General features: G+C 39.5%; 3 protein-coding genes across 3 annotated transcripts; all 3 read right to left on the minus strand.

Annotated features, from left to right (window-relative positions):
- Positions 1-26,466: 26,466 nt before the first annotated feature.
- Positions 26,467-28,679, minus strand: LOC138875570 (uncharacterized). The gene is made up of 4 exons (XM_070154408.1): positions 28,368-28,679; positions 27,561-27,735; positions 27,301-27,449; positions 26,467-27,165 (listed from the first exon to the last, which is right to left on the minus strand). The coding sequence occupies exons 1-4, from the start codon at positions 28,677-28,679 to the stop codon at positions 26,467-26,469; spliced, it is 1,335 nt and encodes a 444-aa protein (XP_070010509.1).
- An 11,522-nt stretch (positions 28,680-40,201) lies between these two features.
- On the minus strand, positions 40,202-40,633 carry LOC138875571 (uncharacterized). The gene has a single exon (XM_070154409.1). The coding sequence runs from the start codon at positions 40,631-40,633 to the stop codon at positions 40,202-40,204; it is 432 nt and encodes a 143-aa protein (XP_070010510.1).
- A 1,508-nt stretch (positions 40,634-42,141) lies between these two features.
- LOC138875572 (uncharacterized) lies at positions 42,142-42,922 on the minus strand. The gene is made up of 2 exons (XM_070154410.1): positions 42,213-42,922; positions 42,142-42,145 (listed from the first exon to the last, which is right to left on the minus strand). Exons 1-2 carry the CDS (start codon positions 42,920-42,922, stop codon positions 42,142-42,144), a joined length of 714 nt encoding a protein of 237 aa, XP_070010511.1.
- Positions 42,923-72,089: the final 29,167 nt, after the last annotated feature.

The raw sequence follows: 72,089 nt of genomic DNA on the forward strand, positions 1-72,089 counted from the left end.
TAGAAGAGCCAGCCCTTATGTGTCCAGGTTCAGAGGGAGCTCAAGGGTCCCAAAGCAAGGCTCACACAAGAGGGGCAAAACCTAGTGATCTAAGAGTGCATGCGAAAGTGCTTGAAATAGACTCAAAGGAGTGGAGTTGGAAAATAGTTTTGGAAACAACATGTTTGAAGTGAATTTGTAAAACATCAGAAGAATTGCCTAATAAAACAGTTTTCGAAAGGGAAAGGGGGGGGGGGTAGGAGCAACAACACACATACAGAACAAGTTCAGAGAGGAGTGCATGCTTCAGTAGTTACAAACAGGGGAGTAGGGGTTGGGGACATAGATGACCCAAAACAGAAACACATAATTAGTCATGAATCAAGTACATTAGAAGACATGCTAGTTGAGGAACATAAACAGGAACAAATAAACATGCTAATTATATTTGAACAAAAGAGGGCAAAAATTTAAGCATGTTGAGTAAGGCAGTAAACAATAAAGTGCAATAGCATGAGCCATTAAGTCAGTGCAGAAAGAGGCAGTGATTAACAACAAGGGAGCACATAGGTTTGAGTTTTAGAATTTAAACTAGGGACATACCAGTTGAAGAAGCAAAGTGCAGGAAAAGAAAAGTAAAGCAATCAGAATTCCACAGTCTAGCCTTGGCTTTCAGCCGACTAGACAAGGCAGTAGCACAAGTAGTAGAGAAAGAAAGAGAGCTTGAATGTGTAAGTGTGTGTTTTGAACTCAGTTGTTCGTGTCTTTAGAAAAGAGAGGGTAGGGTATTTATAGCTTTGAAAACGAGTAGAAAATAAGGTAACAAGTAAAGGTTTAACACAAATATGGAAATAATCACAAACAAATTCACATTAATATAAGAACTTCCCTTTAATCAAGGAATTACTGCTTAACGGTGTCACGACCCAAACTGATGGGCCGCGACGGGGGCTTGAGTCCTATCTGTCAAACACCCCTAAGCATGCGTTTAAGATATGATCCTGTATAACATCTGATGCATTACGAAAATAACATACGTGAAGAAAACCTGCCATCAAGGAAAATGTATGCATACATGCAGAATACAGTGGGCGAGCCTGCAAGGCTGCTATAGACAATTATACATCCAAAACTGAAAGCCGACAAGACCACATACAACCGAACTAGACATACTGTCTACAGACCTCTAGTAGAAACATAACTGTACAAAGACGGGACTTAGCCATGTCATACCCATATATATATATATATATATATATATATAACATATCGTACCAAAAGGAAAAGCAACTCCACATCAAGTGGAGCACGCCAACTCTCGCTGATCAAGAATCCTAAGAAGGGGAGTTGATACCCAATTTTTCCCTATATATTTTTCCCATATGTAAGCATATCCAATTGTTTCATTATTTTTCCATAATTTTTTAAAGGTTTTCAAATCAATTTATTTCCATATTTTATCCATAAAAACCCAATAATTATTTCCAAGAGTATTATTTTGGTGATTCATTTGTTTTTATTTCACACTTATGCTAAAATAAAGCTAAGGGAATTTTTGCATATTTTTCAAAATTATTTAGAATTTTTAAAGGCTAAATTGTATAATTGTAATATTAGTCTCCTTTAGGATTTAATTGCGTTTATATTCATGAAAATTAAGTTCAGTATTTTTAAATGGTTAATTATATGTCATAAATCATTTTGGTACTTTTAATTTATTTCCACAAATCAATTTACTATTTTTTTATAATTTTAAATAGGGAAAAATGGCTATTTAAATGATAGCCCAATTCCATTTCATATATAGCCTAATTTGAATCCCAAATCAGACCCAATTTCCCCCTGGCCCAATTTCTGTTAAATTCGACCCCTTACCCGTTTAAATGACCCAAATCGAACTCCCCACCTAACCCCTTTAATATCAGTTGTTAATCGTTTGGATCAACGGCTCCCATTACCCCTTTCCTTTTTTAACCTAAAAGACCCCCCAAACCTAACTAATTTCTCACCTATCGCCGCCCTTGAATCCCTCTTCCTCTCAAACTCTCTTTGCAACACCACCTAAACCCTAGCCGCCTACACCCTAATCCACCCTAATACCCACCTAATCCATGGCCTTCTGTTGTCATCTGAGACATGTACCAGTCTTCCATGGTTTCTATGTGTTTGGTTCTATTGTTTCACGACCAGACTCCGAAGGAGTTTTGTCCAGTGTTTTCTCGACTGGTGTTCATGGCTTTCTCCGACCATCCACGACCTTTTTCGGCCAATCATGGCCTTTCGAGACGAGTCCTTGACATTTTCTGGTTAGATCATTAAATTTCGAGATCTTTCTCATTTTCTTCTGGGTTTTCTGAAACCCTAATCTCTAAGATCTTTCGATTTCTTTCAGATCTACCTTAGATCTGTGATTACCATGAACTTTTAAGCATTTTTTCTCGAAGGTTCTTCAACGTTGTTTTCAAAACGACTCTTCATTGTTCTGATTAGGGTTTTCCTTTAAGTTATTTCAAAAATCTTTTCTCTGATTCTCGATGTTGTTTTATGACTTTACTATGTTCGAACTGTTTGTTATGCTTTCCTTCTGCTTGAGTTAGCATATTGAAAATCCTAATTTCTTTTGGGTCTCATTCGAATTCTAAATTTGTTTGTTAGATGAGTATTTGTTGAGTTCTTGTTTGGCCTATTTGTTTATCATATTTTAAACTCGATTGTTGCTTAAAACCCTAGGTATTCTTGGTCTGAAACTGTTTGTTTGAGTATGCACGTGATTCGATTAAAGTTCTTTGTCTCTAGCTCTCTCTTCTTTATGAGACTTATTTGATTCTGAGTTTCTACTATCTTTCAACTAGACTATGGTTGAAACCCTAACTTTTTAAAAAGGTTTCCTCACCTGTTACTGTGAGACCTTTACTTGTTTGACTCCCTTCTTCACTTTGGCTATATGTGTGAGCCCTGACTATCTACTGAACTTTATGCTTATTTCTGCTACTATTGTATGTTATTTCTTTTGCCAACGTGCTTGGCCTCGCATGTTTGATGACCCTGTTCACTTTATTTATATGCTGAAATTTCTTCCTTGATTGATTTTCATTGTATGATTGATTTCTAAAGTTTCCCTTTTATGAATCCTAATTTCACTCGCCCGTCCAAAATTAATTGATTCTTTTCCCTTTACTGTAATATTTACCTTGCTGAATCTATTTGCAAAATAAGCATATTTTTGTACTTAGACTCGATTGCTTACTTAATGTTGGTACTACTCCTTTTATGAAAATAATCAGTCTGCTTTCAAACTGATTTTCTTTCCTTAATTGGACCTGCTTCTACCCGTTAAACAGTGATTCCTCAATTACAGGGATTCACTTGTGTAATTGATTCAAACTGGAGATTGTTTCTATATTTGTGTTAAGACTTTACTTATTACCTTATTTCTCATCTGTTTTCAAAGTTATAAATACCCTGCACCTTCTCTTCTTTCAAAGACACGAACCATCTAAGTTCAGAACACACACTTCACTAACAATCTCTCTCTTTTCTCTGTTACTACTTGTTTGCTGCCTTGTCTAGACGGTTGAAAGCCAAGGCTAGGCTGTGGAAATTTGCTTGCTTTTCTTTCTACATTTGCTTCTTTACTGGTATGTTGTAATTAATCTTCCAGCATTAACAACAACATGTTTCTTTACTATTTCCTTCAATCTTGCCTGTTTCCTGCTTGTGTGTAATCAAGTTTCATTCCTAAAAGCATGCTATAAATCAATGTGTTTTCTTTATGTATGAATTCTGTCAGTCAATTATTATGACTTGTGAATCTTAAACTCCATATCCTCTATATGTGTTGTGGGCATGCCAACATCATCTATTGTTGTGCATGCCCAAACCTGACCTTTCCTAGGGTCATATGCTCCCTGCAATGTATTCCCAAACCCCTAACCCCTTTGTGCAAAAATGCTGATTCTGTGTAATGTTAGCTTTACTACTACTGTTTTCCAATCACCCTTACCCCTCTCTATTCTCAACTTAGATTTAAATCTCTGTTTCTGCACTTTCACTATACTCTTAGACTTAGGTTCTGCCCCTCTTGTGTGAGCCTTGCCTTGGGACCCATGAGCTCCCTCTGAACTTGGACACATAAGGGATGACCCTTCCACACTGCACCCATCTCTATCTAGTTATGCAAACTTGGGTGTAAGCACTGCCCGGGGTCCCTTGAGACTTTTAGAGAACTTTGACACATCCAGGTCTGAGAAAGGCTTTGAAACGAAGGGCATTTAAAGTGGTTTGTTCCATAAATCAGAAAGGAAGTCAGGAATCAGGCTTCCTTTGATTGTAATTTCTTCATTACAATTTTCTGATGTAATTCATTACTTGGTCTGTAATAATTTGTAATAAACATTGGGGTTGGCTAGTGAAAAAGGGGATGGGTAATTATGCATGTTTAGCTATTAGAAGGGTAGAGATCGTGCCTATAGGATCTGATTCTTTAAAATTCTGTATGTTTTAAAATTAGTACTTTTCATAGAAATCATACCTATAGGAATTTCCAGTAAATCCTGCCATGCTTCGTTTTACGTTCAACTAGATACCATATCTACAGGAACTAAAAATTGGCAATAATATATACCATGCCTATAGGATCTGAAAACAGCCTAATTAAAATTAGTTTATCTCGTACTGCTTTGAACTAGTCTCAAACAACTTACTTTTCGTTTATTAATGCAGTTTAGAAAGCATGCCTATAGGATCTCAAATCTCTCGATTTTTATAACTAGTCACTGCTTTTCTATACATTCTGAATCAGTAATAGATATCATATTCATAAGATCTCACCCAAACACTTAGGCAAGCCTTAGGTGATAATAACCATAAAAAACTGAATCCGCCTTTGTTAATTAGTAACTGTTACAACCAGCAGGTAGGCCTGATTCGGACTTCCTATCTGAGTCATGTACAAAACTGGTCTGCCTCAACAATTGAAACTCCCCTTACCTTAGTATTTTTAATTCAGAACCTGATTGTGTTTAAGTCATGCTATTTATGTGCTTTGTTTAAGGATGTATACATGAGCCACTTATTTGTTTACATGTCTCCCCTAATGTGCAGTCCTATATGTTTTGTATGTCGCCTTAGCTTTTTCACCTTTTAAAACCTAAAGTTAGCCTAATATCCCTCCCCTTTAGAAATAGTAGTCCTAAGATCCTCCGGGACTGATTGGAATGGGACCGGTATTGCATGCAATAGTGGTCTAGACCAATTTGCTCTTTAATACCTTAATGGGGTGGGAAGGGTAGATATGGACATGATGACCCGTGCGCTAATACCACGTGTATCCCCTCTTTTAAGGAGTGTCATACCGAATATTGCATTGATGTGATTCATATTATAAATAAACCTACGACCCCCCCCCCCTCTTTTTTTTCTTTTTATGCTCCCAAGTATTTGTAAAATATAACTTCTTTTCAAAATTCGCCTTTTAATTGTTCTTTCAAACTCTTATGTGTTTAAATCTAAATCCCATACTATTTGAGCCTATACTTGTCTCCGTGCTAATTGTACAAATTAACCGAAAGCCCTTCTTTTATTTAAGTTCCTCCCAGATACATGGCTTACATACCCGGCTCAACATTCTTGGAAAACAATCGAATCGAGGGTTCGGAGGAGAATTGGCCATTCAATCTTGTGAACTAATCGAGACCGAAATTGGAAAAAGAGATACGAACGGAGAGGAATAACCAATCGATGAAAGAACATGAAACCATTCTGTTTCAATAGAGGTACGAGAAAGGGTTGGGGGCAATGAAGTAGGTGAAGTGGTTAGATTTTGCTGGCCAGGAACCTCACTAGTGGATCCTGAGGGGTGCCCAACACCTTCCCTTTAGGATAATTTCAAGCCCTTACCCTATCTCTGGTTATCAAGCAACTTAGAAGTGAACCTCATAGGTGTCCTAATACACCTTAAATCATTAGGTGGCGACTCTTCAAATGTAAAACCCAGTTCCCAAAAGGAATGAGTTGTCCTATACAAAATGTCATAAACCCGATTTTTCAATGCAACAAGGAAAAAAAGGGGGCGCGACAAGGGGGACCATTAGCTTGCCTACCTGCACCTGTGGGCATGAAATGCAGGCCCCGTGAAATAGGGTGTCAGTACAAAAAATGCACTGAGTATGTAATACATGACAATAAGTACGTAAAAGATATAGATGAAACATGGAATACAGAAATATCTTTAAATCTGAATAACTCTATAAATTTTGAAACGTTTATAATATCATGCACATGCGTATAAATATTATGCCATGCATAGGTATGGTGTACATAATATCATCAAGCCACTAAGGGCATCCCATCATATCGTCTTGGCCACTGTGGGCAACCTATACAAGCTGATCAGGTGGTACATATATAATGCCATAACCTCTTCCCATATCCCATATACACAAACATATATATATATATACACGTATATAACACCATTTGAATCATATTTCAGCCACTGTAGGCAACACATCATCATATACCAACTGATCAGGTGGTGGTGCGTATATAACGCCGTAACCTTTTCCCATATCCCATATACATATATTTACATATATACGCGTATATAACGCCATCTGGTCATGGGTCATTGCACATGTATAAATGAGTGAAATGCATGAAAAATACATAATAATCTCGATATTCCTTCCAGATAAACTTTTCCAACTTCGTATTATTCTAAGACCCATAAATAGAAGATAATAATAATAATTCTCATGGGGAATCAAGAATATAGACACCCCTACTATTTCTATGAATAGAGTAATTTATAGAAACTGTATATTTACTCGTTTTTTCAGTATAATTTGGACCATGTCAAAAGAAAGAATGGAGGGCCTTAATATACCTGTTCAACGTTCTTGGTTTCAAAACCAAGAACAGATTTGTGGCTAAGAGGTTGGACAAATTGATCTGATTCAATTCTCTTGGTTTCAATGCCAAAGTGATGAAAATGAAGCCAAAGAAGCTAAAGGCAGATTCTGCTCTAGCGTTTTTTTTTGTTTTGAAACCAAAGACCAAATGGGTGTGATTTAAACTTCAACTTGAGCCAAGGTTTTTTTGGTTTGAATTGAAGTTGGAAAATGTTTCTGATTCTTTATAAGACTTGAAAGAATTTCCTTTTGATTCATTTGAATCTTGGCAGAATAAGATTCTTGGTTAGACAAAGTAATAAAGTCACTAAAATGAAGCTTAATGATAGATTGAATAAGATTTTTTAGTCTTCCAAAGACTTAACTTTAAGTCATTGCTAATTCACTCATATGTAGCCACCTAGAATAATGACTACTTAGTCATTGTCTAGGCTTTGTAGCTTCTTGCCACGTGGAGGAAAATTAATTTATTAATTATTTATCCACTTATAAGTTAATCGGGTAGGGTAATGTTATATTACCCGGTAATTAATCAATTACCCATATAATTTAAAAATTATCACAAATTACTTAAAATTCTATTTATTTTTAAAATACTTCATATATACTTTATATATTATACTATCGTGGTCATATGGTACCTTGCATGGTACTAGTTCATAATTATCGGGTATTATCGCTCGACCCGTATTTTATTCCAAATTGACCACTTTCAACGAAACTCGCTTTCTTTAATCCGTGTACCCCTTTATCTTTCATAACACTTATTTATCGCTTGTTACAAATAGCGTAAGTACATTAACGTCAAGATGGTCTCATCCCCGAGTCTACGCCGGTTAACTTGAAGACGAAATTTTACATACGAAAATGTGAGATGTAACATCGTTCCCTCCCTTAGAAACATTCGTCCTCGAATGTTCAACTCCCCGTAATCTGCATAACTTTGGCAGGGTCGCCTTTGTAACAACACCACTACCAATTCACCTCGTAGAAACTTATTAACCCAGCGCCACACAGGACCACAATTATGAATAACGACCATGGCCTCACACGACCAACGACAATAACCAACATAAGAATTTATACACGTACCTTATGATTATGACGTCTCAGTCGAACCCTTCTCTGGAGGAGAAAATAGGTAGGGATATCTTGACTTCATGTTTTCCTTGGCCTCCCAAGTAATTTATTCCACATTGTTATTTCTCCAAAGTACTTTCACGGAGGCTACCTCTTTATTACGTAGTTTGCAGATTTCTTGTTCTAGAATGGCAACTTGAATTTCCTCGTGACAAGTCCTCTGTAATCTGTACATCATTCATGGGCACCACTCGGTTAGGATCGCCAATGCACTTTCGTAACATAGATACGTGAAAAATTGGATGGAGAGACTCCAATTCCGAGGGCAATTCTAACTTATAAGGCCCAATATACCGTGGGCTAAGTTTGCCTTTCTTGCCAAATCTCATCACACCCTTCATAAGTGACACGTTTAAGAATACCCAGTCATCAACCCCGAACTTTAAATCTCGATGTCGCACATCAGAATATAACTTCTGACAACTCTGAGCTGTCAATAGTCGATCCCAGATAAGCTTTACTTTTTTTTATGGCTTGTTGAACTAGGTCTAGCCCATGTAATCTAGATTCTCCAACGTCGAATCACCCTATAGGCGACCTACATATTCGTCCGTAAAGAGCTTCGTATGGAACCATCTAAGTGCTGGAATGGTAGCTATTGTTATATGCAAACTCAATAAGCGGCAGATGATCATCCCAGCTACCCTTGAAATCTATTACACAAGCTCATAACATATCCTATAGTGTTTGAACAGTACGCGCAGCATGTCTATCCGTCTGGGGATGAAATGTTGTACTAAGACTTACTTGAGTCCCTAATCCCTTTTAGAAGGACCTCCAGAAGTTAGCTGTAAATTAAGATCCTCTATCCGGATAATAGATATAGGGACACCATGCAGTCGTACTATCTCCTTGATATAAAGCCTCGCATAATCTTCTAAGGAATATGTTGTTCTAACAGGCAGAAAATGGGTTGACTTTGTGAGCCTATCAACAATCACCCATATCGAACCGAACTTACGCTGGGTATGAGGTAAGCCTACGATGATGTCCATATTGATTATTTCCCATTTCCAAGTCGGAATCTCCATAGCCTGCAATAATCCATCGGGTTTTTGATGCTCAATCTTAACATGCTAACAGTTAGGGCACTGATCAACAAATTCTGCTATATCCTTTTTCATTCCATCCCACCAATATATTTCCCTGATGTCATGATACATCTTTGTAGCTCCTGGATGGATAGAATAACGGGAATAATGAGTTTCTCCCATAACCTACTGACGCAGACCTGCAACATTAGGCATACATAATCGCCCTTGATATCTGAGAACCCCATCTTCGGTAATTTCAAACGGTGTCTTCTCCTTCTGAAGAGTGGTATCTCTATAATGAACTAGCACAGCGCGTTCCTTTACTCCAGTTACTAAAGAGGATGTTACCGTATCCTGAAGAGTAATTTCAATGTCACCTGAGTCAAGTAACCGAACTCCAAGACTAGCTAGTTGATGAATCTCATGGGCTATTCCCCTTTTTTCTGGCCGTAAATACGACAGACTACCCATAGATCTACGGCTGAGGGCGTCGGTTACTACGTTCACCTTCCCCTGATGGTATAAAATATCAATGTCATTGTCTTTAAGTAGCTCCAACCATCTCTTTTGACAAAGATTCAATTCCTTTTGCTTGAAGATGTATTGGAGGCTCTTATGATCCGTATAGATATCAACATGAATGTCATACAAGTAGTGCCTCCACATCTTTAGTGCATGAATCACCGTAGCTAACTATAAATTATGGGTCGGGTAGTTCTTCTCGTGTTTTCTTAGTTGTGTAAAAGAATAAGCCAGAACCTTACCATGCTGCATCAGCACACAACCAAATCCAATGCCTGCAGCGTCGCAATAGATAACATAACCATCGGTCCCTTCTGGGAGCGTTAGAACCGGTGCTGAAGATAACTTGTCCTTTAATGCATGAAAACTCCGTTCACAAGCATCGGTCCATTGAAACTTTGCTCCATTCTGAGTTAACTTTGTTAAAGGTACTGAAAGGGAAGAAAATCATTCCACAAATCTCGTGTAATAACCTGCCAACCCAAGAAAGCTACGAACCTCCATCAGTGTTGTGGGCCTAGGCCAAGTCTTTACTGCCTCAATCTTTTATGTATCCATCTAGATGCCTTCACCCAAAATGATATGCCCAAGGAAAGTTACAGAGTTCAACCAGAATTCACACTTAGAAAAGTTTGCATACAATTTTCTCTCTTGTAGAACTCTGAGCACAGTACGCAGATGACCAGCATGCCCATCCTATGAACGCGAATATACCAATATATCGTCAATAAATACAATTACAAACAGATCCAAGAAAGGCCTGAACACACGGTTCATAAAATCCATCAATACTGCTGAGGCATTGGTCAGACCGAATGACATAACCCGAAACTCAAAGTGCCCATATCTAGTATTGAATGCTGTCTTCGGAATATCTTCATCCTTAACCCTTACCTGATGGCACCCAGACCTCAAGTCTATCTTTGAAAAGCACTTGGCACCTTGCAACTGATCAAATAAGTCGTTAATCCTCGGGAGCGAGTACTTATTCTTGATCGTCACCTTATTCAGTTGCCTATAATCAACACACATTCGTAAGGAACCATCTTTCTGCCTTACAAACAACACAGGTGCTCCCCACGGTGACGTACCAGGTCTAATAAAACCTTTTTCAAGTAAGTCCTTTAGTTGTTTTTTCAACTCTTTCAGCTCTGCGGGGGCCATTCTATAGGGATGAATATATATTGGGTGAGTATCTGGTAGTAGGTCAATAGAAAACTCAATTTTTTGCTATGGCGGGAGACCCGGAAGCTCATCGGGAAACTCATTCACCACAGGGATGGACTGAATGGTTGGTGACTCCACTTCCACATCCTGAACCCGAACTAAGTGATAATTACAGCCCTTTTTGATCATCTTCCTTGCATTGAGATAGGAAATAAATCTACCTTTTGGCGATGCCGTGTTACCTTTCCACTCCAAACAGGCTCCCGTAGAAATTGAAATTGGACTATCTTTGATCTACAATCAACATTGGCATGACAAGAAGCCAACCAATCCATACCCATTATAACATCAAATTCTACTATATCTAACTCGATTAAGTCTTCTATGTTAGGTCGTACATGAACCACTATTATACAACCCCCATATACCTGCTTAGCTATCACCGAGTCCCCAACAGGTGTAGACACCTCAAAAGGTTTAACCAATTTAGGTTTTATTAAAAACTTACTAGCAACCAATGGAGTAACGTATGATAAGGTGGAAGCTGGATCAATCAGTGCATATACATTGTAGGAGGAGACTGATAATATACCTGTAACAACATCAGGCGATGACTCTTGGTCCTGTCGTCCTGCCAACGCATAAATGTGGTTCTAAGGGCTGCTCGAGCTAGATGCTCCGCCTCTGCCTATACCACAACTAATTGGTACTTGGGGACCTTTCCCTGGGAGGCGTACTGATGATGAAGATCCAGCTATAGATCCCGCTGGCTGAGCTATGCTTGTATCACCTCTCATCGAACAATCCCTCATAATGTGGTCTAGATAACACAAGTATAACAAACACCTAATCCCATATGGCATTGCTCGGTATGCTGCTTACCACATTGAGTACATCATGGCAAGGGTGGTCTCATCTGATTTGACTCACCCCTATACTGAGAATCTAAGGCCCTAAAATTCTGACCAGACCCTGAATATGTAGGACGATCAAATCTCTTACCGCCAAACTGAGGGGACACACCAGCCGAGGGCTGGGATGGATATATCGAATACTGCTACCTCTAACCACCTCAAAACTCACCAAAAGGACATAAAGACCTTGCTCTCTTATTCTGGGCCCTATCATGCTCACGATCTGCCCTCTGTTTCTGTTTACGCTCCTCTACACCCTCACGTATGCCTGAAAACGAGAAATATTCATGTCTGACTAAAGTGAAACCGACATACAATCGTTAAGCAAGTGAGGCTCTAATCCCACCACGAACCGGTGAACCCGATCCTCCATCTTAGATACAATAGTGGGAGCATACCAAGCCAACGAATCAAATTGAAGACTGTACTCCCGAACACTCATGTTTCCCTGCAAAAGGGTCAAGAACCTATCAACTCTGGCCCGCCTAAGCTCTGTTGGCAGATAATGATAAAAAAAAGCTTCTGTAAACTACTTCCATAACGCTAGATGGGCATTCTCACCTCTGGACAATTCAGAAGACTCGTACCAATTAACTGCAACATCTCGGAGTCTATAGGAAGCTAGCACAACTGACTTAGTCATAGTGGCCTTCATTACCCGTAACATCCTCTGCACTCTATCAATAAATACCTGAGGGTCCTCATTCGAGTTTGCTCCGATGAATACTGAAGAGTCTAAATTAATAAAGTCACGAACCCTCGAACTCAGGGACCTATCTGCGTGACCAATAAAAGCTTCCTGATGCCGAGCCTATACGGCTACTAATCGGGTCAATAACTGAACATCATCTCTCATCTCCTGACCTGGCACATTCGACTGAGGTGCTAAATGTACAGGGGTGGGCACTGGAGATGGTGCCCTTCAGAGCTCTTCTGGAAAAGCCGGGGTATGTGAAGTCTGAGATGGACCCTCAGCATGAGATTCTCCCCGCGCCCCGGTAACTCGTGGTGCTAGACTAGTAGTCTCACCAGCCACAGAATTTCCTTTCTGGGAGGTCGTACTCTTTGGAGGCATTGCTGAAAATATAATGTATCGTTAGGAACATGAATTCTTGTATTGCACGATCTGAGATAAAAAGAGAGGATAACATCTTATATGTCCTTTAGCCTCCTGTTTATAAGTGTGGTGCACGACACACCCATAAACAAGACTCTACTAAACACGGTCTGTAGACAAACCTAGGACAGAACTGCTCTGATACCACTTGTGTGACATCCCAAACCGATGGGCCACGATGGGTTCCTAAGTCCTATATGTCAAACACCCCTAAGCATGCGTCTAATATATGAACCTTTATAACATCTGATGCATTACGAAAATAACATACGTGAAGGAAACCTACCTTCAAGTCAAATGTACGCGTACATGCAAAATACAGTGGGCGAGCCGGCAAGGCTGCTATAGACAATTATACATCCAAAACTGAAAGCCAGCAAGGCCACATACAACCCAACTAGACATACTGTCTACAGACCTCTAATAGAAACATAACTGTACAAAGACGGAACTGAGCCAAGACATACCCATATATATATATTTATAAACATATCGTACCAAAATGAAAAGCAGCTCCGGATCAAGTGGAGCACGCCAACTCTCGCTGATCAAGAATCCTAAGAAGGGGGACCGTCAGCCTGCCTACCTGCACCTGCGGGCATGAAACGTAGGCCCCGTGAAATAGGGCGTCAGTACGAAAAATGTACTGAGTATGTAAGGCAGGAAAATAAGTACGTAAAAGACATAGATGAAACATGGAATACAGAAATATCTTTAAATCTGAATAACTCTGTAAATTTTGAAACGTTTATAATATCATGCACATGCGTATAAATGTCGTGCCATGCATAGGTATGGGTGTACATAATATCATCACACCACTGAGGGCATCCCATCATATCGTCTCGGCCACTGTGGGCAACATCATCAACATATACCAGTTGATCAGGTGGTGGTGCGTATATAACACCATAACCTCTTCCCATATCCCATATACATATACATACATATATACGCGTATATAACGCTGTTTGAATCAAATTTCAGCCACTGTGGGCAACACATCATCATATACCAGCTAATCAGGTGGTGGTGTGTATATAATGTCGTAACCTTTTCACATATCCCATATACATATATTTACATATATACGCGTATATAACACCATCTATTCATGGGTAAATGCACATGTATAAATGAGTGAAATGCATGAAAAATACATAATAATCTCGATATTCCTTCCAGATAAACTTTTCCAACTTCGTATTATTCTAAGACCCATAAATAGAAGATAATAATAATAATTCTCATGGGGAATCAAGAATATAGACACCCCTACTATTTCTATGAATAGAGTAATTTATAGAAACTGTATATTTACTCGTTTTTTCAGTATAATTTGGACCATGTCAAAAGAAAGAATGGAGGGCCTTAATATACCTGTTCAACGTTCTTGGTTTCAAAACCAAGAACAGATTTGTGGCTAAGAGGTTGGACAAATTGATCTGATTCAATTCTCTTGGTTTCAATGCCAAAGTGATGAAAATGAAGCCAAAGAAGCTAAAGGCGGATTCTGCTCTAGCGTTTTTTTTGTTTTTAAACCAAAGACCAAATGTGTGTGATCTAAACTTCAACTTGAGCCAACGTTGTTTTTTGGTTTGAATTGAAGTTTGAAAATGTTTCTGATTCTTTATAAGACTTGAAAGAATTTCCTTTTGATTCATTTGAATCTTGGCAGAATAAGATTCTTGGTTAGACAAAGTAACAAAATAAAACTAAAGTCACTAAAATGAAGCTTAATGATAGATTGGATAAATTCTTTTAGTCTTTCTAAGACTTAACTTTAAGTCATTGCTAATTCACTCATATGTAGCCACCTAGTGTTAGGGCCTGACTTTTTGTCATCGGGCGTGGCACGGCTGTGGCAAAGATTTGGGCGTGATGGCCTTGTCATTGGCCTATGTGCGGGCAAAATGATCATGCGGATGAATGACAAGACATTGTCATTATGGGCTGTCAGGAACAAGTATTGGCCGAGATATTTGGAACGACAAGATATGCTTGGCAAAGGCTTGAGAAGGCAGCAAGGACTAATTGGGGCGGTATGGCATGGCATGCGCGCCAAAGTCAGTAAACTAATTGGGGTGGCATGGCACGGCATGCGCACCAAGAATGGGCACGAGCATGACTGTTGAGAACAAGTATTGGCAAATGTCTTTGGAACGACAAGACACGACAAAGGCTTGAGAAAACAGTGTGGCGAGTGGAAGACGGACAAGACATTGTCATTGAGGGCTGTTGTAGGCAAGTATGGGCCAAGACCTTGGGACAGGCAAGGTGCGCTTGGTAAAGGCTTGACAAAGCTGCGTGGGCAATGTTAGGGCGGCATGGCACGGCATGCGCGCCAAAGTCAGGGGCATGGCACTTTGGGTTGTGGCAGCTAAGTGCGGGCTAAGCTAAGACAAGACGGAAATGCGGGATGATGGAAAAGGCTTTCAATAGCTAAGGCAAAGCTATGTGAAGGAAAATACAAGCAATGGCACGAGGGAAATGAAGGTTGACATGAGCAAGGCAGATTTGGGCCAAGACAGTGTGCGGGCGGCAGCGGCGTCGGGCATGTGCGGCAAAATCACAGGCAGCGGATGCGGGCAAGGCATTGGCGCGGAAGCAATGTCAAGATGTGCCAAGGCTGGGCGCAATGCCAGCCTTGGGCACGAATCAGCTGGCCAAGTGAAGAATGGCACATGCAATGCACATGGAAAGTAGTTGGCGGTTACCTTGTCATAACCTCTTTGTCCCATGATCTGATCATGCTTGTATAATGTCCCCATTTCGTGTATAATGTGTCCTAAGTAGTTGGGGATGTCAACTACATGTTAGGAGCAGAATTAGTCTTAGTCCGACAAGTGGCAAAAGCTGTAGACAACAAGTGTCATGTGCTGCCAAGTCTAAGGGCTGCCTATATTCTATAAATAGGGCCTTTGTGATTTAGGCAAAGTAGGGAGTGAATGTGGGGAATTTCGTGAGAAATTCTAAGTGGGAAACAAGAGTGAAACGTGAGGGTTTCAGTTGTTTCAAAAAGGGGCTAAGGTTTGGCATGGGCAGATCTTAGTGTTGACAAGAACGACTTGTGTTCTTTGTCAAAAGTGGGCTGTGAGCGGACTGTGTTCATAGCAAAGTGAGGGTCCTTTGTATATTTTCCACATTAATGCAAAGGTTGGGATTTTCCCGTATATGTGTGTGTTCTTATTGAATTGCTGTCTAAATCTCGTTTAGGCCAAAGGTGCGCGAAAATTGGCTAAGTATTTGGGAAAGGCTGAGTCAAGTGTACGACTTGACTGCCGCGCGGGTGTGAGTTTTGACTGACTAAAATCACCCCCGTGACAACTGGTATCAGAGCCAGGTTTAGTTCGTGGCAGTGGCAAGACGATCGGTGGCAGAATTCGTGGGGCTATTTGAGAACATGGCTGGTGGCACAAATGCGGAACTGCGTCAAAGGATAGAGCAGTTGGAAGCACTCGTTGGGCAGGCTCTTGAGGCAAATGGCGATTCTTCTGTTCTTGCAAGAATGGCACAGTTAGAGGCAGATTATGCAGCGAGACACGAGACAACGCTGGCAGAAATGGCCTTGGTACGCCAAGAGAAGGAAGAACTGCGCGAGGAAGTGGTTCAACTTCGGAGGGAATTGCAAACTGTTGTCCCTAGAAGTGATGAACGCACTAAGTTGAGGATTCCGGAGCCAAAGGCATATGGGGGTGCAAGAAGTGCCAAAGAACTGGAAAATTTCTTGTGGGATATGGAGCAGTATTTCCAGGCTGCACGTGTTGCGGATGAAGACAAGGTGATAATCACACCAATGTATTTGACTGGTGATGCAAAGGTGTGGTGGCGCACACGGATGGCAGACCGTGGCAAGGATTTGGGCGTAATGGCCTTGTCATTGGCCTATGTGCGGGCAAAACGATCATGCGGATGAATGACAAGACATTGTCATTATGGGCTGTCAGGAACAAGTATTGGCCGAGATCTTTGGAACGACAAGATATGCTTGGCAAAGGCTTGAGAAGGCAGCAAGGATTAATTGGGGCGGCATGGCATGGCATGCGCGCCAAAGTTAGTAAAGTAATTGGGGCGGCATGGCACGACATGCGCACCAAGAATGGGCATGAGCATGACTGTTGAGAACAAGTATTGGCAAATGTCTTTGGAACGACAAGACATGACAAAGGCTTGAGAAAACAGTGTGGTGAGTGGAAGACGGACAAGACATTGTCATTGAGGGCTGTTGTAGGCAAGTATGGGCCAAGACCTTGGGACAGGCAAGGTGCGCTTGGCAAAGGCTTGACAAAGCTGCGTGGGCAATGTTAGGGCGGCATGGCACGGCATGCGCACCAAAGTCAGTGGCATGGCACTTTGGGTTGTGGCAGCTAAGTGCGGGCTAAGCTAAGACAAGAGGGAAATGCGGGATGATGGAAAAGGCTTTCAATAGCTAAGGCAAAGCTATGTGAAGGAAAATACAAGCAATGGCACGAGGGAAATGAAGGTTGACATTAGCAAGGCAGATTTGGGCCAAGACAGTGTGCGGGCGGCAGCGGCGTCAGGCATGTGCGGCAAAATCACAGGCAGCGGGTTGCGGGCAAGGCATTGGCGTGGAGCAATGTCAAGATGTGCCAAGGCTGGGCGCAATGCCAGCCTTGGGCGCGAATCAGTTGGCCAAGTGAAGATGGCACATGCAATGCACATGGAAAGTAGTTGGCGGTTACCTTGTCATAACCTCTTTGTTCCATGATCTGATCATGCTTGTATCATGACCCCATTTCGTGTATAGTGTGTCCTAAGTAGTTGGGGATGTCAACTACATGTTAGGAACAGATTTTATCTTAGCCGACAAGTGGCAAAAGCTGTAGACAACAAGTGTTATGTGCTGCCAAGTCTAAGGGCTGCCTATATTTTATAAATAGGGCCTTTGTGACTTAGGCAGGGGAGGAGAGTGAATGTGGGGAATTTCGTGTGAAATTCTAAGTGGGAAACAAGAGTGAAACGTGAGGGTTTCAGTTGTTTCAAAAAGGGGCTAAGGTTTGGCTTGGGCAGATCTTAGTGTTGACAAGAACGACTTGTGTTATTTGTCAAAAGTGGGCTGTGAGCGGACTGTGTTCATAGCAAAGTGAGGGTCCTTTGTATATTTTCCACATTAATTCAAAGGTTGGGATTTTCCCATATATGTGTGTGTTCTTATTGAATTGCTTTCTAAATCTCGTTTAGGCCAAACTTGCCGAAAATTGGCTAAGTATTTAGGAAAGGCTGAGTCAAGTGTACGACTTGACTGTCGCGCGGGTGTGAGTTTTGACTGACTAAAATCACCCCCGTGACACCTAGAATAATGACTACTTAGTCATTGTGTAGGTTTTGTGGCTTCTTGCAACGTGGAAGGGGATTAATTTATTAATTATTTATCCACTTATTAGTTAACCGAGTAATGATATGTTACCCGGTAATTAATCAATTACCCTCATAATTTAAAAATTACCACAAATTACTTAAAATTCTATATATTTTTAAAATACTTCATATATACTTTATATATTATACTATCGTGGTCATATGGTACCTTGCATGGTACTAGTTCATAATTATCGGGTATTATCGCTCGACCCATATTTTATTCCAAATTGACCACTTTCAACGAAACTCGCTGTCTTTAATCTGTGTACCCTTTTATCCTTCATAACACTTATTTATCGCTTGTTATAAATAGTGTAAGTATGTTAACGTCAAGATGATCTCATCCCCGAGTCTACGTCAGTTAAGTTGAAGACGAAATTTTACGTACGAAAATGCGAGATGTAACAAACAGATACTAACAGGGACAATTAAGGAAAGAAAATCAATTTGAGGAAGATTAACTTTTTACCATATAAGGGATAGTAAAAATATAGAGTACACAATTGAGTCTAGGTACAGAATATACTTAATTTGGGGAAAGGATTCAGCAAGGGTAAAACATCACATCAAAGGAAGGGAATCAATCAACTTAACCAAACGAGTAAAATTAGGACTAAAGTGAAAAACCAAACTAACAGGTGAGAAGGTCAGGAACAAGTAAAGAACCCTTTTAAACTCATAGTAACAAGTGAAGAAAAATTTAAGAAATTAGGATTTTAACAAAAATTGTAAGACCTCAGAATCAGTCAACAAAGAAGAGGATCTAAACGCAAAGAACTCAATCGAAACAAGTATACAAAATAAAAAAAGGAAGTTCCGAACCTTGGATAAAACAAAATACTTGGGGTTTTTTACGATGAACCAGGTAGAAGAAAAACATAAACAAATCGTTTAAACATGATAAAATCATAAAACAATACTGAAAATCGGAGAAGAGATCTTTTAAAAGAGGTTAAGAAAACCCTAATTGTTGAAGACGAATAGTCGCTTTGAAAGGAAAACCTTTAAGGAAAATACTTAAGAGGTTCATAACATACACATATCTAAGAGAGATCTGAAAGAAAATTGGAAAGCCTTTAAAGTTAGGGTTTTAGAGAACCCAGAAAAATGAGAAAGATTTCGAAAAGTTACCAATCTAGCCGGAAAAGCCATGGATCTGACGTGAACGGCCATGGATGGCCGGAAAAAGACCAGAGAAAGAAGTTGAGCAAAGACTGGACTAGATCTTTTTGATATCATTCCATGAAATCACGAAAACAGGCAACCAGGGGACATAGGACACCGGTATACGTCTCAAACAGCCATGGGAGTCCATGGATTGGGTGAGAATTGAAGGGGATTAGGGTTTGTTTGGGTGGCGGCGGCTAGGGTTTGGGTGAGGTTGCAATGAGAATTGAAGAGGAATGGGATTCAAGGGCGGCGGGTTGGTGGAAATGAATTAGGTTAAGGGGGTCGTGTGGGCTTATATTGGGCAGGTGGAATGGTGGTCGTTGATCTGAATGATCAACATCCGAGATTAAATGGGGTAGGTGGGAATCCAGGTTTGGGTAGGGTTTAAAAAGGTTAGGGTCAGGTTTATTAGAAATTGGGCCAGGGAATTGGGTTCTGATTTGGTTTAGATTTGAAAGCCAATTTGGCTAAAATTTAAATAGCCATTTTTCTCCCTTTTTAATTTATAAAAAATAGTAAATGATTTCTGAAAATTAATTTAAAAGTCCAAAATGATTTATAATACATAAATAACAATTTAAAAATACAGGATCCAATTTTTATAAATATAAAACCTAATTAAACCATAAAAAGGCTAATATTGAATTATGTACAATTTAGCTTTTAAAATACTAAATGATTGTAAAAATATGTAAAAAAAATTACTTTAGCCATATTTTTGCATAAACATAAAAATCCAATAGATGATTTATCAAAATAATAATTTTGGAAATAATTATTGGGGATTTTATGGATAATAAAGGGAAAATAACTCAATTAAAAACCTTTAAAATTATGGAAAAATAATAAAATCCTTGGGCATGCTTATATATGCATATACATGATATTTTGAAGGTATTTTGCATATTGAAAAATACATAGAGAAAAATTGGGTATCAACAGCTGCCCCTCTTTACCCGGGAAGAGTGAAAGAGTTTCGGGGTAAAGAAATGATGGCCAATTTTGACCGAGCGAAACAGTTTGACGAAGATTTAGGCCGCACCCTAGCTTTTGAGTTGCCTACATATCCCTAGTTTTACAGGGTTCAGGCCGTATATAGTTCAGGATTCGCATGCAAAGTATGCCGATGAAGATATTTCAAGGACAGACGCAATATCTAGGGTCGGGTGAGTGATAGGTTTATGGGGATGGTTAGGTTTGGTATGGTTGCGGGTACTGGAGCGGAACCGCTCCTGCCGGGTTGGCTGTTTCTTGTCGTCTTACCTGAAAATAAGCAATACAAGCATATATTGTGCATAAATTTAAACATGATGCAAATTCACGTTGGACCATGAATGTTGTCTTTGGATAATAAGGATGACGTCCTTAGACCATGATGTCCTGGGCCATGAAGCATATGATAAGGGATTCGCAGGACATGAAATGATGTTCTTGGGCTATGAGGATGGTGCCTCCGAACCATGACGCATTTGAATAATGATATGCGAAATATTGAAAAAGATCATCAGGACATGACATGGTGTTCTCGGGCTATGAGGATGGTGCCTCCGAACGATGACGCCTTTGGATGAGTTGGTGATATTTCAGCCCATGAAGGATGCAGTAGTTTGATGCGGACAAGACAAGGCTTAGTCTTGTGAATTGAAAGGTAGAGCTTAGCCCGTAAGAGAAGCGAAACAGATAGTTCTTGGGATAACGCTTAGTTTCGAAGAAAATAGGAGGCAGAGCTTAGCCTCGGAAGGCAGAATAATAGCCTAATGCAAAGATGCGAATGCAGACGGAGGTAGAGCTTAACCTCAGAAGGCAGAATGGTAGCCTTATGCAATGCAAATATGGATGGAGACAATGTTTAGTCCCGGAAGGTAGAATGGTAGCCTTATGCAAGAATGTAGACAGAGACAGCGTTTAGTATCGGAAGGCAGAATGGTAGCCTTATGCAAGAATGCAGATGGAGACAACGTTTAGTCTCAAAAGGCAGAATGGTAGCCTTATGCAAGAATGCAGATACAGATGGAGACATTGTTTAGTCTAGGAAGGCAGAATGGTAGCCTTATGCAAGAATGCAGATGGAGACAGCGTTTAGTCTCGGAAGGCAGAATGGTAGCCTTATGCAAGAATGTAGATGGAGGTAGGTCTTAACCTCGGAAGGCAGAATAGTAGCCTTATGCAAGAATGCAGATGCAGATGGAGACAACATTAAGTCTTGAAAGGCAGAATGGTAGCCTTAGTCAAAAAATAAAATAACCAATGGCAGTAGAGTTTTCTTAGCTAATAGCAGATTTTGGTGTTGTGATTACTGGGAGCGTTGTGATATCTGGGACATCGCTGGTGTATGCTGATAGCACATGTTTGCGAGTGCAACGGTTCTGAGAGTCATATCTTCAAACAATGTTTGTTTTGTGGCGTACAACATGTTTAATGATTTCGCAATCCTAGTGCCTGCATCCAAAGAAAAATCATGAGTTTTGTAAGGGGAGGGTTAGTTCGTATCCCTGCTTGCTTTACTTGACTTGTTCAGCTTTGATCTGATGATACTGTCTGTATCACTGGGTAGCGTTGCTAAACAAAGCAGTTTCAATAATAAACATGCATGATTTTGTAAAAGTTTGACATAAATGTATGATTAAAAAAATAGCTTTTAGATGAACTGACCACTGTGATGTGGTTCAAGACGTTGCAACCTCTCTTGCTACGGAATTTTTAGGGTCCTCCTCAAAATTCTGCCCCAGTTTAATGGGATGAAATTTCTGACTGTTGCTCGTGCGATGATTGGCTGAAATTACTTTGGAATTTTGAGGGTCCTCCTCAAAATTCTGCCCATGTTTCCAGTTGTGGGGGGAAATGAAAATTTTATTGAATTGTGACCGAACCCATAGGGTTGACTACGTATCCCTTCTTAAACGGGAATCAGGTCAGACGTAGTTCAATTTACATCATATAAGAAAGCATAAAGATTACACATAGTAGCGTTTGACTGCATCTGAATTGATCGGCTTTGGCCAGACTTCTCCGTCCATTTCTGCAAGTATGAGGGCTCCTCCTGTCAAAACCCGGTGAACTATGTATGGACCCTGCTAGTTGGGCGAGAACTTCCCTTTGGCTTCATTTTGATGCTGAAGAATTTTCTTTAACACCAGCTATCCCGGTGTAAACTGTCTCGGCTTGACTCTTTTGTTGAAGGCTTTGGACATTCTGTTTTGATAGAGTTGACCATGGCAGAACGCATTCATTCTATTTCCATATATAAGGGCTAGTTGATCATAACGACTTTTTATCCACTCTGCATCGTCGAGCTCAACTTCTTATATGATCCTTAGGGAAGGAATTTCTACTTCAGCGGGAATGATAGCCTCTGTACCATAAACCAGCATATAGGGGGTTGCTTCGGTTGATGTGCGGACTGTGGTGCGATACCCCAATAGAGAAAATGATAACTTCTCGTGCCAGTGTTTATTCTTTTCTATCATTTTTCTCAATATCTTCTTGATATTCTTGTTGGCGGTTTCTACAACTCCATTCATCTGAGGCCTGTAGGCCGTGGAATTCTTGTGTTTGATCTTGAAATTTCACACATAGCTTTCATCAAGTCTCTGTTGAGGTTGGAGCCATTATCAGTAATGATTGACTCTGGGATCCCGAATCGACAAACAATGCGGTCGCGGACAAAGTCCGCCACGACTTTCTTAGTTACTGCTCTGTAAGATGCTGTTTCAACCCATTTGGTGAAATAGTCTATGGCTACCAGGATAAACCTATGTCCGTTGGAAGCGGAAGGCTCGATTGGTCCAATAACGTCCATTCCTCAGGCGGCGAACGTCCACGGTGAGCTTGTTATGTTGAGCAAGCTCGGAGGTACCTTTATCATGTCTGCATGTATCTGACAGCGATGGCATTTTCGAACATACTGGATGCAGTCCGTTTCCATAGTCATCCAAAAGTAACCAACCTGGAGTATCTTTTTTGCTAAGACAAAACCGTTTATGTGTTGACCGCATGTCCCGGCATGAATTTCCTGTAGCACCTTGGATGCTTCCTTTGCGTCAACACATCTTAATAGTCCTAAATTGGGAGTCCTCCTATACAGGATTCCTCCGCTGTGAAAGAAGTTGTTGGACAATCTCCGAAGTGTGTATTTCTGAGTAGGATTTGCAAGTTCCGGGTACTCTCCTTTTGCCAAATATTCCTTGATATCATGAAACCAAGGCTTCCGTCTGCTTCCTCTTCGACATGGGCACAGTAAGCTGGTTGATCATGGATTTTCACTGGAATGGGATCAATGAAATTCTTGTCGGGATGTTGTATCATATATAATAGGGTGGCCAATGCATCGACGAACTCATTCTCGATTCTGGGAACATGCTGGAATTCCGTCTTCGTGAACCTCTTTTTCAATTCATGTACGTGATGTAGATACGGGAGTATCTTGGAGTTCTTAGTTGTTCATTCTCCTCGTACCTGATGTACAAGCAAGTCTGAATCTCCAATCACTAGCAGCTCTTGAACGTTCATGTCAATGGCCATTTTGAGCCCTAAGATGCAGGCTTCATATTCGGCCATATTGTTGGTGCAGGGGAACTTGTGTTTGGTAGACACCGGATAATGTTGACCGATTTTTGATATTAGGACTGCTCCTATGCCAACTCCTTTGAAGTATCATACTCCATCGAAGAACATTCTCCAACCATCATAGGATTCTGCAATGTCTTCTCCTATGAATGATACCTCTTCATTAGGAAACTATGTTTTCAGGGATTTGTATCCTCCATCCACGGGGTTTTCAGCAAGGTGGTCTGCTAGTGCCTATCCCTTGACCGCTTTTTGAGTTACGTAAACAATGTCCAACTCACTCAACAGGATTTGCCACTTGGCCAGCTTGCCGGTGGGCATGGGCTTCTGAAAGATGTACTTCAATGGATCCATTCTTGATATGAGATACGTAGTATAGGCAAAGAAATAATGTCTCTTCTTCTGAGCCACCCAAGTCAAAGCATAACACGTGCGCTCTAGTAGAGAATATCGGGCCTCGTACGGGGTGAACCTCTTACTAATATAATAAATGGCTTGCTCTTTCCTCCCCGTTTCATCATGCTGCCCCAGGACGCAGCCGAAAGCTCCATCTAACACTGCAAGGTAGAGTAATAAAGGTCTACTTGGCTCAGGTAGGACTAACACTGGCGGTGTTGACAGGTACTCCTTGATTCTGTTGAAGGCCTTTTGGCAATCGTCAGTCCATTCGATAGCGGCGTCCTTCTTCAACATCTTAAAGATTGGCTCACAGATAACTATAGACTGTGCTATGAATCGGTTGATGTAGTTAAGCCTTCCCAGGAAACTCATCACATCCTTCTTGTTCTTTTGCGGTGGTAGTTCTTGAATGGCTTTGACTTTCGATGGATCCAGTTCTATTCCTCGATGGCTCATAATAAACCTAAGCAATTTCCCAGCAGGAACCCCAAATGCGCACTTTGCGGGGTTCAGTTTCATGTTATATCTCCGCAGTTTATTGAAGAACTTCATCAGATCTTCCATGTGTTCAGTGGCCTTCTAGGATTTGATAATAACATCGTCCACATATACCTCTATCTCCTTGTGTATCATATCATGGAAAATGGTAGTCATGGCCCTCATGTAGGTGGCCCCTGCATTCTTCAGGCCGAATGGCATCATCTTGTAACAGTACATTCTCCATGGCATAATGAAAGTCATTCTCTCAACATCTTCTTCATCCATCCAGATCTGATGATAACCAGCGAAGCAATCTACAAATGACTGTAGCTTAGGCTTGGCGCAATTGTCAATCAAGACATGTATATTTGGGAAAGGGAAGTTGTCTTTCGGACTATCCCGGTTGAGATCCCGGTAGTCAACACAGACTCTGACCTTCCCATCCTTCTTTGGCACTGGCACAATGTTGGCTAACCATGTCGGGTATTCTACTACCCCGAGAACCTTAGCTTTGACCTGCTTGGTGACTTCTTCCTTGATTTTCAGACTCATATCAGGTTTGAAATTTCTGAGATTTTACTTTACCGATGGACATGTTGGATCGGTTGGCAGTTTGTGAGCCACAATAGACATACTCAGACTAGTCATGTCATCATATGACCAGGCGAATATGTCCTCATACTCCTTTATAAATTCTGTGTATACTTTCTTTTCTGATGGCGATAGGTAAACGTTGATTCGTGTTTCCTTGACGTTTTCTGCATCTCCTAGGTTGATAATTTTGGTCTCATCCAGGTTGGACTTAGATCTATTCTCAAAGTTCTCAACTTCTTTGACAATCTCACCAGGTATGTCATCTTCTTATGAATCAATGTCTGTTTGTTGTGTTGTCTTATTGCATGTCACAGTCGTTGGTTCATCAAGATAAGTAATAGTAATGCCGTATTGGTAAAGTAGGGAAAGAAAATGATAGCAATAAATATTAATTCATAAGAAAATCATAAATGCTTTTGATAAATTGAACAACTGTTTTAAACATCGAAGATCTTATTTGCGGGAATTGAAAATGCAAAAATAAAATCATTTAGTAAAAACAATGAATAATGCTTGTTGTAGCCTTGCTACCCCGAGGCACGTCGGGCTTTGGTTGTCCTGATGGTCCAATTCTTGAGATATGCCCCTCTGCTCACAGCCTGTAGGGAAGGGCCTTCCTCCCCCTCCTCCTCGAGAATAACACAACAGTCCATATCATTGTTCTCCAGAAACAAGTTTTTCACTGCTGCAAGTGCTTCTTCTTCGTATAAACCATAAATAACACCAGCCTATTGGAAAGTCTGCTCCAGTGGATAGTAAGGACTGCGCCATGGTGGCGACCAATTATTTAATTCTTCCCAGGTGTAATCATATCCTAGACCAAAAGTAGTGCCATGTTTCTTGAGTCTTATGGGCTTTGAGATTCCTTGGAGGTTCTTGCCGAGCCATTTACCAGGTTCGTACCCATTCCAATTCAGCATACTCTCGATTTTGCTATCCCACCATTTGTCTTTGTCGACAGCATAGACCCGTTTGATGTGGTGGTAAGATTCTCCACCCACCTTCCTTCTTCCCTTGATCGCCGAAATAGTCTGGCGACTGTATTTAGGGTTGCTACCATCGCCATGGATGATCACTTCTTGGTGATTCCATTAGAACTTTACTGCCTGATGCAGCGTTGATGCTATGGCCCCAACAGCATGAATCCATGGTTGTCCCAGCAGCAAGTTGTAAGACACTGGTACATCTATCACCTGGAAGTCGACCTCGAACCAGGTCGGTCCCATCTGCAATTGTAGAATAATCTCACCAATGGTGGACCTCTGAGAACCATCGAAGGCTTTCACATTGATTGCTCCCTCCTTTATCTCATTCAGCCCTTTGCCCAACTTCTTGAGTGTTACCAGCGGGCAAATGTTAAGACTGGAACCTCCATCGATTAGGATTCTGGTGATGAAATAATCTTCGCATTGCACGGTGATATGTAGTGCCTTGTTGTGACCCAACCCTTCAAGTGGCAGCTTGTCCTCATGAAAGGTGATCTTATGGCTTTCAAGTACTTGTCCTACCATGTTAGCCATTTCTCCGCCAGTGATGTTACTTGGTACGTATACTTCACTTAGCACTTTTAACAAAGCATTCTTGTGCGTCTCAGAACTTTGCAGCAAAGAGAGAATGGATATTTGTGTTGGTGTCTTGTTTAACTGGTTGATGACCGAATATTCCTTAGCTTGTATCTTTCTCCAAAGGTCGTATGGACCAGTCTTAATGAGGGGCAGCCGATTGGAGGTCTGCTTGCTTGATTCAGCTAGATGTTCAGGGGTATAGACTCTACCAGTTCTTGTCATACCCTGTGCTATGACAGTTTCTTCAATCCTGACCTTGCCTTTCCTTCTCGCCTCGGCTGTATAGTCCAAAGGTACAACATTTGTATAGAATGGTGTCATGTTTGACATTGCCACTGGGATCGGCGTGGCTATCCTTACTCCGAATGGAACATGTGCCTTGGGTGGCAAAACTGCAACCTCAAATGGTACGGGTGCATTTACAAATTCAACCTTAATTGGTGCCGGTGTCTTTGCAGATGGTGTTGTTTTAAATTCAAGTGGTACATCGTCAGACGGTTGGATCTGGACTATAATTGGATTAAGAGTAATTGTTAGTTTCTTTGGGTCATCACCTTCTGTGATCAACCCGATTGATCCCTCGGGATCCCAGTCATCTTTTATTTCAATCATGTGAATACCTCCACCCTTATGGTCTGGCAGAGGGTTGTTGCGGACAGTTGGAGCAGGTTCTTTTGCCACAATAATCTTATTGTCAATCAAAGACTGGATCATGTCTTTCAATGAACGACATTCATCGATGGTGTTCCCTTTCATGCCAGAGTGGTATGCACAGGATTTGTTTGGGTTAACCCACTGGGAAGGATTTTCAAGGGTTGCAGTATGGATGGGGTGACATAACCAGCAGCTTTGAGTTTCTCATACAGCTGGTCAATAGGTTCAGCGATAGTTGTATATTGTTTTGGAGGTCTGCGATCAAAATTAGGTCGAGGTCTAGGGAAATTTTGGCGTGCAGGGGGTGATTGATAATGGGATGGTTGGGCATTATATGTTTGGTAGACATGAGCGGGTAGGGAGAATCTGGGTGAAGTAGGTTGATATGCAGGAGGTAGAGATGACTGATAAGTTGGTGGCGGAGCTTGGTATGACGGTGAAGGTGCTTGGTAATTTGGAGTTGGCTGGTATGTGAGTGGAGGTGTTGGGTAAGTTATGTATTTGAGGGGAGACTTGGTCTTTTGTGCAACCATCACGGCCCCTACGTCCCTTTTCTTGGACACACCGTTGGACTATAAGGCCTTATTTGTAGCTTGCAAGGCCTCGAAGTTTGTAACCATACTGCTTTTGATACCTTCTTCAATTCCTTCACCCAGTTTGATAATGTCGGAGAACTTGTGGTTCTCAATCATCATCAGCCGTTCATATTATTGTGGGTCCTGAGCCCGGACAAAGAACTTGTTCATTTGCTCCTCTTCTAAAGTAGGTCTGACCTTAGCAACTTCGGACCTCCAGCGAGTAACATACTCGCAAAACATCTCTGTGGCCTTCTTCTTCAAATTCTGAATATAAAATACGTCTGGCGCATTCTCTGTATTAAACCTGAATCTATCCATAAAGTCAGACGCCATACCTACCCATCTTGACCAGTTCTTGGGATCTTGGCTGATGTACCAGGATAATGCATCTCCTTTCAAACTCCTCATGAACAGCTTCATGCAGATTCTCTCGTCTTTCCCTACTTCAACCAGCTTGTCGCAGTATGTCCTCAGATGGACCATTGGATCACCGGTACCATCAAACATTTCGAACTTAGGAGGTTTGTACCCCTCGGGTAGTTCAACATCAGGTTGTATGCAAAGAAACTCATAGTTCAGCCCCTTGATTTCTTTGCTTCCTTAAACACCTTGAATCCGGCTGGTCAATTTCTTAAGTTCCTCGGCCAACTTCCTATTAAGCAGATCCTTATCATTAGATTCAGGTGTGCTTGAGATAGGTTGGGTGAAGTGTGGCATGGTCTCCACGTAGATAAGAGTGTTATGGTGGCCTGGTGCATGGGTGTGAAAGTGGTCGTTTGTGGAGTTTTGGGGTTCTGGGATGAGTAGTGGAGTGTTGTTTGGGGTATGACAGGTATTACATTGGTTCTTTGGTGGAGCAATATGATGGTGAGGAGTGGGATTATTCTATTGTTTTGGGATATTTTGAGGGGGTGTAGGGTTTTGAGTGTTGGAAAGTTGATATATGGGGTACTGAGGGAAAATGACAGGCTTGCTAGATTCTGAACCTGATCGAGCTCTTCTTGAAATTTTAATAGCTTCTGCTCAAGTTGTGACACGTTCTCGTTTGGCACCCGAATACCCTGGCTATCAGTGGCCTCAATCCGTTTAGTTGGGTTCTCCTTCCTGATGTTGTTCAAATCTTCCATCTTGCCTTTGCTCTTGTTTTTTATAGGACTAAGAGGAGGAGTTGGTGGAGGGCCCTGGAACTCGTGGAATAAGATGACGATGCCAGAGTGCACGAACTACACTTTTGGGGGGGGGATAATAAAACAAAAATATAAACAAAAGGTAACCTAGTTAGTAAGGATTACAAAAAGTATTGCAATATTTAAATACATAGTACGGAAATGTAAATCGTGTCCTAATTTGGGAACCTCTTTGTGCCCAAGGTAGGCTTAGCGACAAATTGATTTGGAGAACTTAGAATGCTAAATGCCTTATTTTATTGATAAAAAATAGACGAATCCAAAAACAAGAAATAAAAGTTACTAATGGCCATTGGCCTTATTACATTTATAAAGCGAAAAAGATAAATTCCTATCTACTTGGTCCCAGAAGGACCTTCCCCAGACTCGGCATCCCTGGATCCGTCAAACAGCTTCCCAAACTCGCAAAGTCCCAGCAATAAGTATGCTCTGGCTAGATGTCCGCCTTCGTTCCCTTTAGCCTTTTGACAATCTTCAACCCTTTTGAGAAAATTTCTCTCCAATTCTACTATTCCTCGCTCTAAGTATCCTAGCCTTTTATTGGCACTGACAGCCATATCCTTCCATTCCTCAATCAGCTTTTGGTTGGACTCTTGTATCTCGCAGTGTTTGCTCTCGTACTCAAGGATCCTTTTGCGCAGCTGGTTGTACTTGACTTGCGCCTCAACCTTTTCATCTATAATTCTGTGACCTCGAACGAACCCTGGCTGGCCCAAACCATCATGATTGTCTTCCAACCAACCTGAACAGAAAGGAGCACAACCAGCATAATATTTGTCTGGCTCGATGGTGTCTTTCCCCATTACGATCTTGCAGTGCCACATATGCTGGGCTTGGCACTTGTAGGGACTATCGTCATTTTGGAAGTCAGCTCAGAAATGGCTCATCTTGTCGACCCTGGGTATAACTTGCTTCCTACCAGCTTGCCTCATAAATCGAAGAGGGACGTAAGGGTATGTTCCTCTTAGACCAATTAGTATCATGAAAGGTGCATCTTTGGATCGGGCAATGAACTCATCTGTCGGAAACCTCTCGAACATCCATGAGCCTGCTTTTCGGTCAGATTATCAAATAGCTCAACCCATCATTTGGCATTCTCAGGCTAAGCGAACATGTCGGGGATGTAATTCATTCGCTTTGGATGGTGGAAAATGTTGTGATCATCCCAGTCCCTTCGTTGAATTTCTTGTCGGTGTTCACCCTTTTGGAGATGTTCCATGAGCCAGAGTTGAAGTAGTAAATTGCTTCCTTCGAAGTGTTTTGCTCCTCGTTGACACTTCTCTAAGGCTCAGCATATGTCTTCAATGATCTTGGGCACGATGCTGAATGTCTATCCACCAATCGCCTCCATTAGGGTCTTAGTTACCATAGCCAGCCTGGTATGGATTCTCCCTTTCTTCATTGGAAACACGATCAAACTCAGGAAACAAAACATGAAGATGGAAACCCTATGATGGATGTGTCCCAAGGATGTGATGGCAAACTCATCAGGGTAGGTACGGTAGGATTTGCTATGACCATACCTTTCATACAGGTAGTCAAAAGGGATGTATGATTCCTTCAGGCATGTCAATTCTGTATTCTTCTTCAAACCCATCATTTTAAGGAAACCCCTACCTTTACGGTTCTCAGGCATTAGCAAACCCAAAGTTTCTCACACTAGACCGGCCAGTCCTCATATCTCCTCCAACAAAGGTGTCATTTCAATGTCCCCAAAGTGGAACACGACCCTTTAACAATCCCAAAATAATGTGGTAGCTTCTATGATCATGTTGTTAGGTTGGATCTCCATGAGGGATGGTAGATTTCCCAAATATTTTCTGACAAGAGTTTGTTCACTAGAGTGTAAATCTCTCCACTGGCTTAGCAATCTTGGATGGATGTTGGTGACCATGCCGAATCTGGGGACTTCGTGCCTCATATTTCTGCAAGACAAATAAGGTTAGGCCCTTACCCCCACCAGACTCGACTATTTAATAGCAACAATTAGCACGAAGCATTTAAGTCTCCAAATAAATACACAGAATGTGATGAATATCCGTTTGGGTTTAGGGAAACCCAGTGGACTTTGAACAAGGCTATCTTAAAGGATCATTATGTGGACAACATAAATGACCCGGCTAGGTTTGACCATGATGCATTCACAATTTAAACAGAGTAAGGTTTCTATGGCATTTTAGACTGGTACCCTTGAGCGGACAACTCAAGGGGGAAGGCACGGAACTATCGACTGCACCACTGATCGACTAGTTTTACCGCAAATATGCCTTTCCAAATTTAGGGGGTAATGATATAGGAAGAGCGCAACCACTAATCAAGCGTTGCTATAGTATTTGTTTGGCACGAGTGGAGTATGATGTTGAGCATGATTATGCAATAATTAAAAAAACATGTTGACATGTATTTGCACGTTAAGAAAGCAATAAATACAGCAGTTTTATAATTTAAAGCAACAATAAAGGAAGGAAACAAAGAAGATATGTCAGTTTCGCTTTTGAAGAAGAAATTAAATGCTTAAAGAAATTAGACAAGTAATTGCACATAGGGAGGGGTAAAAATTCACAAGAACAATCTGAAATGGTAAAAGCCTAAAAATCCCCAGCAGAGTCGCCATGCTGTCGTGCCCCCTTTTTTCCCTCCGCGGAGAGGAGTCCAGGTTTCGACATTCATGGGGGTGTAATGACTCATTTCCTTTTGGGAATTTTGTATTTGAAGAGTCGCCACCTAACGATTTTATGGTGCGTTAGAGTACCTATAAGGTTCAGATACAACTATGTTTGATAACCAGATATAGGGTAAGGGCTGAAAATTATCCTAAGGGGAAGGTGTTGGGCACCCCTCAGGATCCACTAGTGTGGTTCCCGGCCAAACAGTTTTTGTGAATTTGTGCAATTAGCAAATAGACAAGTAGGGCTCAAATAATAGGGTATTTAAGTTAAACACACAAGTGTTTGAAAATGATCAATGAAAGCAAGGTTTTGAAAAGAGTTACAATCTAAATATGCATATGAACGTAAAAGGGGTGTCCTAGGTTTATTTGTAATATGGATCATATCAATGCAATACCGGGTATGACACTCCTCAGAAGAGGGGATACACGTGGTATCAGTGCACCGGTCATCATATCCATATATACCCTTCCCACCCCCTGAAGGTAATTAAAGCGAGGGTTGGTCTCGACCACTATTGCATGTTCTTACCCTTCCCTTCCTATCAGTCCCGGAGGAATTTTGGGACTCTTATTCCTATAAGAAAGAGGTTCTAGGTAGACCCTTAGATTTAAAGGCAAAAATACTAAAGCGACATACAAAACATATAAGACTGCAATTAGGGGGGAAACATATAAGAAAGTAGAAGGCTCAGTTATACCTCCACAAACAGTGCACATAGACAGAATGACTTATACACAGTTAAGGTCTGAATCTAAAGTCCTAAGTATGGTGTTTAAGTCAGAACCAGATTTTTCACATGACTCAGAAAAGAAGTCAAATCAGGCCTGCCTGCTGGTTGTAACAGTTGATAATTAAACAAAGGCAGTTCCAGTTTTATTTAAGTTATTACCTAAGCCTTGCCTAGGAGCAAAGCGAGATGCAGTAGTTATTTAGAATTGCTAAGACAATTTGGAGCTTATTATTACCTAAAACACGATGTTCTAGTTGCAGAGATTATTACCAGTTATTTAGAAATTTCACAATGTGAAAATTACTACTTTACTACCTTTTTTCATGAATTAGTAATTGACTAGGCGTTTTAAAAAAATTCAAACAGGATCTTAGAACATGGTGTCTAATATGCAAATTGCAAGGTTGTTGAAAACTGAATTCCTAAGGCATGATTTCTAAATGTACACAAGGGTTGCAGAAATTTTGAAATAACAGCTTCATGGGTAACAGTTTATATGCCAATGCTATTATTGCCCTAGTAGCAGGATTTCTAAGCGATAGACATAAGACATGGATTAATGAATGAGATGCTGAAGCAGGAAATATGAATCCTAGAAACATGATTTCTAATGCATTGTATGAATTCTAAATATGATTTCTATTGCACAACTTGGAATATAAACCTAATAACATGTTTTATACCCTTTTAACAACTATAGCATGCATATTTTCCATCCCTTTTCACTAGCCACCCCAATACTTGTTTACAAATTATTACAGACCATATGATTGAATTACATAAGAAATGCAAAAATAAGAGGTTACAACCATAGGAAGCCTGATTCTGACTTCCTCTCTGAGTTATGTAATAAACCACTTCAAGTGCCAATAGTGTTCTAGAGCCTTTCTTATATCTAGGTATGTCAGAGTTCCCTAAGGACCTCAAGGGATCCTGGGCAGTGCTCACACCTAAATTGCATAACCAAGAGTAAGTGTAGTATGGAAAAGCCAACTCTTATGTGTCCAGGTTCAGAGGGAGCTCAAGGGTCCCAAAGCAAGGGTCACACAAGAGGGGCAGAACCGAGTGATCTAAGAGTGCATGTGAAAGTGCTTGAAATAGACTCAAAGGAGTGGAGTTGGAAAATAGTTTTGGAAACAACATGTTTGAAGTGAGTTTGTAAAACAACAGAAAAATTGCCTAATAAAACAGTTTTCGAAAGGGAAGGGGGGGGGGGGTAGGAGCAACAACACACATACAGAACAAGTTCAGAGAAGAGTGCATGCTTCAGTAGTTACAAACAAGGGAGTAGGGGTCGGGGACATAGAGGACCCAAAACAGAAACACATAATTAGTCATGAATCAAGTACATTAGAAGATATGCTAGTTGAGGGACATAAACAGGAACAAATAAACATGCTAATTATATTTGAACAAAAGAGGGTAGAAATTTAAGCATGCTGAGTAAGGAAGTAAACAAAAAGTGCAACATCATGAGCCATTAAGTCAGTACAGAAGAGACAGTGATTGACAACAAGATAACACATAGTTTTGAGTTTCAGAATTTAAACTAGGGACATACCAGTTGAAGAAGAAAAGTGCAGGAAAAGAAAAGTAAAGCAATCAGAATTCCACAGTCTAGCCTTAACTTTCAGCCGACTAGACAAGGCAGTAGCACAAGTAGTAGAGAAAGAAAGAGAGTTTGAATGTGTAAGTGTGTGTTTTGAACCCAGTTGTTTGTGTCTTTAGAGAAGAGAGGGTAGGGTATTTATAGCTTTGAAAACGAGTAGAAAATAAGGTAATAAGTAAAGGTTTAACACAAATATGGAAATAATCACAATCAGAATCCCATTAATATAAGTATTTCCCTTTATTCAAGGAATTACTGCTTAACGGATACTAACAAGGATAATTAAGGAAAGAAAATCAATTTGAGGAAGATTGATTTTTTACTATATAAGGGATAGTAAAAATATAGAGTATACAATTGAGTCTAGGTATAGAATATACTTAATTTAGGGAAAGGATTCAGCATGGGTAAAATATCATAGCAAAGAAAGGGAATCAATCAACCTAATCAAATGAGTAAAATTAGGAGTTTATAAGAAAACCTTGCAATCAAACCGTAACTTAAGGACATCAAGATCAATCAAGAAGGGGTCATGATTATGCACTTCAACATATAAATAGAAAAGAATGAACAGGCGTATCAGACATGCAGGGTCAAACATATTGACAAAAAAGGAGCAAACTAGAAGAACATAAACATACAGAAGTGACATGAATAGGCTAAGGACTATTCAAAGCATGGTAATCAACAATGTCAAGCAGTCATGGCTAACACATAGAACCAGAGTGAAAAAACCAAACTAACAGGTAAGAAGGTCAGGAACAAGTAAAGAGCCCTTTTAAACTCACAGTAACAAGTGAAGAAAACTTTAAAAAATTATGGTTTTAAAAAAACGGTAAGACCTCAGAATCAGTCAACAAAGAAGAGGATCTAAACGCAAAGAACTCAATCGAAACAAGTATACAAAATAAACAAAGGCAGTTCCGAACCTTGGATAAAACAAAAATACTTAGGGTTTTGCCGATGAACCAGGTAGAAGAAAAACATAAACAAATCGTTTAAGCATGATAAAATCATGAAACAACACAGAAAATCGGAGAGGAGATCTTTTAAAAGATGTTAAGAAAACCCTAATTGTTGAAGACGAAGAGTCGTTTTGAAAAATCGGAAAACCTTTAAGGAAAATACTTAAGAGGTTCATAACAAAGACAGATCTAAGACAGATCTGAAAGAAAATCAGAAAGCCTTTAAATTTAGGGTTTCGGAGAACCCAAAAATGAGAAAGACTTCGAAGAGTTACCGATCTAGCCAGAAAGGCCATGGATTTGACTTGAGCGACCATGGATGGCCGGGAAAAGACCAGAGATAGAAGTTGAGCAAAGACTGGACTAGATCTCTTTGAGATCTTTCCATGAAATCACGAAAATAGGCAACCAGGGGACATAGGAGACCAATACATGCCTCAAACAGCCTTGGGAGTCCATGGATTGGGTGAGAATCGAAGGGGATTAGGGTTATTTTGGGTGGCGGTGGCTAGGGTTTGGGTAAGGTTGCAGAGAGAATTGGAGAGGAAGGGGAGTTAAGGGCGACAGGTTGGTGGAAATGAATTAGGTTAAGGGGGGTCGTTTGGGTTTATTTTAGGCAAGTAGAATGATGGTCGTTGATCTGAATGATGAACGACCCAGATTAAATGAGGTAGTGGGGATCCGGGTTTGGGTAGGGTTTAAAAGGGTTAGGGTCAGGTTTAGTTAGAAATTGGGTCGGGGAATTGGGTTTTGAGTTGGGTTAGATTTGAAAGCTAATTTGGCTAAAATTTAAATAGCCATTTTTCTCCCTTTTTAATTTATAAAAAATAGTAAATGGTTTCTGAAACCTAATTAAACCTTTAAAGGACTAATATTGCAATTATGTGCAATTTAGCTTTTAAATACTAAATGAAATTGTAAAAATATGTAAAAAAAATTACTGTAGCCATATTTTGGCATAAATATAAAAATTCAATAGATGAATTATCAAAATAATAATTTTGGAAATAATTATTGGGGATTTTATGGATAAAAAAGGGAAATAACTCAATTAAAAAACCTTTAAAATTAAGAAAAAATAATAAAATCCTTGGGCATGATTTTTTTTTTGGCAATCCGCTAGGCAAGCGCCTAGGGCTAGGTTTTATATATGCAAAACTTAAAAAAAAGAAACAAATTATTATGTCCGGAGGTCTAACGAAATGAAAGGCATCAAATTTGAAATCTAAATACAACCTACTATCAATATTGAGTAATGAGCTCAACAATGATATCACAATATGAATACTAACTATACCAAGCAAAAGATGCCTACGAAATCCCTTGTCTTCATGCATTGGCAGTACTGTCTCCATGATATGAAGGAAAATGTCCTTCCAATGATGTGGTAGTTTCCGAATATGAATCAATCTATCCACAAAAACTCTAGCTTGTTCCATGTCATGCCAACATATGAACCAGTGCTCCATTTTTGTCAACAACTGCTCTCTTGCTTCATTTTTGTTCTCCCTTTTGCTTGCTTTCTTCCTGATCACCATTGACTTCCTTTTGTGAGTTCCTTCCTTGGATGCCCTGCTTAGTTGTTGTTCCTGTATGTAGCCCCATCTTCTTTCAAGATTTTCCTCTAAGAGTAGCCAGTTATGCCTTGTGACTTGCAAATCCCAAACCTGCTCTATAATGGTATATCTAATCCCCGTTTCACGACTGAACTCTGTGTATTTGCTTGAACCTTTTGCGTGATTTGATCCCTGAGTTATAGTAGTGTGTAATTTTATTTGGCATTTGTTCCAAACGACAGCTACATTACCCAGAAATCGTATCCAAAACCAGCCTATTACGTGATACGTTTGTCGAAACTGGGCAGGAGTTTTGCCCATTGCTATCGATGTAAACCCTATGCCGTCCCCAGCTTTCCCTCTAGTGGAATGAGTATAGAATACAAATACCACCACTTGAAGGTTCGGCTGTAAGAAGAGCATAGGTATTTTATTGTATCCACTCTTCCTGTTATCTAAAGTGTACCTGCACCATTTTTATTCAGCTGCTTGCGATTGTTGTTGTGCCTCAATGCCTGCATTTGATTGACGAACTCTATGTGTATATGAGGTGTTAATCTCCACATGATCATGTTGTCCACCATTTGTACCTTTTCCTGCTTGCCCCATACATATCATGCTGCAACATGTTGTGCCTACGAGTATGCATTCCCATGTCACCATAATCCCAAACACTTGATGGCCACACTTTTGAATCTCCATTGTGCATGACTGCACAAAGCATATGCGACGTAGCTCAAAAATTACTGCCCTCAAAGTCGTGATCTTCCAGGGCACTGGCAATGTCTTTAAAAGAGTATGACATGCTTCATGCTTGTACGTCACAACGACTAAAGAAGGTAGTCGCCCAGCATAATCTCTCTGAAGTCGGTCTGCACCCCAATTAAGCAACTCCCGTACTCAGTCCAAAGAACCTCCTTGAGCTGTGTAATGCAATTGCAATGATTTTCCCCATTCTTTTGAAATCTCAAAGACTCCTCTTTTTAAATTCCCAAAGGTTATGTCCCCCATGCTTGTATGCATTTTGCCCAGCAAGTTCACCCAGTTGCCCCCACGCCTGCCTTTGCATTTCCAATGTTGTCCATTTCGTCTATGCATGCGTGACATAAAGTCCATTGATTCAAAGTCCCAAGATAAAGTGGTGTTGTCTATCCTTGTGCTCCTTCTCGATGTTCTCTCAATGTGCTCATTGTTTAAGAATTTGAGTGTTGTCCTATGTTGGTCCTTGTGTAGCCTTTTTTGATTCCTATTAGTGCATTTGAAATTTTGTTTTGCTCCAGATCTCTCATTACTCCGAGGCTCTCTGAAGTACTATGTAGCATGCATTCATAAGGTTCCACTTTACAGGCGTGGATTAAAGAAAGACAAAACTGTGATGGACCATTTTTTATTTCCAGCTTTGCCTCGATTTCGTTGTTCCTACAGCACACTGATTGGAATTCCAAAACCTTTAAACAATCTTGTTTTGCTTGTTCATTGGAAAGCTTTTGGAATCCTTTAACCCCTCCGTTGTAGTTCCTTGACCAATCGATCACCATCTTTGTGCCCTTTGGTAGCATGTTGTATTTCGAAATTACAGGTAGTTGTCCACCTTTTCTTGCGAGCATGCCTGGTCCTCGATTCAAATTAGTGCCATGCCATTTCGTAGGGACTGTAGGACAATGTAGTACATAGATAACTCTTTCTTTGATGGTATGCAACACCATTGCATTGGTCTTGTGCATTAGCTCCTTTATCTCTTCCACTTCCACTTCAGAAAAATAAACAAAGTTAGCGTAAAATTGCTATCCAAACTCTCCTCAATAATGCTTCGAGTCTGATAACATACCGAGTCCTCTTTTCCTCCTAGTTCCTTGCAACCTTCACTCTTATGTAAGGACATTGCATCTTATCTTCGTTAATAATCCTCCTTCCTTTTGAGTCCAGATCCCAGAAACCATGGCATTCAGTATTTCCTTCATCTAGAGCATAATTGGCAAGATGGTCTGCTAATGTATTCCCTTCTCTGAATATGTGTGTGACCTTGATGGTACTTTGTTCCTTCATCCTTAAAATCTCCTCTACATGTTCAGTAATATACCAAGGAGGCTTCCATGATTCTTCTGTAATGTTCTTTAGTAGCATAGAGTCTGTCTGCAGCCATATCTGGTAATAATTAACATTTTTGCACATCTTCAATGCCTCCACAATAGCTACCGCTTCTGATTCATTGTTGGTTTTTTCAGAAATCTCCCTTCCTTCTGCATATATCAAATCACCTGCCTCTTCCCTTAAGAAGAAACAAATTGAACTCCTCCCTGGGTTATTTTAAAGGTATTTTGCATATTAAAAAATATATAGGGAAAAATTGGGTATCAACAGTTAGTTCAAAAACAAATACTACACTAAGAAGAAAATCAACAAAAAAGAAGAAAAACACATGGGTTGCCTCCCAAGATGTGCCTGATTTAACGTCGCGGCTTACTATCAATCACTTGAGATGGATCATTGCCACCACGTGCCTATCATCAAATTTGCCAAGATAGTGATTGAATCTGTGCCCATTAACTCGGAAGATTTCACCATTTTTGTTTTTTAAGTCAAGAGCACCAAACGAAGTCACAAGCACTACTTCAAAAGGTCAACTCCATCTTGACTTAAGCTTTCTTGGGAACAGTCGTAATCGGGAGTTGAACAAGAGAACCAAATCACCTTCCTTGAATTCCTTGCTACAGGAATATTTTTCATGCAAGTACTTCATCTTGTCCTTATACAAGGACGAGCTAGAATAGGCATGAAACCGGAACTCATCAATCTCATTAAGTTGCTCCACCCAAAGATTTGTTGCAACATCTCATTCAAGATTTAACTTCCTCAAAGCCCAGATGGCATTGTGTTCTAACTCAATCGGTAGATGGAAATCTTTACCAAATACCAACCGGTACGGAGACATACCAATCGGAGTCTTGTAAGTAGTCTTGTAAGCCCACAAAGCATCATCCAGTTTCTTTGACCAATCTGTTCTATTTGCATTGGCAGTTTTTGACAATATGCTCTTAATCTCCCTGTTGGAGACCTCAACTTTCCCACTAGCCTGAGGATGGTAAGGGGTTGAAACCTTATGATTGACACCATACCTTGCAAGCAAAGTATCAAATGCCTTATTACATAAATGAGAACCCCCATCACTGATGATTGCTCTAGGAAGTAAAGATATTCTTCTTGAGAAAAGCCACCACACTCCGGGCCTCATTGTTGGGTAAATCCACGACCTTAACCTATTTGGAAACATAATCAACAGCCACCAGAATGTACGTGTAGCCATATTAACTCACAAAAGGTCCCATGAAGTCGATGCCCCACACATCAATATGTCAACCTCAAGAATAGTGGTGAGAGGCATTTCCTCTTTCTTTGAAATTCCGCCAGCTCTCTGGCACTCATCACATCTCTTCACAAGATCACTCGCATCCTTGTACAATGTAGGCCAATAAAATCCACAGCTAAGCACTTTTGAAGCTGTCTTCACCCCACCATGGTGACCAACGTAGGGAGAGGAATGACAAACATCAAGAATGCACATTTCCTCCTCTTCCAGAACGCACATTCGGACCACACCATCATTACAAATTTTAAACAAATAAGGGTCATCCCAGTAGTAGTCCAAGATATCTTGTTTGAGCTTCTTCCATTGGTTAGAAGAGAGCTCACATAGAACACTACCGGTCACAAGAAAGTTGGCAACATCCACAAACCAAGGCATGCGATTCACAGATACGGAGAGGAGTTTCTCATCAGGGAATGAATCATTAATTTCAAGGACATCACAAGGCCTCCCCTCCTCCTCCAAGTGGGACAACTTGTCCGCCACTTGGTTTTCACTCCCTTTCCGATCAACAATCTCAAGGTCAAACTCTTGAAGCAATAGAACTCATCTCATCAACCTTGCCTTGGAATCCTTCTTTGTCATCAAGTAGTGGAGTGCTGCATGGTCAGTATGAACTATCACCTTGGCTCCCATGAGATAAGGCCTAAATTTCTCCATTGCAAATACAATTTCTAGCAACTATTTTTCCATCACCGTGTAATTCACTTGAGCATCATTCATTGTCTTGCATGCATAATACACTAGGTGAAACATCTTGTTGACTCTTTGATCCAAGACCGCTCCTATCGCAACGTCACTTGCATCACACATGAGCTCAAAAGGTAAGCTCTAATTGGTTGCACTAATAATAGGAGTGGTTGTCAATTTGTCCTTGAGAAGTTCAAAAGCCTTCATGCATTCATCATTAAACACGAACTTGGTATCCTTTTCCAATAACTTGCACAAAGGATTCACTACCTTAGAAAAGTCTTTGATGAATCTTCGGTAGAACCCCGCATGCCCAAGAAAACTTCTAACCCCTTTGACTGAAGTAGGAGGAGGAAGTTTTGAAATCACTTCAATTTTCGCCTTATCCACGTCAATACCATTATTTGAAATCTTATGGACGAGGACAATGCCCTCCTCGACCATAAAGTGGCATTTTTCCCAATTAAGTACTAGATTTGTCTACTCATATTGGGCCAACACTTTGTCAAGATTCTTCAAACACTCATCAAAAGAGTCACCCACAACACTGAAATCATCCATAAATACTTCCAAAAAGTCCTCCACCACGTCGGTAAAAATAGCCATCATACGCAGCTGGAAGGTAGCCGGTGCATTACACAAACCAAATGGCATCCTAGAAAATGCAAAGGTGCCATACGGACACATGAAGGTTGTTTTCTCCTGATATTCCAAAGCAATCAAAATCAGGTTGTAACCTGATTACCCATCCAAGAAATAGTAGAAGGAACGCCCAACAAGCCTATCTAGCATCGGGTCAAGAAAGGGTAATGAAAATTGATCCTTGCGGGTCACTTTATTTAGCTTGCGGTAGCCCATGTAGACCCTCCATCTGATGACAGTCCTGGTGGGAATCCACTCATTTCGCTCATTGGTAACCACGGTTATACCACCCTTCTTCGGCACACTTTGCACCGGTGAAGTCCAAGAACTATCTAAGATGGGGTACAGAACCTCTGCATCCAACCACTTGATCACCTCCTTTTTGACAACCTCTTGCATAGCCTCATTCAACCTCCTTTGATTCTCCACGGAGGGCTTGGCATCATCTTCAAGTATAATCTTGTGCATGCAAAAGGTGGGGCTTATTTCTCAAATATTATCTAGAGTCCATCCAATTGCCTTCTTTCTTCTTTGGAGCACCTCCAATGTGGCATCTACCTACACGTTAGTAAGACAAGAGGAAAGAATAACAGGTAAAGTTGAAATAGGGCCTAAGATTTCATACCTGAGGTGTGAAGGCAAGGGATTCAACTCCAAAACGGTAGGTTCCTCAATTGAGGTCTTTGTTGGGGGAGTTTTTTTGTTCTCAAGATCTAAAGAGAGTTTTCGAGGCTTATAATAGTAAGAGCTCATTCTATGTAAAGTATTGACACACTCCACCCGACCTTCATCCTCATTGACATCAAGGTTCAATAATACCACTTCTAAAGGATCCTCCACATTGATCATGGCACTAGTATGATCATCTATCACCTCCGTGACAAGATCCACAAAAGAGCAAACTTCAGTACTATTCGGTTGTTTCATTGATTTGCACACATGAAAGATAACTTTTTTCCTCACCCACCCGTAAGGTAAGGTCCCTGCTTCCACATCAACCAATGCCTTCCCAGTTTCTAGAAAAGGCCTTCGCAATATTATAGGCACCTCATAGTCAACTTCGCAGTCAAGAATCACAAAATCAGCTAGCAAAATAAACTTGTCCACCCGAACAAGAACATCATCAATAATACCAAGTGGCCTCTTCATTGTTCTATCCTCCATTTGCAACCTCATTGAAGTAGGTCGTAGTTGACCAATACCCAAAGTTTTGAACATGAAGTAAGGCATCAAATTGATGCTCGCTCCCAAGTCACACAATGCCTTTACAAAATTCGTACTCCCAATGGTACATGGAATGGTGAAAGAGCGGGGATCTTCAAGCTTTGGAGCCATCGAGTGCACAATTACACTTACTTGGTGAGACATTTTGTGGTATCACAATCCATGGATCTCTCTATAGTCACCAAGTCTTTCATGAACTTGGCGTAACCCGGCATTTGCTCAATAGCTTCTACCAACGAAATATTGATTGACAAGTTTTTCATCATCTCAATAAACTTCTTAAATTGGTTTATATTTTTTTGCTTCGCAAGCCTTTAAGGGTAAGGTGGAGTAGTCCTTGGAAAGGGAGCCTTAGCCTTGGGCACTACCGTTTCTAGCATGTCTATCACGTGTTCCCTAGACGGGTTCACGTTATTGTGAGTCTCCACCTCATTATCATGATTATCAATCCTCAATTTTGCATTCACATTCTCTTCACTCACTTGCTCATCAACTATAGGAACATCATCATCTTGTACTTCGACCTCATCATTCACAACTTCCTTTTCCTTGTTGGTTTTGATTCCTCCAATTGCCTCAGGATCTCCATTGTTGTTGTTGGTTAGGAGCATTGCCCCTTTGTCTTTGGTAATTGTTAACGTATTGCACTTCTTCGCTTTGCTCATAATAGCCATCATCTTGATTGAAACCACCACTACCTTGCTCATATTAATACGGACTACCTTGACCTTGTTGACCTCTTTGTCGCCTCTTGTTGACCAACATGTTGACACCTTCCATAGCATTTACTTGTCTCAGTGCTTGAACTTGTTGCAATTGAGCTTTAGCCAACTGGTTCATTGTTGTGGTCAACTATGCTATTGTCTGGCCATGGTCATGGAGCTCTTTGTGCAAGTGAATGGCCGTGGAATTACCCTGTGGCACATTAGCTCGACTTTGCCAAGCTGAAGAAGTATCAGCCATCTAATCAGGAATATCACAGGCCTCAGCATAAGGCAGCTTCAAGAAATTATCCCCTGCTAACTGGTTCACCACACATTGATTGGTCATGTTTATACCCCGATAAAATATCTGGTGAATCATTGCTTCAGTCATATCATTGTTAGGGCATTCCTTGACCATAGTTCTATACTGATCCTAGATTTCATGAAGGGTCTCATTTGGTTCCTGTTTGAATGCTAAGATTTCATCTCTCAATGTCGTCATATGTCCCAGTGAGAAAAACTTGGCTATGAACTTATCGGCCAACTCATCCCATGTAGTGATAGAATAGTTGGGGAGTCTCTCGAGCCATGTCACGCCCCAACCTTGGGAGGCATGGCTGGCACTCGGTGTCGCACTAGCCCAAGCGAACCACTCTGTAACTCATTTATTTCTTTTGTAAACATCATGGGCCAACATGGCCATAACTCGTAATGTACAATTGTAAGTGGGCAAATATTATATCAATGAACCGTCGTTCATAAAATATGAATACATATGGGCCGTCAAGGCCTCTAACATACCGTACATAATAAACGTGTGTCTACAAAGCCTCTAAGATTATTTGACATAAAATAGGACAGGGTACCAGCCTACCCATAAGTCTGTAGCAAAACTCTAACACGATGCTTATAGACATGGCTGCACTCCGAATCAGGTGGAGTCTTACCGATCCTTCACTGAATGCTAACCTCGTCTACTATGAGGGCTCATCAAACTTATTGTCGATACCTACAGGCATGAATGCAACGTCCCCAACAAAAGGACATCAGTACGAATAATGTATCGATTATGCAAGGCGGAACTGAAACATAACAGTAAGTCAACATTTAATTAAGGACATGAAAGAAACATTGAGTAAAGGACTCAACCTGAAAAAAATATCCCGCATGACATGTTTACAAACGATAAGATTTGAAGGACATTTTGGTACATTAAACACATCTTTAGTTTAATAGCACAAGATTCAAAAGTCTACATTACTTTTACAAATTCTATATCCAGTCAAACTAATACACATAAAATAAAACCGAGAGAATAATATAAACGATATAAATAGAAAACATTGTTATAGACTATGTCCAATACAAGAAATGGAATCTTAATTTTTTTGATCCACAACCAACTCCATGGGGGTCTTGATTATACCTTCATGACAAACTTGGGACAATACTATGCAAGATTTACAGATAATTTGGCAAATTGGCTAAAAATTGCTTTTTGGAATAGTGCTACACAGATGCGGTTCAAAGAAAATATGTTCCACCAACTTAAATCTAGGCCAGTTATCATTCTATGTTGTATATTTTGATCCATGTGTTCAAACTAATACCGGGTTTCATTTAGTTTAACACTTAGCTGCTAAAAAATGACTACTGATGACACTAATCTCCAAATGGAAGCAGATGATCTCTAAACAACCTATAAAACTAGGATGAAATCATGAAATATTTATAATTTCATGCATATGCATATGAATGTCATGTGATGCATAGGTCTGTACATACATAACATCATCAAGCCTCTGAGTGCATCCCATCATATCATCTCGGTCACTGTGGGAAAATCATCAACATATACCAGCTGATCAGGTGGTGGTGCGTATATAACGCCGTAACCTTTTTTCATATCACATATACATACATAATATACATATATACGCATATATAACGCCATCTGGTGTCACTGTGGGCAAAATCATCAACGTATACTAGTTGATCATTTAGTGGTGCGTATATAATGTCATAACCTTTTCTCATATCTCATATACATACATAATATACATATATACGCGTATATAACGCCATATGGCCATGGGTCAATGTAAATGAATGAAATGCATTATAAGTACGTCGATAAAATCTCTTTGGAATGTCATAAGACCATTATGCCTTTGATTAATATCAGAAATAGACTTTATCACTTTACGTATTTTCTGAGACCCATGAACATATGATAGAATAACATGACTTATGAGAAAACAAGAATATACACATCTCTAGTATTTTCACGAATAAAGTAATTTATAGAAGTTGTGCATTTGCTCGTTTTGTTTGTATCGTATAGATCATGCCAAAAAGAATGAAGGGATAACCTTAACATACCTGGATTAGGGAAAAATCCATATGATATTCAGGCAATCTAGGATCATACGCTAATGTTCCAAGAAAACCATTATTTGCGGAGGGCATTTACTCAAATACCCACATTTCGTCAACGCCATCCATCACTTCTCTATAGTTGTTGAAAGGATGAAAAAGCTAATACAGGAATAGTCATTGAGATATTTAGCAACTTCTACGACTATGGTAGAAGACCTTAGTATAAAAATAGCTTTCCAGTCACCAATTTGATGTATAAAATTCTTGTGATCACTTCAATTCCTGCATCTTGAAATCTAGTGTGTTTTTGGCATATAGGTTCCAAACTATTTTTTTGAAAACTTTAAGTACCTACTGAAACCTATATGCCAAAATTTACTATTTGGCTAAAATAGGCTTTTTTTAGAAAGTTATACATATACTTGCTAAGACGGATGAGAAGTGATTTAGCATATTAGATAATTTGATGGATTTTTATATCAAGTTGAGGTATCAATAACTTTGGCAAAACTAATGCATTTATCTAAAATTACGATAGTACCCTAATGAAGAACCATAAAAATAAAGGTTCTCATTTTGATTGTTGAAAGATTTATGGCTTATCTTGACATTGTTGCCACCTAATCAAATATGACCAAGAGTCATTTGGGGTGGGTGGGGTTTTAATCTTATCCCAAACTCATTAGTTAATTAAGTAATATTTTGCTACCCGGTAATTAATAATTACCCACATAATTAAGAATTGTCTCAAATTACTTAAAATACTATTTATTTTTAATACACTTTATACTCTACTATCATGATCATGTGGTACCATATAAAATAAATACATGCACTATTATTTTTATTAAAACATCCATGTAAAAATACATATAGTTTCTCAACTTATAATTTTTCTAATCTCATATAAAGAGTACAAATTTTTCTTACGTTCAAATTTTAAAATAGTAAAAAGATAACCTTCTTTTCTTGTGATTAAATAATTTCTATCTTTATAATAAAGAAAATCTCGTAAACGTTTCTTATATTATGTGTATAATTTAAAACATATTCAAAAGTAGTAATATTAATAACTATATAAATCACATTTTTTAAACTATTTTTTTTTTCTTTACAAAAATGTTCTACTCAAAATAACGTATCAAAAGTATATATATATAACGGTATCAAAATTGTTAAGCTTACGAGGTGTAACAACAGCCAGTCCAAATCTTTGCCTCTATGTGAGAAAGGGAATAATCTCAATCTCAATGCATCCTCCAGCACATTTGTTTGCTTGCTTCCCCAACAGGTATCCATAAAGTCCTTGAGATGTTTATATGCATTCTGATGGGGAGCACCTACGAAGTACCCTCGCTGCTCCAATAAAGTCAGCATCACATTTGTAATTTGAAAATTGTCCGACCGGATCCGGGGTGGGACAATTGCACTTGTATATCCTTCATTTGGAAGCACCCGAGGAGAGACTCTTGGAGGAGGCGGGGGAGGGTTTGGAACATTATCATTGGCTTGGAGGCCTCTCCTTTGAGCTTGAGGTACTATAGGTACCTCATCTTCAATATTATCATTTACCTCCTCCCCCGGAATAGCATTTCCAAGATTATCATTGTTCGTCATTTTTGTACCTGAATTGATAACACACACAAGTTAGTAACACAGAAGGAAAGAAAAACAAAACACAAAACTAGTCAGATAGATAGCCAAAACCGTTTAGCTCCCCGACAACGACACCAAAAAGTGATTGGGTCCAACCCTACACCACTATAGAGTGGCAAGAGCGGTTGATGCAGCTTTTAACTGAAAAGGTCGCGATCAAATCCACAGGGAGATAAGATATATTTGGAGTTGGATTCCTATCTAATCTAGCAATGTGTAGTGCTTTTGATTGCACTACCAATCATTCTTTTATTTGTTTTCTATTTCTAATTTTATACTGATGATGCACAAAATTAAGCTAAGTAGATATTTTTGTAGAGTTTTCTAAATTGGTAAAGAGGCACTAGGGAAGTGACTTACTCCTAAGCGAGTATCTAACGGGATCTAGAACTTAACCAAATAATGTTATAGTTGGGATCATGATATAGCCAATGCACGTAACTACTCAATCTATACCTCTCGATGGTTTGAGTGACTTTGCCCTAATTGGCTTTCTCAAGCCCAATTGGGTGTTCAATTTGTGCAAGCAAAGTTGACTCAAGTCGGGTATTACTATCTCTACGTTTAACCCTTTAATTAGAGCTATCAATCTCTTGATTACACCCCAATTTCTTATTGGCCTGAATTTCCTAGACTTAAGCTCTCTTTCTCAAGAAGAGCCTAAGTCAAAAAGCCACAAATTAGTATTTCCAGCCACCAATTCAACATAAAAATCACAAATCAGGCAAAATATCAATCACTCATAAACATCTAAGCCCTAAAATAGGATACCCATTAAATACCCATACTAAGGTTGAGCCACAACCCTAGCTAATTGGTCTAGCTACTAATAATAACTGAAGAAATCAAAAATTGAGATGAAGAATATCCCATAAAATGTAATTACAAGATAAGAATCTAAGATTAATTGCTAAACAAGCTACAAAATTACTCAAAAAGGTAAAAGTAGGCGGTTCATGTGCTCAGCTAAAGATAAGATGACCTAAAAATCTCAAAAAGAAGTATTTATACACAGCTAATTTTTCGGACAAAATGCCCCTGACGGAGATACCGCTGACAGCGGAAAATGGACCGCTGCAGTGTTGAGGCTACCGCGGTCGCATAAAATCAAGCACGGACCGCGGTCTTCAATATTTAGCTCAACTGCAGACTCTCTGAATCTCTCCTCCACTGACTGGAATAAAAGGACCGATGTCGCGGTAGATGCACCGTTGCCGCACAAAATCACCGCGTTCAGTGGTGACTTGAAGTCCCAAAAATACAACTCTCTGATCTTTGCCACCGCGGACCACGAGATCAAGATCGCCTCAGCGGTGGGTCCTCCGCATCCATGATTGATTTTCCGCTGTAGCGCTTAGTTGATTCAGTTTTTGACTTGTGCAGGTTTCACTCCTTTTTGAGCTGGTTTTGACTTTCTTGTCTCTTTTTGACCAAACACTGCAAGCAAGCACAATAAGTTAGCTTTTGGTAATACTTGTACACACTTTTAATCTAAAACTCAAGCAAAATGGAGCATAAAATATACTAGAATGTCTAGTTATCAAGGGGTTTTCATCTATAGCAGCCCTGATGACCAGGTTGATTCAGAAAGGTGCCCAGTTCAGGTGGTCGGATGAGTGTGAGGCGAGCTCTCAAAATCTCAAGATATCTTTGACTACGGCACCAGTGTTGGTATTGCCCATAGGTTCAGGGCCATATATAGTATATAGTGATGCATCTCGTATTGGACTTGGTGCGGTGTTGATGCAAAATGGCAAGGTTATTGCATATGCTTCGCGACAGTTGAAGATCCACGAGAAGAATTATCCAGTTATTGATTTGGAGCTAGCAGCCATTGTTCACGCACTGAAGATTTGGAGGTATTACTTATATGGCGTGTCGTGTGAGGTATTCACGGATCATAAGACTTTGCAGTATTTGTTCAAGCAAAAGGAGCTAAATTTGAGGCAGAGAAGGTGGTTGGAGCTATTGAAATATTACGATATCACCATCTTGTATCATCCAGGGAAAGCCAATGTAGTGGTCGATGCTTTGAATAAGAAGTCAGCCAGTATGGACAACCTTGCGTATATTCCGGTCGGTGAGAGACCGCTTGCTTTGGACGTTCAGGCTTTAGCCAATCAGTTAGTGAGGTTGGATATTTCTAAGCCCAGTCGTGTTCTAGATTGCACAGCCGTTTGTTCTTTATTGTTTGAATGTATCAAAGATCGGAAGTATGATGATTTTCATTTGCTTGTCCTTAGAGACACAGTGTAGCACGGAGGTGCCAAGCAGGTTACAGTTGGAGATGATAGAGTTTTGAGGATGCAGGGTCGTATTTGTGTGCCCAATGTGAATGGACTTCGTGAGTTGATTCTAGAGGAGGCCCATAGTTCCTGGTACTCTATTCATCCGAGCGCCACTAAGATGTATCAGGACTTGCAGCAGCATTATTGGTGGAGGAGGATGAAGAAGCATATTGTGGCATATGTAGCTCGGTGTTTGAATTGTCAGTAGGTAAAGTACGAGCATCAGAGACCTGGTGGTTTGCTTCAAAAGATTGAGATTCCTAAGTGGAAGTGGGAGCGTATCACCATGGATTTCGTTGTGGGGCTCCCACGGACTCAAAGGAAGTTTTATGCAGTATGGGTTATTGTGGAAGGCTGACCAAGTCAACGCATTTCATTCCAGTGGCAGTCTCCTGTTCTTCAGAGAGTTTAGTTGAGATCTATATCCGGGAGATTGTTCCTGTTCATGGTGTGACCATGTCTATTATTTCTGACCGAGGTACGTAGTTTACCTCGCACTTCTAGAGGGAAGAGCAGTGTGAGTTGGGTACTTTTCTAATATGCGGAGCCGATATCCCCATCTTTTCACCGACTCAGGTACTTTTCTATGTCCGTTCGAGGACGGACGGTTGTTTTAGAGGTGGAGAATGTAATAACCCAAAAGGTCATCTCTTGCTTTAGAAGTTAAATCTGTGTATTGAGGCCTTAAAACCCTCCTTTTGTTTAACCTCGATTTGCGTGCGCAGCCGGATGCATTTCCGAAAAACTTTTATGTAAAATTTAAGAAAAAATAATGAATTTGGCCTTTAAAATTTATTGAAGCTGACTTCGGTCAACATTTTTGATAAACGGACTCGGACCCATGATTTGACGATCCCGTAGGGCCCGTGGTAAAATATGGGACTTGGGCGTATGCCCGAAATCGAATTTCGAGGTCCCTAGTCCGAGAAAAGAATTTTTAAAGAAAATTGTTTGCTGAAAAATATAAAGACTTTTGGAAACAAAATGGTGTGTGTTCTTGATGGTATCGGGTCCGTATCTTAGTTTCGGAGCCCGGTACAGGTTTAAAATAATAATTAAATCGAATATGTGAAATTTGGTAAGAATCGGAGTTGATTTGGTATAAATTGGACCTTAGGTTGAGAAATGGAAAATTTGAACTATCTTATGAATTTCATGAATTTGAGGTTAAATTCGTAGTTGTTGATGTTACTTTGATGATTTGATTGCACGAGCAAGTCCGTATGATATTTTTAGACTTGCGTGCATGTTTGGTTTAGAGCGCCGAGGGCTCGGGTAGTTTTGGATAGGCCGCGGAGTGAGTTTGGACTTAGAGAAAATTGGTGTTGCAGTTGTATGTTTTGCAGGCTCTGATCTCGCAATTGCGAGGTCAGGCTTGGCAATTGCGAGGGCTTGATCACATTTACGAAGAAAGCCCAGTCCTGTCTTGTTCGCATTTGCAAACTTTCCTTCGCAATTGCAAAGCCATCAGAAAGGGGCAGTCATCGCAATTGCAGCAGACATGCAACAGGTTCGTAATTGTGAAGCCTGTCTCGCATTTGCGAGCTTCGCAATTGCGACATCTGCACCTGAGCAAAACATCATTTGGACGGGATTTCAACTTCATTCTTCAAAATTTTGAGCACTAAGCATCCCTAGGCAATTTTTCAAAGACTCAAACTTCTCCCAATCATAAGTAAGTGATTTCTAACTCATCTTCTTCAATCTAATTCATCTTTTCACATAATTTTACTTCAAAATCTAGGGTTTTTCATGAAAAATTGGGTTTTTTGGGGTAGAAGTTAGGATTTTCGAATTTTGGGAATTTGGACCTCAAATTGAGGTTCGATTTCAAAACTAATTGCATATTTGAGTTCGTGAATGAATAGGTGATCGGGTTTTGGTTCGAACTTCGAGTTTTGACCAAGCGGGCCTGGGGTCGATTTGTGGCTTTTTGGGGAAAACATTGGGAAATCTATATTCATGCATTATAATTGGTTTATTTAGCCTATATTGATGTTATTAAGTAATTTATAACTAGATACAAGTGGATTAGAGGTGGAACAGAGAGGTAAAGCGGTAATTGAGGCTTGATTTTTGGTTGTGGCATCGAAGTAAGTGTTTGGCCTAACCTTAGCTTGAGGGAATATGTGTTGTAGTCTTATTTTCTACGTGTTAATGTTGAGTACGACGTATATGTATGGTGATGAGTATCTATAAGTTTGTGTCAAGCATGCCCATGAGTCTTATACCATTATTGTTGTGACTCTTACTATGTACTGTCCATACTTAAATTGATAATTATCTATGTTGAACAAGTCTTATGATATTTCTTGGTAATTGAACATTGTTGAGTATTGACTCAAGTTGAGGCTTATTATGTGAAGTTAATTGTTGAAATGAGATTGGTTATAGCTGATTCCCTTGCCGGGACGTTATTGATTTCATTGTTGATTCCCTTGCCAGGATGTTATTTTTATATTATTGATTCCCTTGTTGGGATGCATTATTTCTATTGATTGGGTGAGGAAGAGTGTAAAGCACGAAGGGCGATGTTGTGCATGATATTGTGAGTGAGTGTTAATGCACGAAGGGTAATGTCGTGCCGATATTGTAAGTGTTAATGCACGAAGGGTGATGTCATGCCATGATTTGAGAGTTAATGCACGAAGGGTGATGTCGTGCCAATATTTTGAGAGTTAATGCACGAAGGGTGATGTTGTGCCATTTCTGTTGTTTTATATGGTAAGAACGAGAGTAAAAGTACGAAGGGTGATGTCGTGCACGTGTTACTATTTCATTATTCTTGTTGATACAAATATGATATTCATTATGCTTCCCTATTGGTTTATTGTTAGAAATTGATATTTCCCGCAGCACGTCCCCTTCCCATCTTTATCTGTTATTTCTTGTCATTATTGTTCTGTTCGTATATGATTTAAACGTACAGGTTTATATGGTTGTCGTGTCCTAGCCTCGTCACTACTTCGCCGAGGTTAGGCTCGACACTTACTAGTACATGGGGTCGGTTGTACTGATATTACACTCTGCACTTTTTGTGCAGATCCCGATACTAGACCTTAAAGATCGTAGTTTGAGGTTGCTTCCTTCAGTCCAGTGAGGACCCAAGGTAGTCCTACAATCATCCGTAGGCCTTGGCGTCCCCTTATATCCTACTCTTTTCTATTTTATCTATTTCGGAGACAAACTTGTATTTTCTCATTCAGACCACTATTTGTAGTATTCGTAGACAATCCATGAAATTGTGACACTAGTTCTGGGTGAAGTTTTATTATGGATTTCATATTAGTATTAAGTTAAATTGTTAAATTTTGTTCTTCCGCAAATTTGATTTTTCCGCTGATTTTCTTATATCATCTGGTAAATTGTTAAAGAAAAATGAAAGAGGTAAAATAATCAATAACGTTGGCTTGCTAGGGGTTCAATGTTAGGCGCCATCATGGTTCTGACGGTGGGAAATTCGAGTCGTGACATGAATCCATCGAGAACCTGAGATGGCCCTGCCGGAACAGTTTGAGTCAGAACCTTATCATCAAACTCCACCCGAGGCTCCACTGCTGGTGCTGCTGCTCGAGCTCTAGACTGAGACCTGCCCCTTCCTCGGTCTCTAGCATGGCCTCGTCCTCCTCCTCTATCCCTCGTAAGAGCTACCACTGGAAGCTCGGGCTGCTAATCAGCCGATGAAGCGGTATGTGTTCTCGCCATTTGCGAAAGAACATAGTGGAAGTGCAATTAGAATTGAGAAATTAATTCTCACAATAGAGAAGAATAGATGTGAAGTTATTCCTAAACTCTGTAGCCTCTGAGGATAAACACAGACGTCTCTGTATCGATCCCTCAGACTCTACCCAACTTGTTCGTGAATTGTGAGACCTAGGTAACCTAGTGCTCTGATACCAACTTGTCATGACCCGGATTTCCCACTATCGAGGTCGTAATGGCGCCTAACTCTTGAATGCTAGGCAAGCCAACAGATACAGTTCTAACATATTAATAATTAACCAAAACAATAATAAATAATAATTAAAGCTAAACATATATGAAGTGCGGAAATTATTATAATAGTAAAATATTAACACATAACTACCCAAGAGATCTGGTGTCACAATCCACGAACTTCTAAGAATTTTCTACAAATACCGGTTTAAAAGAAATACATCTATTCTCGAAATGAAAAGAGACAAAAAATCTAAGATAAAGGGAATGGGACTCCAGGGTCTGCAAACGCCGACAGATCTACCTTGATTCTCTTGTGGACTGAAGGTAGCAACCCAAACTCTACTCACGAGGTCCGGCACCAAAATCTGCACAAAAAAGTGCAGAGTACAGTATTAGTACAACCGATCCCATATACTGGTAAGTGCCAAGCCTAACCTCGGCGAAGTAGTGACGAGGCTAGGACACGACAACCATATAAACCCGTGCAGTTAAATCATATATGAGAAAGTAATAACAACAGAAATTTAACAAAACATAACAAGAAGAGGAAACATGCTGGGGAGAATATCAAGTTCTGACAGTAGTACAGTAAAGAACCAAAGTAAATATCATGCTTTGAACCAACAGAAATAATACATAGTAACATGTGCACGACATCACCCTTCGTGCATTAACTCTCTCATAATCATGGCACAACATCACAGTTCGTACATTAACATTCACAGAATATGGCACGACATCACCCTTCGTGCATTAACACTCACTCACAATATCGTGCACAACATCACCTTTCGTGCTTTACACTCTTCCTCACCCAAACAATACAAACAATAACATCCCAGCTAGGGAATCAGCAATAACCAATCTCGTTTCAACAGTTAACTTCACAATATAAGTTTCAACTTGAGTCAATACTACAATTATCCAATACTAGGAAAACATAATAAGACTTGTTCAACATAAAGATTAACCGGTTTAATCATGAACAATACGTATAAAGAGACACAACGGTCACAAGTATAAGACTCACTAGCATGCTATGACCAAACAACAATGTATAGATACTCGTCACCTCACATATACATCGTACTCAACAACTAAACATGTAGAAAATAAGGCAACAATACCTAATCCCTCAAGCTAAGGTTAGCCACAACACTTACCTCGATTCCATGGCCAAAAGTAAGCCTCAATTACCGCTTTACCTCTCGGTTCCACCTCCAATCCACTTGTATCTAGTCATAATTAACTTAATAACATCAATAAAAGCTAAAGAAATCATTTCCAATGCATAATTATAGGTTTTCAAATATTTTCCCCAAAAAGTCAAAAATCGACCCCGGGTCCGCTTGGTCATAACTCAAAGTTCGGACCAAAACTCGATTACCCATTCACCCCGAGCCCGGATACAAATGGTTTTGGAATTCGACCTCAATTTGAGGTCTAAATCCCCAAATTTTGAAATTCCTAAATTCTACCCAAGAACACCCAATTCCACCATGAAAAACCCTAAATATTGTGATGAAATCTTGTAAAAAGATGAGATAGATTGAAAGAAATGAGTTAAGAATTATTTGCCTATGATTTGGGGAAGAATTGATCTTTAGAAAATCGCCTCTTGAAGCTTAGGGTTTGAAAATTTGAGAAATGAATTGAAAATCCCGTCCAAGACCCTTTTACTCAGCTGCAGATATCACAATTGCGACCTGAGCTTCGCAATTTGCGAAGATCGTAAATGCGAAAAACCATCGCAATTGCAAAGTTACCCACACTTCTTCTTTCATCGCAATTGCGAAGGTAATGATCGCAATTGCGATCAGGGACCTCCGCAAATACGACACAAGGCTCATATTTGCGATCACACCCATTCCCAGACTTCCTTCGCAAATGCGAAGGTATGTTCGCAATTGCGAACTGCTGGCCCAGGTCTTCATCGCCGTTGCGATAAAGACCTCGCAATTGCCATGACTGTGAAGCTCGCAAATGCGAAGCCTGATCTCGCACGAGATCAAAGGCCTGCTACAGGTATCAGCTGCAACAACAGATTTCTAAGTTCAAACTCACTCTGTAGCCAATGTAAAACTCACCCGAGCCATCGGGGCTCCAAAACAAATATGCACACATGTCTTAAAATATCATACGGACTTGCTAATGCGATCAAATTGCCAAAATAATACCTATAGCTATGAATTTAACACCAAAACGCATAAAATTTTCAAGATAGTTTCAAACTTCCTATTTTCTCAACCAAAGGTCCGAATCACGTCAAATCTCTTCCGTTTTCACCAAATTTTACAGATAATGTTTAAATATTATAATGGACCTGTACAGGAATCCGAAATAAAAATACAGGCCCGATACCAACAAGTTCAAATATTATTCAATTTCCATAAACTATTATATTTCCAATTTAATAATTTTCTTCAAAAATTCATTTCTCTGGCTAGGAACTTCGGAATTCAATTCCGGGCATACACCTAAGTCCCATATTTTATTACGGACCCTTCGGGACAGTCAAACCACGGGTCCAGGTCAGTTTACACAAGAATTCTATATGCAAAGAAAATTTTTTTATCGGATACTTTACTTTTGACTCTTGCCAATCACCTCTCTCTCTCCATATATATATATATATATATATATATACACACACACTATACATTTTTAGTTATTTGTCTAATTATTAAATATAATTTTTATATTACAAAAACATCAATAAATAGAAAATATTGTATTAGTATGAAAGTAGTCCCAATATTAAGTTAAATGTATTATCGATATAGGAAGTTCTAAACAAAGTGATTGATTAATTTTTTATTCTAATATTGGATAAAATGGTAATTAGTATGATTTTGTAAAAACATATATCTTTAGAGAAATATTATACCAAAATTCAAGAACTTTTCCCCCGTTAGTATTAAGGACTTAAAATCCAATATTTGAAGCCAATTACCATTTGTACTTTGACTCCATTTGTGAATTCGCCGCTTGTTTCGTCTAAAAGAAACAAAAAGTTGGGTTATCACTTAAATATTAGTATTATTTATTTTCTTTGTTGTATAATTAATAATACTTATAATTGTTATGCCAGCTCAAGTTGTTTGTTTTAAAAAGAATAAAAAATAAGACTACCTATTTTAATTATGTGTTATATTAATACTACATGATTTGTGTTATTGCAATTTCCATGCTTGAATCACTCAGATTTCAACAATTACATCCGTTCAGGTAAACAATCTTCATTATATCATAAAAATAATCAATTATTGAATTAGTCACTTTGATAACTTATAAAACTCTTATACATGCTTTTAGGTACACTTGCAATGGCCAGTGAAAAGAAATTGTTAGACCAATATCTCCCAATTAATAGTTTAAGAGTATCTGATTCATGTTGGGTAATACGAGTGTTAGTGTTTGAGAGTGGAATAGTAAAAGAGTTCAATAATAAAACAAATCAAGACACCTGAAAAAATTGTGACATTAGTTGATGAAAAGGTAATTGTTATTTTATATCAATATTTTATTTCATGTCTTTTCATATTATAGTTTTAACCATCAGATTAACTTACAGTGAAATTTTTTACAGGGAACAAAAATTCACGCTACACTTTTCAATGGTTACACTGAGTTGTGAAAAAATTATTTACAACAAAACAAGATATGTTATATCATATACGGACACATCAATAGTGCTAAACCTAATTTTCAATCAGTGCAAAAGGAACTTGAGATTGGATTTAAGGAAAATACGTTAGTTGAAGAAAGCAATAGCCAATTTTCGACCACTGATTTTTCAAATAATTTTATTTCATTCGATGAGACATCAAAGTGCACTAATGGAACAATTTTTGGTAAGTTATTTAGATTTCATCTCGTAATCTTTTACTAAATATACAAGCAATATTTTATTTCTATTCTCCTTATTAATTTTTGGGTAATATACATATAATTATTTTGATATTCTTTCTAAATATAGTTGGAATTTTAGTGGATGTTAAATCCCCCATGGGAGAATGTTCAAAGAAACGAAGGAAGATAGTGCTTATCAACGAGATGTAGGTTGGTAGTTTTAGTTCAATATGTTAAATGTTTCTTCGTAATTAAGTTGTTAATGATTTAATATATTTAATTGTAAATTTCAGGGTTGATACAAAGATTGTAACCTTCTGAAATGATTTCTCAGAAATAGACGGTTCTTCAGAAAGACACTAACTTTTCGACGACCATCCTTACCAAAGTGTAGCTTCGCCCTTGCCTTGTTGTGACTTCAGATTTTGCCTCCAATACTGGAGTCATGCGCAAAAAGTGTTTAAAGGATGAGAGGAATTTATTTTATATTTGTTATAATATAAAGATATCTTTTTTTTAAGTCATTATATTGAGATTTCCGCCATAGTTTAACTAAAGAAATTAAGGATAGTAAAGAAATTTTTAACCGATTTCAAAATCACAATGTTAAGATTTAGTTCATCTTTAAGCATAGCCTTTTGTATCGAAAATAGCTGATGACCAAGGAGAAAGAAGGAAATTTAAAGTGTCAAAGACATATTGTTATATATCGAAAGAGTCAAACTAACATAATTTCACACAAAAGGAAAACCTATGTACTTTGCTGGCCGGTTTATTATTTTAACATTTCTATTTAAAGTTAACAAATAATGTTTCCTTGCATGTATATATCGAGAAGGGATCTTTACACAATTAGCCATTTACTTTTTCTAGTAATATACGCAGATTATATATTGATTATACATAACTATAAACATATAATACATAAATATTTGGCTGAATACATACGGAGATACTTAAAGTTGGCACGATTTTTTATTTAGACACCTGAACTCAAGGGTATTCCTATTGAGCACTTATACTAACCGAAACCTATTCCAATTGAGCACTTCTTGCTGAGTTGACACATGAAGTGAGTTTCACCCGATATAGGCGTGTGAAGACCCCAAAAAACAGATTATTTTTTTCTTTTTTAATTACGAAACTTCTTCTTCTTCCTCAAAAACAAAATAGATCTGTCAGTTGTCTCTTCACTGCCGGAATCTGGCGAGAGAAACCGGCGGCTCATCCTCTCCAAAAAACCAACGAACCCCCCTCTTCTTCTTCAACCCTACGAAATTGAAATCTTGTTGCACTAATTTTGCATTGATTTCGAAATTGAAAAAGCAACTGGCGGCTCATGCTTACATAGTTTACAAATTGAAATCTTGTTGCACTGATTTTGCTTAAATAGTTTGCAAAAGAAGAAGCAAAGAACTGACACTAAATAAAAGCCATTATTAGTGGGTCTTTAAAAAGCTTGAAGGTTTAAAATGGGTTACTTGATTTGATGAAAGTTTGGGAAATTAATATTGGGGTTGTCTTCGGGTCATCGTGGGGAATCTTTAGCTCAAGTTATAACAAATTTGGAGGAGTTTCTCTTAAAAATTTGGATTAAAATCGTGTTTGGAAGAAGAACACACATAAAAATAGTGAAGAACACCAAGACCACTGATTTATTTTGTTTATTAAATAAATTTAACATAGTTTTTCCTTTTTTTTTTTTACTCAAAATAATATATGTCTTTTTTTTATTCGTCATTCGCCACGTCAGCAGCGAGTGCATTGCACAAACTTTGTAAGTTTGGTTGATTTTCAAAAAAGTGCTCAATTGGAATAAGTTTCGGGTAGTATAAGTGCTCAATAGGAACACCCTTAAGTTCAGGTGTCTAAATGAAAAATCATGTCAACTTTAAGTGTCTCCGTATGTATTCAGCCTAAATATATATATATATATATATATATATATATATATATTATACTTTCACCGGCTATTTTTTGTTTAAGTGGTTAGATGGGGTTAATTCTTCTATCCAGAAAGCATACTATTGGGACGTTGTACAATAGAAATTAAAGTAAAAAAAAAAAAAAAAGTGTTGTTGCTTCCCTAGTACTACGATTTATAATAGTTAGAAGTATCACTTTTCTTTTCTAATGCAAGTATCCGTTAAGATTATTTTGACTTTCCACCAGAATTTGTATGAACTTTTATTATTTTTCAACAGCTAGTTATTTGCAAATCTTTTCCGCTTGCAAATGCTTTAACAATCACCAACTTTACTAATTATTACTAATATATATAAATGGCCAAGGAGGACGAACATAGCATCATATAGCCATACAAAAAGCACTACAAATTGTACTTTAAACGTCTATGAATGTAATTCATCTCATGCCTCTGAACCTTTCTATAAGGACACGTGTATGCACATTATGTTAGTAAACATGTACTGCATTCGCACTCTCAAGGTGAGGTCTCAGTCATGGTATGCTTTTTCTTTAAGATTTCTTTGTTTATTGCCCTTCTTTGCTGTTCTTTAAATATGGATCTTCTCTCATTCCTTTTTCGTAATTGTTTTTGATGTTGGCACTTTATTTGGTGAAATTTTTCTCTGCTTATTATTACTCTTTTGTTGGTAATCACATTTTCGTGGGTGTTAATATAAATCTCTTTTGGATTTTGGCCCCTTTCTATTGATTTATGTTTGAATTGTTTAATGATTAAGAATTTATGTGGTATTTGGGTTACAATTTTGTTGCATGCATTGCTAATTGCTATGCGATTTTCTTGGCAGTCGTGTTCATGTGTTCTCCTTCTCCTCCTTATTCTGAATCATGAAGTATAGGTTGCTTCTTTCCTCCACCATTTCCTATATATTTTACCTGGACCTCCGATAGCAAAGGTGTTTGATGAAATGTCTTGACTCATTTTATAGAGTAATGAAGTCCACAGATTTCATACTGTTAAGAGACTTGTGCTATTTTATACTTGCAAGAGGATTTCTCTGGTTTACATTTTGATATTGAGGCAATTAAAAAATGTAGTAGTTTTTCAGAACAAGAAAATGATTTTGTCGAATAGCTCATTAAACTGAGTCCAGTTACTCTCATTTCGGTATATAACATTGTCCTTAGATCATCAATGCTCAGTCGGTCTAGCTTCTGAAGTTTTGAAAATTTAATATACCCCATTGCACCCTAACCATTGCTGGTGTTGCTGTATAAATGCTCAAATACCCTATCTATATGTTATACGACACTTGGTCGGTCTTAACTGTAAATATTCTATCACATTATTATAGTAGGGAGGTACATTATTGAAGCTTAGTGTTTCAAAATAAGGGGAATTTGGTTTAGAGAAAATTGTATATTTGAATATTGTTGTTGTAGTTGTTATAATTAAGGACTTAATTTCGGTGCAGTTGGAATTATTGGCATGGCTCTTCCAACCCTCACTTTTCTCCACACTAAGGGCGGGGGGAGCTAGAGTATTGTGGTTTCAATTCATGGCAATTTTGCCTTTTTTAGACTATGAAATGATAGTTGTAGCCTGTGTAGGCTGGTGAATATGCTAACTAGAAATAGAAAATTTAATATACATAACCTTTTCCCATGAAGGTATGGCAAATCCAGAGCACTGTTCTTACATGGAAAAGTCTAGGTTACTAAACTTTACTTGGATATCAGGCTGATTGCCTTTTCAGAATATAGGATCTTGCAGAGGAGCTTATGGATTTGTTACTGGAAAGTTGCAAATAAATTGACAAAAGCTTCTTTTTTTTTTTTCATTTACAAATAGGGAATCAGAAGCCGGTGATACCTAGGTTATATTTATTCCCTTCGAACTCTCCATTAAATAATCGATCTGCAGCTCAGCTTTTTTTCTTCTTAAAACACTTACTAACAATTAGATGAGTTCAATATTGGGGACAACGAAACAAAGTATAATTTGCTTACATTTGCATTTTTTTGCATGTTACAGTTTTGCAAACATGAATGAAATTGACAGAATGGATGCTAGAGATTTCTTTTATGTGTGTAGAAATTCCATAAACAAAAAAAGATATTATGTGAAGTCTATGAGGATATAATGCAGCTAATGCAGTACCTTTGTACTTGTACTGCAGGAACAATGGTCTTGGAAGGCCAAAGTAAAAGAAACTTATAGCTCGAGCAAAGGCGTAATCTGAGACCTCATCGCAATTTTTTTGTTTGTTTTGCGCTGTTTTTCCTTATGCTTACATAATGTTGTTGCTCATTTCTGGTTAAGCAAGATCTTAGTCATTTTGCCTTTGTGTGATAACTCTATCTTTCTGGAAGCTACCTCCCCTCCATTGTAACAAATATCATGGTCCAGCTGTTATTTCCTCGCGTCTCTCTAGGTAATCTCATAAACATTGTTTGAAATAAAAATCACTGAGTTTCCTTCTTATGTTTCATATTTGTTATAATATTTTCCTTACACTATTCCTGCTCGGGTTGTATCTCACATCACAATGGGTACCCGCGCTCACTGGGGGTATGTAGACTCCTAGAGGGGCCTCTTACGGCCCAAGCGCAATATCAAGCCATCTCGTGGCATCATCTCTAGGCTCTCGGCCTCATATCAACAAGTCATCTCATGGCGTACATATCTCAGGCCCTCGGCCTTATAATCAAAATCAGTGTATCACCGCTGCGGCATGCAGCCCGACCCAAAAGTATCCTCACAACACAGGCTCTCGGCCTTACTCAGTCAAAAATAAACATGATGTTCAACCCAAAATATTATTTAGAATATCATTTCAAGTGTTAAAGCAGAGTAAACATGGCTGAGTTTTGAAAACAGTAGAATATAGCATGACTGAGTACAAGTTTAAAGTCAAAACAATGAGGAAATATCAATAAAAATCCCCGAAGGGTTCAAATAGTTGGCACGAGGCCCAAATATGGCATTCAGCCCAAAACACGATGATAACAAATGCTTTTCAATCAAATACGCAGTAAAATAGTCACATTCGGGATGGACTAAGTCACAATCCCTAACAGTGCACGACCCCACGCTCGTCATCTAGCATGTGCGTCACCTCAATATAGCACAACGATGTGTAATCCGGGGTTTCTTACCCTGAGGACAACATTTACAATTATTACTCACCTCGATCCGGTCCAAACTCTAACCCGTGATGCCTTTGCCCTCACAAATCGACCTTCGGATGCTCCAAATCTAGCCATAATCAATACATAACCATTAAAATATGCTAAGGGAACAAATCCCACTCGAAAATATTCAATTTACATAAAAAATCCCGAAATTGTTCAAACCCGCCCCCCGAGCCCACGTCTCGGATTCCGATCAATTTTATATCAATAGGTTCCTTATCCTCTGACGAGTTTATACATACCAAGAACCTCAAAATCGGACATCAATTGCCCCTTCAAATCTCCAATTTACACTATCCAAATTCAAGCCGTAATTCCTCAATCTTAGGCTTAATTTCCATGATTAATTAGGTAGAATTTACACAAGAATCGAGTATTGAGTTCAAAAATCTTACCTTTAGGTATTATCTCTTGAATCACTCTTCAAATCCTCTCAAAAAGCTCCAAAATCGCCCAAGCCATATGAAAGAAATGAAAGAAATGGGCCAAAACTCGTGTTTAAAACAATCTGTCCGGGCTTCATCGAGTTGTACCTTGCGTTGTGCAGGTTGTACATCCTAATACAATTTTTCCCTCTTGTGTACACCTTCTGTTAAAACGCTCATAACTCCTTGTGGAAATATCCAAATGACAAACAGTTTGAAGATTTAGAAGCTAGACTTGAAGATCTTTCATTTGATAGGTTACACACCATATAACTCTTTATATATTCCGAGATATGAGCTTCTAAAGTCGGCTCCATGCCTCAGAAAATTCTGTCGAAACTGCTCCACCAGCCATCTTCAATCATCATAACTTTCTGATAAAATGTCCAAATCATGAATGGTTTTTCTTTCTGGAAACTAGAATGCAAGGACAACAACTTTTTTATGTTTTGCAAATTTTTATATTCCTTATAAATTACGAGATATAAGCTTCCAAATCCAGCTCCGTGATTGTACTAGTTGCTGTCAAAACAGCTTTCTGCAGAAAATTTCAGCAACTCTTTGGTCCGAAATTCATTCCCTTAACCTTCCGAAATCCACCCGAGGCCCTTGGGACCTTAACCAATAATACCAACATGTCCCAAAACATGATAAGAACTCGCTCGAGGCCTCAAATCACATCAAACAACGTCGAAATCATGAATCGTACTCCAATCCAAACTTTATGAACTTTGAAGTTTCAAACTTCTACATTCGATGTCGAAACCCGTCAAATCACGTCCGATTGATCTTAAATTTTGCACACAAGTCATATTCGACATTATGGACCTGCTCCAACTTTCGGAATTACAATCCGACCCCGATATTAAAAAGTCAAACTCTCGGTCAAACTTCTCAAAAACCTTCAGATTTCTATCTTTAGCCAAATGACTTCAAAATAACATACGGACCTCCGAATTCACTTCCGATCGCGCTCCCAACTCCAGAATTACCATACGGAGCTACTCCTAGACTCGGAATCTCAAACGGACATCGATAACACTGAAATGCACTTCAACCCAAACTTATGAAATTTCTTCCAAAATGCTATCTTCTACAATAGGTGTCAAAACGCTCCCGGTTCATCCAAAACCCAATCTGGGCTTAAGCCCAAGTCCGAAATCATCATACGAACCTACTGGAACCTTCAGATCCTGATTCCGAGGTCGTTTACTCTGAAATCCAATCTTAGTTAATTCTTTCAACTTAAAGCTTCCAAAATGAGAATTTCCTTTCCAAATCAACTCCGAATTCTCCGGAATTCAATTCCGACCATGCGTACAAGTCATAATATCTGAAGTGAAGCTGCTCATGACCCCAAACCGCCGAACGATGCGCTAGAGCTCAAAACGACCGGTCGGGTCGTTACACTGAGTTTCCTTCTTATGTTTCATATTTGTTATAATATTTTCCTTACAATATTCCTGCACCACATTAAAAATTTAATCTTCCTACTTCATTTTTACCACACAGTGACTGCCCTCATTATCGGCACTATTAGTTGCCAGGTTGTTACTTATGCTTGCCGACTCTTATTACGCTTGTCCTGTTCTTGTGGTGTAATACATCAATTATTTGATATGTATATTCCAGCTGATACGGCAGAGAAGTTTCTACCAGTTTGGTCAAAATTTCGAAAAATCTTATTCTCAAAGAGGGGCCTAAAATGGTAGCTTCTGTCAACTTCAACTCCTGCTCAACTTCTACAATAAGGTGACTCATTCTTGATTAATTTGCTTTTCACCGATGATAATTGGTCCAACTATTTATATGTATGCATAATATGTAATAAAATTTTCATCCTTCTATCTTAGTCCATCTCAAACTCTTTTATATCCTCGTGGGATCGTGCAGGAGATTTCCCTCCTTACTAAAGAAAATTATCGTAGTAGTTAGTAGTAATCTCTTAAAAGAGGCAAAACTGAAAGTTCTCTTCATAGATCATCTTGAGCTTCCCAAGATGATGGAATAGTGCAGACAAAATATTACTCCAAGATTTTAATGTGCTTGATTTTTAACTGCTACAAAGAAATCCTAAGTTATCAATTTTCTGTTATAATGACTTCAAAATGAAGTCATATAATTTTTTTATAATTTCGGGAAATTTTTGTTATAAAAAAAAGTCTATTTACTTTAAAAGTTTGAAATTTATTTAAACTAAACTAATTAATCCAAAATGATTAAAGAAAAAGATATTGTACGCCAAAATAAAATTTTGAGTATAACACAAATTAACAACTTTAATATAATATAAACTAAATTAAATTACAAGATTACAAGTAATTTCAATAAAGCACTCTCATTCTTTTAGCAATACTTATGAAAAAAAGAACCAAAATTCACTTTATGGAAAGCTTTAAATTTTTTTGAACTAAAATGAAGTTTAATAAGGATAGCAAGAAATCATAAGAAGAAGTAGAAAAACAAGGACAAGAAAAGGAACAACAAAGCAACAATAAGCAAAATAATATACTCCTACCATTATCATAGAAGATGTAGTGGACAATGAGCTCAAACGTGTCTTAAAGATATACGTTTAGGAGCAAAGTTAAAAGGAAATGAATCTTCAATTAAGTATTTTAGCAGGGGTTCGAACAGGCAACCTTAGACTTACTTTGAACCGGCTTGACCGTTGCTCTACAACTTCTGTTTGTGTCAAGTGGGTTCAAGTCTTAATATTTATCCCTTTTATGTATTTTTTTGCTTAAATTCACAAGTAAAAATAATGAATTTTTTCGATGAAGCGAGTTCAATTGAACCCACTTCGTACAAGGTAGGTCCGCCCCTGATTAAAAGTACGAAGACCCTTAGCGAAATGTCGTTCGCTTTTTTTACCCTTTAAAAATTAATTTTACATTAGATAAAATAGCCATTTCTTTATTTTCTTAATATTTAGGAATAAACATTTAATTATTTCTCTAATATTTAGGACTTCAAATAAACTTTATTTGGGATATTAAATTCTTCCTTATTTGAACTATACATAGCATAATAAGTTTGAAAAATAAAAATAACAACATATGAAAATTACATTAGTAACTTCATCTACTTTCAATTCTTTTTAGATTTAGACATTATTTTTTGTTAGTAAATTAGCAAAACATTGGCTTTCTTTGTACGGAAAAGGGCCTAAAATGCCCTTTTACTATATGAAATAGGACAGGCTAGCCCTCCGTTAAAAGTTGGTCTCTATTCTGCCCTTGTCGTTAACAAATGGGCTCGTATATGCCCTCCATCACTAATGGAAGACTAAAGCCACGTGGAATATATGTGAGGGTAAGTTAGACCTAGTTAGAGTTGTACAAGGGCATATATGAGTCAGTTATAATAGTCATTTCTCAAACACTTCACAACTCCATATCAGTTTACTTAGACACTTATTTGACAACACCAAACTAATTATCATAGCAAATAAACTCAGTCATAGTGTGACGACCCGACCAGTCGTCTCATGAGTTACCGCTCTGTTTCCCCTATTTCTACTTCTTATTGCTTTGCTATCAGTTCTATGTGTGATCGGGTTGGTCGGATCGAATCCGAAATGATTTTGGTAAGGTTTGAGACACTTAGTCTCTTTGGAGCGAGTTTAGGTTGGAAAAATCAACCGGATATTGACTTGCGTGTTAGAGGGCTCGGATGTGAGTTCCGATGGTTCTCTTATCTTTGGAAGGTGATTTGGGACTTAGGAGTGTGATCGGAATGAGTTTTAGAGGTCCGGAGTAGATTTAGGCTTGAATTGGCGAAGTTGATATTTTGGCGATTTCCGGTTGGTAGGAGAGATTTTGATATAGGGGTCGGAATGGAATTCCAAGAGTTGCAGTAGTTCCGTGGTGTCATTTGGGATGTGTGTGCAAAATTTTAGGTCATTCGGACGTGGTTTTGTTGGTTTTTTTATCAAAAGCGAAATTCGTAAGATTTTGGAAACTTAGGCTTGAATCCGATGTGTTTTGGTTGATTTCATGTTGTTTGAGGTGTTTTGAAGATTGGTGCAAGTTTGAATAAGCTTTTGGGACAGGTTTGTGCTTTTGGTTGAGGTCTCGGGGGCCTCGGGGTGATTTTGGATGGTTGACAAGGAGTTTGAGAAATTGTTGCAGCTGCACATTTTTGCTGCTTCTGGTATTTCCGCACCTACGGATTGGGGACCGTAGGTGCGATGCTGCATATGCGGAGGATTGGTCGCAGAAGCTGATTTAGGCTGGAAAGGCTGGAGCCGCACCTGCGATGGCGCAGGTGCGGGCATTTCATCGCAGAAGCAATTTTTGGTGACTTAAATGAGGACCGCAGATGCGGTGGCTTCACCGAAGATGCGGTACCGCAGAAGCAGAAATATGGTCGCAGATGCAAAAATGCCTGGGCTAGATGGTATAAATTGTCTCCTTCGCGATTTTGAGCTATTTCACCATTTCTAATTCGGCTTGGGAGCTTTTTAAACGATTTTGAAGAGGGATTTCAAGGGAACTTCATTGAGGTAAGGATTTTGGACCTAAAACTCATCCCTATGGTATTATTTCACGGATTAGAGCTATGATTAATGGAATTTAAGGGTTAAAATTGGGGAAACTAGGGCTTGGGAACTTAGACCTTTGATTGAGGATTTGAAGGACCATTTGAGGTCGGATTTCAGAACTTTTGATATGTATGAACTCGTGGGGAGATAAGGAATCTATTGATGTAAAATTTATCGAATTTCAAGATGTGAGACCGAGGGTCGAGTTTTGGTAATTTCGGGATTTGTGTCGTATATTGATTATTTTCGCCTTCGTTCCCTTAGTATATTTTGACGTCCTTGTTCTGATGTTGGATAGATTCGACGCGAGTGGAGACTGATTCGAGGGGCAAAGGCGTCGTGGGCTAAAGATTTGACCGGATTGAGGTGAGTAATTATTGTAAATGATGTTCTGAGGGTTTGAAAGCCCGGATTTCACATCGTTGTACTATATTAAGGTGACGTACACGCTTAATGACGAGCATGGGGTTATGCACTATTGGAGATTGTGACTTAGTCCGTCCTGAATGACTATTTTACCACGTATTTGACTGAAATCTATTTGCTATCATCTTGATTTTGGCTGAATGCCATACTTGGGCCTTGTGCCAACTATTTGAACCCTTCGGGGATTTTTATTAATATTTCCTCACTGCTTTGACTTTATACTTGAACTCAGTCATGTTATTTTCCACTATTTTCATACTCAGCTATGTGTACTCTGTTTTAATACTTAAATGATCTTTTAAATGATAATTGGGCTGAGATTTACTGTTTTACTGTTGCCGAGTGGCTTGTGAGGATTTTGACCGAGTAAGGCCGAGGGCCTATGTTGTGAGGAAACATTTGGTTATGATTATGAGGCCGATGACCTAAGATATGTACACCACGAGGTGGCTTGATTGATATGAGGCCGGGAGCTTAGTGATGTACGCTATGAGATGGCTTGATATTGTGCTTGGGCCATAAGGGGCCCCTCCAGAAGTCTGCACACCCCTAGTGAGCACGGGTACCCATTGTGATGTGAGATTTAGCCCGAGGGGCTGGTATTGTTCTGAGATATTGCCCGAAGGGCGAACCTTTATGTGTTTATCTTCCTTAATTACCTGTCAATTACCTGCTTAATTGTTGAAAAAGGATTTTCATGAAGTTTAATTTGAGTTAAAGTATTTTCATATATCTTTTACTGATTTACTGTTTTTACTGGTTTTACTGCATCATTATAGCCTGTAATGTGCCTTACGTGATTTCCTGCTTTTAGTTTTTATTCATGATTATTACTCACTGAGTTGGAGTACTCACTTTACTTCGTGTACCCTGTGTGCAGATTCAGGCGCATCTGGTCCCGCTCCCGAGTGCTGATCTTTCCAGCTCAGGCAGATCCGAGGAGTCTCTAGGTAGCTATCGGCGTTCGCATCCTGGAGCTTCTTTCCTACTTTATTTCTCCATGTTCTTAGTTTCTGTATTAAACTCTATAGTATTCTCTGAGTATTTGGATTGTTTAGATGCTCATGACTAGTGACATCCCGGGATTGGACTGTGTTGGTTTGTTCTTCCGCATATTTATACTATTATTTGCTACTTTGGATTATTTTATCATGCTTTTGACTGTTTCTCACTATTTAACTATTAAATACTAAAATGGGAATTGTCGGCTGGCCTTGTCTTCACGAGAGGCGCTATCACGACCGGGTCCGGGTTGAGGGTCGTGACAAGTTGGTATCAGTGCCTAGGTTACATAGGTCTCACTAGTCATGGGCAGGTTTAGTAGAGTCTCGCGGAACGGTACGTAGACGTCTATATTTATCCTCGAGAGACTGCAGAACCTTTAGGAAAAACTTCATATTCTTGAAATTCTTGTCGTGCGAATTTGTTGATCCGAGTACTAAACTTCTGTTATTCTATTCTCTCACAGATGGTGAGGACACGCGCTACCGGTAAGGATGGACGACCACCAGTACCACTAGCTGTGGCCACTAGAGGCCGAGGACGCGGTCGTGGTCGTGGTAGGGGCAGAGGTGTGGCCCGCATCACAGCTAGGGCAACACTTGAAGATCCACCAGCCGCCCCAGTTCAGGTTCAGGACCCAGTTGTGCACGCTCCAGCAGCACCAGCTCAGGCACCATCTGTGCCCATTGTGATTCTGAGTCTTCAGGAGGCCTTGGCTCAGATTCTATCAGTTTGCACTTGCCTAGCTCTGGCGGTCTCAGCCACTACAGCCGTAGCTACTTCTCAGGCCGGGAGAGGCAATTAGACTCCCGCCGCTCGCACACCTGAGCAGGTCGTGCAGGGACTTCAGATGTCGGGGGCACATCCAGCCCAGCCGGTTGCAGCTGCTCAGGACTATGTAGTTCCTGCCATGCCAGAGGACGAGCAGCACAGGTTGGAGAGGTTTGGTAGACTTCAGCCTCCGACTTTTAGTGGTGCAAAGGGCGAGGATGCCCAGGGTTTCTTAGATAAGTGTTAGAGGATCCTTCGTACAACAGGTATTCTGGAGACTAGCAGGATCGCTTTCACTACTTATCAGTTTTCTGGAGTTGCCTTCACTTGGTGGGAGGATTTTGAGAGGCGTAGGCCTGTTGGTGCAGCATCCCTTATCTGGCAGCAGTTCTCTGTTCTCTTTTTGGAGAAGTATGTGCCGCAGTCTCACAGAGAGGAACTGTGCAGGTAGTTCGAGTGGTTGTGTCAGGAAGAGATGACCGTGTCGCAGTATGAGTTGAGATTATCTGAGTTAGCTCGTCATGCCATTTGGTTTGTTCTGACAGATAGAGAGAGGATTAGGAGGTTTGTTGATGGCCTCACTTATCAGCTTCGTATTCTCATGACCAGGGAGAGCGTGACTGGTGCTACTTTCGAGGAGGTTGTGGATATTGCCCGTGAGATTGAGTCTGTTCGTTGCCAGGAGCAAGAGGAGAGGGAGGCTAAGAGGCCTCGAGGATCTGGTAGCTATAGTGGTGCTCCTTCAAGAGGTTAGTTTCAGCACGGCAGAGGCCGTCCATTCAGGCATGCTCAGCCAGCTCGCCCAGGTTATCGTGGGTGCTATCGGGTCATGTTCTCACAGTTCTCATCAGGGTCAGGCATCACTTAGTAGCCTTCCAGCTCAGAGTTCGTCCCGTGCTCCATCAGTTCATGGTTCTTCTATGCCAGGTGCATCTGCTAGTTACTCTAGTGCGAGGGGTTCCCTTCAGTCCCCTTCTCCATCACCTGGGAGTTGTTATGAGTGTGGAGAGATGGGTCATATATGGAGGCAGTGTCATCGTTGTCTTGCGAGTTCATCTCAGCATAGGGGTCAGTCATCGGCTTCAGCGCCAGTTACTTCACCACCACCTGCCCAGCCAGTTAGGGGTGGAGGTCAGTCAGCTAGAGGCCGTCTCAGAGGGGGAGGACGATTAGGTGGAGGTCAGGCCCATTTCTATGCACTTCCAGCTAGGCCTGATGCTATTGCTTCAGATGTTGTTATCACAGGTATTGTTTCAGTCTGCCACAGAGATGCCTCTGTATAATTTGATCCCGGTTCCACCTTTTCTTATGTGTCATCATACTTTGCTCATTATTTGGGTACGCCCCGTGAGTCTCTTGCTTCACCTATTCATGTATCTACCCCGTTGGGCGATACTGTTGTTGTAGACCGTGTGTACCGGTCGTGTGTGGTGACTATTAGGGGTCAGGAGACCCGAGTGGATCTTTTATTATTATGTATAGTGAATTTCGATGTCATTTTGGGCATGGATTGGCTATCTCCGCGTCGTGCTATTCTGGACTATCATGCTAAGACAGACACATTGGCTATACCGGGTGTGCCACGGATCGAGTGGCGAGGTCTGACTTCTTATATTACCAGTAGAGTGATCTCATTCTTGAAGGCCCAGCATATGGTTTGTCACGACCCAAACTGAAGGGCCGCGACGGGCACCCGGTGCCTTACTCAACCGAGTACCAACGCAACATATCTTTCTTATCATATTATCATGAGTAAATGAGCCAGAAAACCCGTCATGAGATAACAAGAATAAAACATAAGGGAATACTCAACATATGAAGACCCAACATGATATACAAACTTATATATGTGACATACGGGCCTATAAGGCCGACATGACCATTAGTAAACTCGAAACATAGGCCGACAAGGCCATACAAGTATCCATACACCTGATATCTGTCTACAAGCCTCTAAGAGTACATAAAATCATAAAGGTCGGGACAGGGCCCCGCCATACCAATCAATACATATCCTAAGCATACTGACCAAATAGGCAACTCTGGAGCAAGTGAAGTGCACCAACACCTTCGCTGAGCTGATAGACTACTAGGAGGACTGTCAAGCTATCAATCGGGACCTGCGGGCATGAAACACAATGTCCCCAAGCAAAATGGATGTTAGTACGA

This window comes from Nicotiana sylvestris, chromosome 8, assembly GCF_000393655.2.
Source record: "Nicotiana sylvestris chromosome 8, ASM39365v2, whole genome shotgun sequence".
Lineage (NCBI taxonomy): Eukaryota > Viridiplantae > Streptophyta > Magnoliopsida > Solanales > Solanaceae > Nicotiana > Nicotiana sylvestris.

What these genes read in the sequence shown, in the direction of transcription:
- LOC138875570 (XM_070154408.1), bottom strand. Translation starts at nt 28,679, where the DNA reads ATGTTTGATGGTACCGGTGATCCAATGGTCCATCTGAGGACATACTGC. An exon ending in GGAGGTCCGAAGTTGCTAAG is followed by an intron (nt 27,736 to 28,367) that starts GTCAGACCTACT and finishes AATCCTTCCCAG; the next exon opens with TGGGTTAACCCAAACAAATC. An exon ending in GCCAGACCATAAGGGTGGAG is followed by an intron (nt 27,450 to 27,560) that starts GTATTCACATGA and finishes ATCCAATTATAG; the next exon opens with TCCAGATCCAACCGTCTGAC.
- LOC138875571 (XM_070154409.1), bottom strand. Translation starts at nt 40,633, where the DNA reads ATGCCTTGGTTTGTGGATGTTGCCAACTTTCTTGTGACCGGTAGTGTT.
- LOC138875572 (XM_070154410.1), bottom strand. Translation starts at nt 42,922, where the DNA reads ATGGCTCCAAAGCTTGAAGATCCCCGCTCTTTCACCATTCCATGTACC.